This window comes from Podarcis raffonei, chromosome 16, assembly GCF_027172205.1.
Source record: "Podarcis raffonei isolate rPodRaf1 chromosome 16, rPodRaf1.pri, whole genome shotgun sequence".
In the NCBI taxonomy this organism is placed as follows: Eukaryota; Metazoa; Chordata; class Lepidosauria; order Squamata; family Lacertidae; genus Podarcis; species Podarcis raffonei.
The window spans coordinates 560,559-621,902 of NC_070617.1; the positions used below are offsets into that span (position 1 = coordinate 560,559).

General features: G+C 49.9%; 2 protein-coding genes across 3 annotated transcripts; one reads left to right on the forward strand and one right to left on the reverse strand.

The window, feature by feature from the left end:
- Positions 1-900: 900 nt before the first annotated feature.
- On the forward strand, positions 901-10,225 carry LOC128404082 (uncharacterized). Its single transcript, XM_053369378.1, has 4 exons — positions 901-1,016; positions 3,773-4,096; positions 7,436-7,693; positions 9,200-10,225. Exons 1-4 carry the CDS (start codon positions 962-964, stop codon positions 9,388-9,390), a joined length of 828 nt encoding a protein of 275 aa, XP_053225353.1. The 5' UTR covers positions 901-961; the 3' UTR covers positions 9,391-10,225.
- Positions 10,226-18,585: 8,360 nt separating this feature from the next.
- Positions 18,586-40,407, reverse strand: IGSF8 (immunoglobulin superfamily member 8). Of its 2 annotated transcripts, XR_008327982.1 has the most exons (8): positions 40,336-40,407; positions 31,308-31,692; positions 27,347-27,826; positions 26,109-26,534; positions 22,876-23,280; positions 20,671-20,825; positions 19,054-19,178; positions 18,586-19,021 (listed from the first exon to the last, which is right to left on the reverse strand). XR_008327982.1 is itself a non-coding variant. In XM_053368566.1 (7 exons), the coding sequence occupies exons 1-6, from the start codon at positions 40,381-40,383 to the stop codon at positions 20,710-20,712; spliced, it is 1,860 nt and encodes a 619-aa protein (XP_053224541.1). In that variant the 5' UTR covers positions 40,384-40,407; the 3' UTR covers positions 18,586-19,178; positions 20,671-20,709. The 2 variants fall into 2 exon arrangements, 1 of the variants encoding a protein (XP_053224541.1); XM_053368566.1 differs by having other exon boundaries at positions 18,586-19,178.
- Positions 40,408-61,344: the final 20,937 nt, after the last annotated feature.

Genomic DNA, 61,344 nt, shown 5'->3' on the forward strand with positions numbered 1-61,344 from the left:
GATTGGCTCTTGCTCTTATCTTGACCCCCGAGCTTTCCTTATCTCTCTGCCAGGAAAGGTTGACAGTTGATGGCTTGTGGTCGCCTCATCGTTGACTCACAAACTCCACTCTGGGGCGGGCAGCACTCTGGGGGGGGGGGACAAGCCTTTCATCCAGCTGCCCGGCGTTGTCGTCACAAGGCTCACCGTTCGCCTGGCATCTCGGCTCAACACCTGTACCCAAAGTGGCCCATCTGAGTGGGCAGCTGGGTAGAACTGCAGAGCCAAGTGCGGACTCCACAGGCGGCAAAAACGTCTCTGGCCAATTATAGCCGGGATCAGCCTTTTCATACTTCTCTGCCGCTTTGTGTGAAAAGCCCCAAATGGAAACATTTCGTTTTCAAGCCCTGCAGCTTACTCTTCACAGAGCTACAATTCCCAGCACCCTTAAACTACAGTTCCCGGGATTCTTTGAGGAGTGAAATGTGTTTCCAGTGTGCTTCAGATGTATGGTGTGCGCACAACCTCACAACTGCCAGGTGTCAAGCTGCTCATTGACGGACACCTTGCCCCCACGGCCCAGGGATTTAGATCTGCCTCCAAGGCTCTCTCCAAGCCCTGTGGGCACCAGAGGCATGGGGTTGGGCCCCCCACCTAAGGACGTGACATCAGGAGAGGCTGGCTGCTGGTCCTTCGTCTTCTGCAACCTCTGATCATTCATTCTTCCGTTACACAGAACCAGCAAAGACGTCTTCTTGCACTTTCTGGAAGGTGTTCGGAGCCCAAAGGGAGGCCTCTGGCAACCCTGCCGTGCGGGACACGTGCCCCCAAGGGCCACCCTGGCTTCCTTGGCCTGACCTTCAAGAAGGCAGGCAGGCAGGAGGAAGCCACTCCCCCCCAGAGGGAGAGGCAGCTGCCCCTCTGAGCTTCCCAGGCTCCTCGCACATCGGATTGTTGCCCCAATCTCTCCAGAGAGGCTGGCATGGATCCCCTCGTGGTCTTCCTCCTCCTCCTCCTCTGCACCTTCCAAGCTGCAAGTGAGTAAAATCTGGGAGACTCTCAGTTAAATTCTCTCTCTCTCTGCTCCATCATGCAACACCCTTGCCTTTCTTTCTTTCTTTCTTTCTTTCTTTCTTTCTTTCTTTCTTTCTCTCTCTCTCTCTCTCTCTCTCTCTCTCTCTCTCTCTCTCTCTCTCTCTCTCTCAAAATATTTTTATTGCAGTAGCTTACCTAAGGTTATACACAATAACTGTAACCATTCCAAACATAAAAATAAAAAGGTTCTCTCGAACATTCAGACTTCCTTCCCTCCTTCTTTTTCTTTTTTCCTGCATCTTTTATCGTTATCCATCTATTATATATAGTAACTGAAGTTCATTTCACTTTACAAGTATCAGTGTATCTCTGTCAATGATTTCAACTGTCTACAGTGGTCTTTTAAGTATATTAAGAAGTTATTCCAGTCTTTTAAGAATACGTGGGTCTTCCTGGTTTCTGAACTTTCCCATCAGTCTTGCTATTTCTGCCTTTTCCTATTCCATCAGTTTGGTCAGCCACGCTCCCCGGGTCGGTACTTCTTTCCATCTCTGGGCTTGGAGCATTCTCGCTGCAGTCATTGCATACATAGTCTTTTATTTTATTTTAGTAGTTCCTCACCTATTATCCATGACAAACCTAGACAGCATCTTAAAAAGCAGAGACATCACCTTGCCATCAAAGGTCCGTATAGTTCAAGCTCTGGTTTTCCCAGTAGTGATGTATGGAAGTGAGAGCTGGACCATCAAGAAGGCTGATTGCCGAAAAATTGATGCTTTTGAGTTATGGTGCTGGAGGAGACTCTTGAGAGTCCCATGGACTGCAAGAAGATCAAACACATCCATTCTGAAGGAAATCAGCCCTGAGGGCTCACTGGAAGGACAGATCCTGAAGCTGAGGCTCCAAGACTTGGGCCACCTCATGAGAAGAGAAGACTCCCTGGAAAAGACCCTGATGTTGAGAAAGATGGAGGGCACAAGGAGAAGGGGACGCCAGAGGACAAGATGGTGGGACAGTGTTCTCGAAGCTACCAGCATGAGTTTGACCAAATTGCGGGAGGCAGTGGAAGACAGGAGGGCCTGGCGTGCTCTGGTCCAGGGGGTCATGAAGAGGCAGACACAACTAAACGACTAAACTACTACCACACCTCTTATATCTAACAGAAAAGCCTCTTAGAGCCCAACTAAGTTTGTTCTTGGTATAAGCTTTCGTGTGTTTGCAAATACCAAGAACAAACTTAGCTTATACCAAACACAAACTTAGTTGGTGTCTATGGTGCTACTGGACAATTTTTTAATACATTTAGGAAAGCCACTGGCTTTTAAACAAAAGTTTTCTTCAAATTTTCTTATATCATTTCCCAGAAAGCTTTTACCACCCCACAGGACCACCACATATGATAAAAGGTACCCTCTTTCCTTTCACATTTCCAGCACAAATATGAGCTGCCCTTGCCTCTTCCCTTGGGGAACTTTTTGGGGTTCAGGTGCAAGCAGGCAAGGTGCGTGGAGAAGGGGGCTCCTATTTTGCATCCATCCTGACTTGCTCACCTGGAGGTTAGTTGGCATCCTGCCTTTATTGAGGGTCCCCCCCCCATTTGTTTTCTGGGAGGCTGTTCGACAGTGAACATTGAGAAGGATTTGCTTGTGGGGATGCAAATCCATCTTCCCCCAAGTCATTTGTTCATTCCACCCTTTCCATAATGTGGCAGGGAGTCTGTTTCTTTTTAAAGCTGGCTCTGTCAAGTCAGGGTAGCAAGGGACCTTTCTTGTACAAAAAAATCACTTGAAATCTCTTACCACTCAGAGATTTTGGGGGGAAATAACATCTTGTCCAGGGCCGGACTGAGGTCCTCAGCTCCTGAAGGTAATGGGGCCCTTTATATGTCCAGCTGTCCTTTGTCAACAATGAATTTTCACTGTTTTTCGTGTTGAATATATGCTATATGGTAATTTATGGACCTAATAGGTATCTCAAGCCATTTTCACATGTTGCCGTGCAAGCAGTCCATGCAGAATGGAGGCACCCTATATACAGAAAGGAGCAAAGCAGTGATATTTTAGGGAGCAGGCAAGCAGGCGGGGCCCAGGACTTACATCCTTGGAGCCTACACAACACAAAACACTGTTGCTGTATGTAGGTTTTGTTTTACAGTGGTACCTCGGGTTAAGAACTTAATTCGTTCCGGAGGTCCGTTCTTAACCTGAAACTGTTCTTAACCTGAAGCACCACTTTAGCTAATGGGGCCTCCTGCCGCCACCGCATGATTTCTGTTCTCATCCTGAAGCAAAGTTCTTAACCCAAGGTAATATTTCTGGGTTAGCAGAGTCTGTAACCTGAAGTGTATGTAACCCGAGGTACCACTGTATTTGTTTTTTATCCTATACAGTGGTACCTCGGGTTACAGATGCTTCAGGTTACATACGCTTCAGGTTACAGACTCCACTAACCCAGAAATAGTACCTCTGGTTAAGAACTTTGCTTCAGGATGAGAACAGAAATTGTGCGGCGGCAGCAGGAGGCCCCATTAACTAAAGTGGTGCTTCAGGTTAAGAACAGTTTCAGGTTAAGAACAGACCTCTGGAATGAATAAAGTTCTTAACCCGAGGTACCACTGTATCTTGGAAATGTACATTCAGGTTTTTCTTCCTTTAGATTTTTTGGGGGCCCCCAAGAGAGTGTGGCCCTAAGCTACAGCTTGTTTAGCTTATACGTAAATCCAGCACTGATCTTGCCCCTTCTTGGTTTGTTGCCCCAGGGCTGGAGGACACAGGAGGGGTGAACCTTGTCGAAGGTTTTGGGGAGTCCGTCACGTTGCCCCTGGAAGTTCCTACCCAGAACATCTCCACGCTCTTCTTGAACTGGAAGTCTTTGTCGAGGAAGAAGGCACTGGCTCTGTGGGCCCCCCCGCACCCCTTGTTTGTCATCGACGCCGAGTATTCTGGGAGAGTGAACTACTCCAAGGAGAACAATGTCTTGCAAATACGCAACTTGACCCTGGCAGACGGTGGACCCTATGAAGTCGTGATAGGAGTCGTCCCCCGCGAGACCATCTTAAAAAATTACACACTGTTCATATTTCGTAAGTTCTGAGGGCACAGCAAGGCTTCCTTGGGAACCGTAGGATCGTAGAAATGTAGCGTTGGGTAGGAGTCCCAAGGGTCCAAACCCCCTGCAATGGGGGGGTCACTCCGAATGGGAGTTGCTATTTGTGGCACCAGTAGATCTTCAGGGAAATGTTGCCAGGAGGAGTAGTTTAGAGAAAAGTTGGTGTTAGAGAGATTCAGCTCATGGGTTGGAAAAATAAGGGGCATCATTGAGGATGTCGGGTCTGTATATTGGGCTACAGAGACAGCCACTTGATTTGGGACTGGCAAAATAAAGTTCTTCTTCATGCAGCACATACCGTATTTTTCGCTCCATAAGACGCACCTAATTTTTAGAGGAGGAAAACAAGAAAAAAAATATTCTGAACGAAACAGTGGATGCATGATTTTTGTGGTTCATGCTGTGGCCACAGACATGAGATCTGACGGTGAGTTTGGGGTGACCCAATGCAAAAATCCTGAGGATCCATGTGGATCCATGCTTTGTAACCACGTTTTTGCACCATTGTGGCCCCACGCAACAGTGGGTGCATGGTTTTTTTGGTGCAGGCTGTAGCCATGGACATCTATGTGATCTGATGGTGAATTTGGGGTGGCCCAATGCAAAAATCCTGAGGATCCATGGGCTTCTACCTCCCCCTCCCAGGCAGCCTCCTTTATCTCTAGCGTCCCTTATCTCTCTCCCCGATCGCTTGCCGATCAGCGGCTTTGTTTCAACACCCATTTCCCTCTTTCAAAAAAAAAAAAAAAGAGCATGATCTGCTTTTCTCCCCTGGGCAATTTGGTTCCAGGGACCACACATTCGCTCCCTAAGATGCACAGACATTTCCCCTTACTTTTCAGAAGGAAAAAAGTGCGTCTTATGGAGTGAAAAATATGGTAGTTAAAACTGTGGAACTCCCTTCCGCAGGAGGCAGTGATGGCTACCAAACTTGGTGGCTTTAAAAAGAGGATTGGACAGATTCATGGAGGAGGAGAGGGCTATCGACGGCTACTAGCCACAATGGCTAGGCTCTGCCCCCACAGTTGGAGGCAGCAGTGCTTCTGAACACCAGGTGCTGGAGGTGGCAGGAAGGGAGAGTTGCTCTTGTGCCCAGGTGCCGCTTGCAGGTTTCCTAAAAGAGGCATCTGTTAGAAGAGGAGGCTGGACTTGAGGGCCCCCTTTGGCCTGACCCAGCAGGTGGTTCTTCTGTTCTTATGGAACCTCCAGGTCCAGAGGCAGTCTATCTGGGTTCCTAGGTTCCGTGGGGCATTTGGCCACTGTGAGAGCAGGATGCTGCACTAGGTGGGCCATTGGCCTCATCCAGCAGGCTCTTCTCATGAGGCAAAATGTGCATGTACTATTATTTGTACATGCCAGTGCTCTATCTTTCCAGTGCTCTATTTTTCCTTCCCCCCCCCCAAAAAAAATCCTGCAGATGAATCCAGGGCCAGCAGCACCCCCTCACCCCGCGCTTCAAAACGACATCCCTGCACGCTGCAGGAAATAATACCAATTCAGAGAAGCAATTAGCCGAAACAGTTGCATGATTTGTGTAGAAAGATAACAGGAAAGGGGAACCGCCTGCAGTGTGATTCCTGGGTGTGTGAGAGCAAAACCATCTTTGAACAAGAACGCAGAGTCCAGGTTCTGGTGAGAGGCTTTCCTTCCCTGCTGCTGACTGGTTTCCTGCGATGGGCTCAACTGCATCTCTGTTGATAAGAAACCAGCTTGCTCCTCTCAGAGACTCAGATCGCTTCCACGAAGACGAGCTGAGTCAAACTTCCAGGATCTTGAGAGGAAGCCAATCAACTGTCGCATTGCAACGTTTCACCAGAACATCAAAGCCGTGGCCCACCTGGTGCAGCCTCCTGTCTTCACAGTGGCCAGCCAGTTGCCTCAAAGGGAAACCATCGTGCAGGATTCGCGCGCAAGAGCAGTTTCCAGAAGGGGAATTTGGGAGCCTTGCTGCCTCCAATTGCAGAGGCAGAACAGAGCCCTCCCCCCCTCCATGAATGCCCCCATTACTCTTTTAAGGTCACCCAGCTCTACCTCTCTCTTAAATCAGAACCAGTGAAGGCGGTGAAGGTCCTGTGTGAGTGTCTGGAGGCGGTTGGAGGATGGAAGGCGGCTAACAGATTGAGGTTGAATCCTGACAAGACAGAAGGACTGTTTTGGGGGGACAGGGGGAAGGTGGGTGTGGAGGATTCCCTGGTCCTGAGTGGGGTCACATTGCCCCTGAAGGACCAGGTGCGCAGCCTGGGAGTCATTCTGCACTCACAGCTGTCCATGGAGGTGCAGGTCCACTCTGTCCAGGGCGGCTGTCTACCAGCTCCATCTGGTATGCAGGATGAGACCCTCCCTGCCCGCAGACTGTCTGGCCAGAGTGGTGCATGCTCTGGTTATCTCTTGCTTGGACTCCTGCAATGCGCTCTATGTGGGGCTACCTTTGAAGGTGACCCGGAAACTACAACTAATCCAGAATCCGGCAGCCAGACTGGTGACTGGAAGCGGCCGCAGAGACCACATAACACCAGTCCTGAAAGACCTACATTGGCTCCCAGTATGTTTCCGAGCACAATTCAAAGTGTTGGTGCTGACCTTGAAAGCCCTAAATGGCCTCGGTCCTGTATACCTGAGGGAGCGTCTCCATCCCCGTCGTCCAGCCCGGACACTGAGGTCCAGCTCCATGGGCCTTCTGGCGGTTCCCTCACTGCGAGAAGTGAGGCTACAGGGAACCAGGCAGAGGGCCTTCTTGGTGGTGGCGCCCGCCCTGTGGAACACCCTCCCGTCAGATGTCAATGAAATAAACAACTACCAGACTTTTAGAAGACATCTGAAGGCAGCTCTGTTCAGGGAAGCTTTTAATGTTTAATAGACTATTGTGTTTTAATATTCTGGTGGAAGCCGCCCAGAGTGGCTGGGGAAACCCAGCCAGATGGGTGGGGTTTAAATAATAAATTATTATGATTCTCAACTGTTCCTCATAAGGCTTCGTTTCCAGACCCTTGACCATCTCAGTCACCCTCCTCTGCACACGCTTCCAGCTTTTCAATATCCTCCTCAAACGGAGGAGCCCAGAACTGGACGCCATATTCCAGGTGGGGTCTGACCAAGGCAGAATACAGTAGTGCTATCACTTCTTCTGGGCACTAGACTTCTGTTGATGCAGCCTAGAATAGCCTGAGCCTTTTTTGCTGCTGCATGACATGGTGGGCTCACTATGACCTGATTCAGTCCCATAAAGGGTTGGGGAGGGAATAGAATGACGTGCTTCTTTCTCTGCCCCCCAATTCTTGCCCATCTCCCCCCACCTTTCCCTGCCCCTCTGCAGGCATCAACATCACCAAAACATGGTGGGAGATCAGCTCCTGCACTTTGTTCTGCGAGTTGGGGGCCGGGAAGATGGCCAACGTGACCTACAACTGGACTCTCACGGCGACGGGGGCCCCACTTTCCCAAACCAGCCGACTCGACCTCGTCATGCGCCCCACAGATGCTAATCAGTCCTACTCATGCGGTGCGAAGGCTCTTGGGGTCCAGGTGAAACGGGACATCTCTCCCTACGAAGACTGCGGGGTCAAGGCTTCAGGTCAATGCCTTCAGGGAATTGCAGAATCAAAGAACGGTAGAGTTGGGAGGGGACCCCGAGGGTCATCCAGACTAACCCCCTACGATGCAAGGGACACAGCAGAATTTCCTAAAATAATGCCTGGCGTGGAGAAAGCAGAGAGAGGAAAGGTTTGCTCCTTCCCTCCTAAAAGTAGAATTCATGGGCATCCAAGGAAGTTGACCATTGGCAGATTCAGGATGGATAATCATAAAATAATAATAATAATAAAATTTTATTTATATCCCGCCCTCCCCAGCCGAAGCCGGGCTCAGAGCGGCTAACAACAATAAAAGTAGCACAGCATTCTAAAATCATTTCATTTTAAAATCAATTCAAATCAAATTAATGGCAACCATTGGGCCAGAGTTCTGTGAGGATCGCCAAAGGAGGGGGTCAGACTGTGCCTTGGCCAAAGGCCTGGGGGAACAGCTCCGTCTTGCAGGCCCTGCGGAAAGATGTCAAGTCCCGCAGGGCCCTAGTCTCTTGTGACAGAGCGTTCCACCAGATCGGGGCCACGGCCGAAAAAGCCCTGGCTCTGGTTGAGGCCAGCCTAACATCCCTGTGGCCTGGGACCTCCAAGATTTGAAGACTGTAAGGTCCTCCGTGGGACATACCAGGAGAGGCGGTCTCGTAGGTACGAGGGTCCTAGGCCGTATAGGGCTTGAAAGGTTAAAACCAGCACCTTAAACCTGATCCTGTGCTCCACCGGGAGACAGTGCAGCTGGTATAGCACCGGGTGAATGTGATCCCACAGTGAAGACCCTGTAAGGAGCCTCGCTGCGGCATTCTGCAGCCGCTGGAGTTTCTGGGACAGCTTCAAGGGCAGCCCCGTGTAGAGCGAATTACAGTAGTCAAGCCTGGAGGTGACCGTCACATGGATCACAGTGGCTAGGTCAGGGTGAGAGAGGTAAGGGACCAACTGCTTAGCTCCTTAGGATAAAAGAAAGTCTTTCTTCACAGCAGCACAGAGTTAACCTATGGAACTCCCTATGGATTGAAAAGAGGATTTAAAAGAGGACTGGGCAAATTCATGGAGGAGGAGAGGGCTATGGAGGGCTCCTGGCCACAACTGGATCCTACCACTGCTCAGATCCTACCACTAAGCTTCCCTTTGGGGCACCTGGTTGGCCACTGTGAGGAGGCTGGACTGGATGGGCCCCCTTGGGCCTGATCCGGCAGCAGCCAGGCTCTTCTTGTGTTCTTATAGAAACTCCAGGTGCAGGAGCAGTCTATCCAGATTCCTAGGTCCTTAGGAGTATCCAGTCCCTGAGAGATTAGGATGCTGGGTTGGATGGGCCTGATCCTGCAGGCTCTTCCCACGCCTTTATATTTGTTTCCAGACGAGTTGGTGGTTTTAAGCCAATCCTTTGCCTCCTCTCTTTGCACAGCACTTGGGAGAGTTTGTGGTTTTGGGCTAAATTAGTTTATGCAATTTCCCAATAAACAAACATGAAACAATTATCTCTCTCCCTCTCCCTTCCGCAGGACTTTTCGTGGTGCTCTGCTACTGGGTTGCCAAAATCATCCTCACGCCCGTCCCCCTCTTCTTCCTCTATTATCATCACTTCAAGAAAGCCAAATCCGCACAATACACTGTCTCAAAGGAACAGACAGACGTGGACTACGAAGTCGTCCACTTTGAAGAAGCCAATTATGAAATGGACTACATAAATTAATGTCCACACGGAAACGATTCCTCTGAAAAGGCGAGGGCCAAGTTTGCCGCTGCCTCCCACCCGCCCCAAAGTCTCCAGACATTATTTCCAGTCTTCCGGGAGTCGGCAGCATTTGAGCTAAGGGGGCTTCTTTCTCCCAGCTAAACAGTGTTAATGGAAAAATCCGAGGGCTCCCTTGGACAAAAACAAAGACACCAACCAGGATAACTTGGAGCAAAACAGCAGCCTGTAGGCGTGGCCTTTATTGAAGACTGTCGCGACAGGACTCCCACCTACAACAAGATGAAGCAAAATGGAAGTCCAGAACAAAAGAAGACCCCAACTTTTATTAGTTACTAATCCCCCAAACGACACCCCTAGGACTACATCACAACTACATCACAAAAAAGGAGGGGTTGAGGGAGGGGTTGTGGTGGTAGCCTGAGTGTCCTGTCACCTGGCTGGTTCCCCCTTTCCCCCTCCCCATGAGTCATTTTCCAGGTAACAGAGGGGAGTTTGCAGTTTCCTGCCCCCAGAGGGAAGATCTGATCATTGTCCTTTGTTCCAGTCGGTGCTGAATCCACTCCCATATGCAACTTCTTTGTGATCTTGATGGTCTTCTGTCTAGGACCATCAGGGTTGGCATAGCAACTGGGCAGGGCTTCTGTGGATGTGCTGGTATGCTCAAGGGATTATGGCCGCCCTGTATCAAACCTTCACCATTTTGTAGTCCTTCCTTCATGGAGTAAAATAAAAGTGGAACAGTGCAGATCCGATGTATGGTTGATTTACTATGAATTTATAACAGAAGCGTAGCGTATGTAGTGTGTGAGTGTGTGTGAAGTTTGTACAAACTGAATGATGGGGGGGGGGTTCTGCAACAACAGGACCCCTCACTCTGCCAGTTTCGCCCTCAAGGCTACCTTTCAAGTCAGCTGGAAGGAAAGGGTCGTAGAACTGAAGGTTTGGGGGTGGGGAACCCCAATGCCATCAAGTCCAACCCCCTAGAATGCAGGAAGCCAAGGCCCCAAGCACAGAGAATCTTTTTGAGACCTCAGTCACAGAATCATAGAATGGTAGAGTTGAAAGGGACCCCTGAGGGTCATCCAGCCTGACCCCAGCTAAATCGAACACTCAACAGATTGCTGGGCAGTGTGCAATCACAGGCCTCCTCCCAAATCAATTCTGGGTACCCCCCCAAAAGCACGCTCTTATCCCAGCAAAGAGGAACAGAATCACAGTCAAAGTTGATGGTCTGTCCCACAGCTGACGCTTGGAGCAGAGGGAAATGCCTTATGCAGAGACAGGCCCTGGGCCTACCTAGCTCAAGGTGGCCCACACGGACTGGCAGCAACGGCTCTCTGGGATTTCAGGCAGAGGCACTGTCCCTGAGCTACCTATTATTCTTCCACCCTTTCCAGAGTCGTGCTGTATTAAGCCACAGTGCTAGGCACCATTTCCAGGGAGGTGGCCCTATGGAACTCCACACCACTTGCTTCTCAGCACATAGGGACAAGACTGGGGAGTGTGTAATCTGTGGCTGTTTCAGAGACCGGCCCCCTTGCACTGTGGCCCTATATACAGGCTTTACCGGGGAGGAGGCGCCATGATTGGACATAGTAGGCCTTACTTCTGAGTAGACATGCATAGGCTTGTGCCATTATTACCCCATCCATGACTGCTTCAATGGGCAGAACTGGCACTGCTCCCGGGGCCACATCCTCCCCGTTCTGAATTTGTAAGAACTTGATTGCTTAGTGTGGCAGCAGGTAAACTTTGGAACTCCCCGCCTCTTGACAGGCAGGCGCTTTCAACTGGACTCTTTTCGGCACCTGCTAAAAACATTATTGTTTAGTCCAGATATGTAGAATGTTGGCATGTGTTCTAATCTGTTGCTGGTTTTAATTTTTTGAATGTTTTAAGGAGTTGTTTTACTGATCATTTTATTGTTTGTAAACCGCTTTGAGGGTTTTTGTTGTTTTACAGTCAAGAGCGGTGTCTAAATTACATGAAACAGATACGTAACAATTTTCAGTTTTCTTCTCTCCCCCTGGGCAATTGCAACACTGCCCTGGTTTCCGGGAGCTGTGTCGCTAAAATGAAATCAAAACCACCAAAGGTCTGTAGAAAGTTGTAAGGACTTTTTTTGCCTAACGCTTTGCAAGGAAATCCATTCTCAAGAGACTTTAATTCACAAAACCCTGAGCATCTTAGGTCCAGGGTACTGTGGGAACAGTCCGAACCCTTATATCGCAGTTCCATCACAACTAAGAACCTGTAAAAGAGAAAATTTAATATGAAAGCCTGTTGAAGGGAGGGAAGGAAGAAAGATTGCTGAACTTTAGAGTATTTATTTGGTTTGTATATGTTAAAGAAAACTCAATAAAAAGCATTTGAAAAAATATATCTATCGCAGTTCCGTCACTGAAATCATCCACAGGCTTTGGTCATTCCAAGAATCCGTGAGGCTCCTTTGAAAGCAACAAGGAACTGAGCCTTGAGAGTCATTGGCCCAGCCCTGTGGAACTCTCTGCAGCTGGAGATTCAATAGGCGCCTTCTAACTTTTAAACAGGGATGCAGGTGGCGCTGTGGGTTAAACCACAGAGCCCAGGACTTGCCGATCAGAAGGTCGGCGGTTCGAATCCCCGCGACGGGGTGAGCTCCCTTGGTCCCCACTCCTGCCCACCTAGCAGTTCAAAAGCATGTCAAGGTGCAAGTAGATAAATAGGTACCACTCCGGCGGGAAGGTAAACGGCATTTCTGTGCACTGCTCTGGTTCGCCAGAAGCGGCTTTGTCCTGCTGGCCACATGACCTGGAAGCTGAACGCCGGCTCCCTCGGCCAGTAAAGCGAGATGAGCGCCACAGCCCCAGAGTTGGCCACGACTGGACCTAATGGTCAGGGGTCCCTTTACCTTTAACTTTTAAACGCTTGTGGAAAACTTTCCTATTCTGCCAGGCCGATGCGAGCAATTAAGACACCCTTCTATGTTTAATTGACGCCCGTTTGTAACTGTATGGTTCCCTGCATTTTTGTTGGGAACGGCTTTAACGAAATAGTGGTCCATATTTTTCATAAATAGATCATTTCGCCCTCCACCCTACTTCAAAATTCTGACCAGTTCATGACCTGAGCCTGTGTTGATGCCCTACTCAGAGAGGAGGGAGCGGGACCCCTGAAGGCTCAGCAACTCCCCCTAACCAATTTTGTTTTTACAAAGGCATTTTACCAAAAGCCCAGAAGGAAACAAAACAAAGAGGGAAAGAGGGTGGTTTACCATAAAACACGGTTGTCTGGGAAACGGGTACTGTTGAGGCATATGTAACGAAGCAAGGCGTAATTAGGAAATGCAGCTCCGTCTTTTTTCCTTTGCAGCAGAATCTGGTGCGCAGAAGGTCCAGTCCCTGAAGGCAGGCAGAGGTCTGGCTCACGAGGAGGCAACTTCCTCTGTCCCCCTAAAAAACAAAGGCACTAGTCCTCATGCTTCTGCATAATCATGCTTTCTGGCCCATGTAGGACCAGTCTGGATAGTTAGCCTTGGTGAAGACTTGACGTTTTCATCCCCCAAAAAGTTTTTGAGTTTCTGCTGAAATGAGGCTGCATTTTATGTTATCTTTTAATCTTGTTTTTTAAGTTGTATTTCAGTCATTTTATATCTGGTGTTAGCCGCCCTGAGCCCCCGGTCTTGGCTGGGGAGGGCAGGGTATAAATAAAAATTATTATTATTATTATTATTATTATTATTATTATTATTATTATTATTATTAGGCTGACATAAACAGGAAGAGCCATAACTCAGGGACAGAGCACCTGCTGGGCATGCAGAAAGTCCCAGCTTCAATCCCCGCTGGCAGCATCTCCAGGCAGGTCCGAGAATGCCCCCTGCCTGCAACCCTGGAGAACGGCTGCCGGTCCGTGTGGGCAGCACTGGGCTAGGTGAAGCAATGGAGCTCTGTATAAAGCAGATTTCCTGCACTCCTGAGACGCATTGGGGGGAAAGAACCTGGATCCCGAATGGCCAGTCTGGCCTGGGCCAGAGTCTCTCTCTCTCTCTCTCTCTCTCTCTCTCTCTCTCTCTCTCTCTCTCTCTCTCTCTCTCTCTCTGTGCTATCCAGGCTGAAGGAGGGGAAGTCTGGTTGTTTGTGGCTCTGCAGCGCCTCCTGCAAGAGTGGCCAGAGAGGAGCACTGCGGCTCAACTGGGCCGAGGAGGCTGCAGCCCCTTTGCTGGCCTCTAGGTGGCAGCATTGGCTGGGAAACAACAGCAGCAGCGACTCCACCCGGAACATGCCCTAGATGAGAAAATAATATATATTGATATCAAATGTGTTTATTTTGTGTGTGTTTTCCCCTTCTTTCTTTTTTCCTCCCCCCCTTTTTCTTCTTCCTTTTCTCTTTTGCGCCTCCTTTCTTGGTCTTTCTCTTTTTGATTCGTTAAGAGATAAAAGTGTAATATGAAAACTTCGGTGAGTTAAAAGTGATGTTGTGTAATTTTTCTATTACTATTTATGTATTGTTGAAATCGGTTAATTGTGATGAATTGATGTAACAATTACTGTGGGGTTTTTTCCTTTGTTATTGTTGAATTCTAAATAAAGTATTCTTCTTCTTTTTTTAAAAAAGATGAGGAAATATAGCAGAGGGGCAGCGAAGTCTCCTGTCCCTCCAAACCGAGGAATCTCCTGTCCCCAAATCCATCTTACAGGGCAAGCCGTGGCCTCAGCAATATTCTCACCCAGGAGGTGCCTTCCTTAAGCATCCGGTTTCCCTTTCCTCTCTTTAAACGTCTGGAGGGTGGGGGAGGTTCAGAGTTGACCACCTGCATTTTCTTCCTAATTATTTCCAAAGATGCCTGTTCTTGCCCAGCCAGGAGTGTTCTGGACAATGAATGCAGAAGCGGCATTGGCATCAAGTGCCAAAACACTGAACGGCGTCATTTTGGGGTTTGCTGCAGGAATTTATGTATATGTTGGGGGGGGGTTGCCCCTCCAGCAGATCTCATGCACATGCAGCCCACTACCAAAACCAGCACCATCACTTTTGTGACTTGTCCCCACAAAACACTTCATCACAGTTTCTTCCTATCTATCCGAAGGGCCTTTGCTGCAGAATACCAACTGTAAGAATTCACTGATCAATGGATCTCTGTACTGGCTCACTGGGAAAACTTCAGAAATTCATCTAGACCTGTGAGCTCAGCTCCTCAGCAGCCCCTCTGCCTGAGTGATAATCCCTGGCCTCCTGATACCTGAGTGCCAGACAGGCAGCCATTCCAGAAAGAACAAACCCAGATGGAGACAAAAGGGTGGGATGAACTTGGCTGGGAAAGAGGGAAATGTAAAGATCTCTTTTGTTCCACTTGATGGGTGTTTGGTGGAGGGCAAGGGGAACCATGGGGCAGAGTCCAGGATGCTCAGATTCCGGCCACCAGACCTCCCCTTTCATGATGTAACCATGATGTCTGTTGGGGGGGTGCAACACGGGGATTAGCAGCTAATAAAAGTTTGGGTTCTCTTTTGTTTGGGGCTTCCATCTTGTTCCACCTGGTGGCAGGTGGGAGTCCTGTGGCGACAGGCTTCAATCAAGACCAAGCCGACTGGCTGCTGTTTTGCTCTGGGATTCCTGGCTGGTGTCTTTGTTTTTTTGTCCAAGGAGCCCTCAGATTTCTCCGTTAACAGGTTTTATCTTCTTTTTAAAATGAAATTACATTTCTCCCCATTAAAAGAGTTTTCACAAACCTGTGGCTCCCGGAGGTTGGTCTGGATGACCCTCTGGGTCCCTTCCAACTCTACTCCACAAAATGTCTTTTCAATGAATCGCCTCACCCTTGCTCCATCTGGCTCTGCCAGGCTGCCCCATCTGTGACCCCTTTCTCTTTCTGCACCGCCCCCACCCCAAACATCTGCCCCCAAGACTGGAGAACCAGCAAGGAAGCCCAAGCAGCCACGGCGGAGGCCTGTCAAAATCCCCATCCGCCCGGGGGCTGAGTGAGCTCGCTGCCCGCCCTGCGGCCCTGCTGGGCTCCGCATGGGAACAGAGCTAAAAATAAACCCGAGCAGACAGAAAATAAAACGCCAGTTTCTGGGTAGATTCTCCCGCTGGCTGAGTGGCACGCCAGGATCCTGTCGCTTCCTGAAAGACTGTCGAAATACAAGATGGCCCAGGACAGCTGCTCTGGAACCAGGAGGGGCCTCAGGCCTGAGGGATCTGGCTGCGTCCGCTGGCTTGCATTGATTGCATTCTAATGCCTCCATTTTCAATTGATTGATTGCATTCGTATCTTGCCTTTTTCAATGGGTGGGTGGATCGCACCTATATCCCACCACTATTGATTGATTGCATTTAGCACAGAATCATAACATTGTAAGGGAACCCAAAGGTCATCCAGTCCAACCCCCTGCAATGCAGGAATCTCAGCTTTATATTGAAAAAAAATTAAGGTACACACACACACACACACACACACACAAATATTCATGGATTTGCCAGGCAAACATGTACATAAATGTATGGGCCACATGTCTGAGGCAGCACAGGAGAGTAGCCCTGGAGCCATTTTGGCTCCCAAACTGACCAAATGTTTTCTCTGCAAGGTCAAAGGAAAATGGAAAAGCCTCCCCATTGTCTTTTCCTTCACAAATCCTGTCTTAAGGGTATGTCTGTGTTTGAATAGGGTGAGCCTGTGACCTGGCTTAGAAACTAAGTATTTATCATTACAAAAGACTGGCCAGGCTTCCCAGGGCATCCAATCAAGTAAGCATTAACAGGTAACCTGCCAGACAGGAGATAAACAATGCACTCAGATTTCTGCTGTAGACTGCCTTTTCTGTGATATAGGTATGATGTATCTGGGGGTGGTCTTGGACAGGCAATTTAAAATGTCTATATAAGGGCGGGCACACCTGGGTTCTGGGTTCTCCTCATTTCCTGAGTGTGAGGGGAGCACCCTGTTGCAACAGTTCAATAAAGATCAGGCTTACGAGCTGCTTTGCTTCTCAATATTCTCTGGTTGGCCTCTGTTCTTTTCTCTGACCGATGGAGAACCTGCAAAGGACTCTATAAGGGCTCTTGTGTCCCCCAGAGGGGAATAAAGGCAGATTTTTGTTTATTACAATATCCCGCCTGCTTCTTCCAAGGAGGTCAAGGTGCCATAGACACTTCGCTGCTGCCACTCTTATCCGCACAACAAGCCTGCAAGGAAGCTCAGGCGCAGGGCGAGTGACTGGTCTCCCCCAAGCCCTAGCCAAGCGCTCAAACCACTACACCAGGTGCAGAAGAAACACACTTAAGCCATAAAGAATTCAGAGCCAAGGGATTTATTCCGAGTACCAGAACCGGACATAGCTCATGGCCCTTCTGCATTCCCAGCCACCCCAGATTTTCCTCCTCCTCCTTCCCCCACAGTTCAGATGTATAAACTTAGCCTTTTGTTGCTTTGCTCTGGGAAAACCACCAGGAGTCAGAAATCCTTGCAAGGCACCCAGAGGTCCGCTAGCGCTGAAACGTGGTGCTTTCGAGGGCATCGCAACTGCCTGCTGTTACGACTTGACAGCTCAGGGAAGATACCTAGCTTCATAAATTCGTAGAAAAACCATACTTTAACAGACTCTCTTCATCCCAACACCATTTTAACCCTTAAAGAAAGGTGAATTTATTCCCCAAGCCTGAGAGCACAGACACGGCCCCCCACCCAGGGGGTAACTAAGGGGCAACAATAGACATTTGCAGAGGCTGTTGAGCAAGTCAGGTGTTCTGAAAGCCCATCTCCGGACAAGTCCTGAGGGCCAGGAGATGTCGAGAGTTTTATTGTTCTTTCGGTGATGGGGACTTAAGAGGTGTTGGTAAAGGGGTCTGATAAAGTGACCTCGTGTTGAACTGGTGTAACCCTTGTGTACCCCTCCCCATTTGTGACATGCCAGTGATGTAGTGGTGATGTATCAGTGATGCCTCTCAAAGTGTATTCTGGGGGAAAGGGGGAAGGTTTAAAAGAGGAGGTCGCCCAATGCTCAGGGTTCTTACTCCAGGGGGGGGGGCTGTTGTGCAACAATAAAGATCAAGGTCTACTGACCACTGTTTTGCTCCAAATTACTCGGCTGGAACTTCCTTCTTTTACTAAGCGCATAGACCCGCAGGGGACTTGCACCCCGATGAGCTAGGCTCTTGAGCAGTCTCTCACCCCAGATTTTTTTCAATAACACTGCCATGATGTCATTTTGGGGCAGATAAAATGGGATACTTCTCACAGGAACAAGCAACTGCGAGGCTTAGTGGGGGAACCCCCAGGAAGACTCGCCCCACCAAGACAAGAACAAGCACCTTTGGCTAAAATGGTTTTTCGCAGGCGAGATGAGTGCTGTCCACCTGATCCAAACCTTTTCCAGAGAAATCCAGAGAACCCCCTGGGCAAAGGGGCGCTGCAGCAGGCTTTCAACTGCAGATTCGGGGAGACCCCCCCCACCAACCAGGAAGCAGGTAGGTGGGGCCCAGAGGCCAGGGCTCTTCTTCTTCCAGAACTTTTAATAATTACAAAAATAGACGATGGGGACTGTCGTAAAATAACGCTCCCTTCTGCCTCTTCTGTTTCTCTTTCTCTCTCTGCTCGTCACTCTCGCGTTGGGGAGAAATCAGTTTCGCAGTTGCCTCTGGGATGAGAGGGACGTGGCTCAGTTGCTTCATGGAATTGGAGAGTTGGAAGGGATCCCCGGAGGGCCAGGACTTGCGACACAAGGATCCCCAACAGTGGCCCTCCAACCTCTGCTGAGAAACCTCCAGGGAAGGAGAACCCTCCACCTTCTGAGTTTCAGCAACCGCGAAATCAGGGGGGGGGTTCAAAATCACTACTGGGGGTCAGATATTGCAGGCCGGAGTCCTTAGTGCTCCCCTAAACTGATTCATTTGGCACAAGTAAGATCCTCCCTCCGCCACCCTGAGATTCTCCACCCCAAGACTTTTTCAAGGAACAAAAACAGAGGACGACAACTGACGCAGCCTCGCTGGCTCCCTGTTTCGTCTCGCAGAGTTGTGCATTCGCTGATTCTTTTTCCTGAGCTTCTTTGCAGATCAACAACACACACATGCACCCCACCTACACACAGAGCTTGGGTTCCTGCCAACGTGATGAGAGCAAAATGTTTCTGGGGGGGGGGGGCTCTGGCAGTGACTGGCTGCTTTGGGAGGTGTCCCAAGGATGATATTTGGACGGCATGAGCTAACAGAGTTTTCTGGTGCTGCAGCAGATGGGTCTTCTTCAGAGGGCTTCCTTTTCTGCCACGAAGAAAGCAACAGGGACCCTTCTGTCCACTCTCTGGCCCCCAACCGGCTGCAACGAGCCCCCCAAGGTGATCATTGTACCGTCTTGACATAAACACGCAGCTCATCGAGAAAAGGAAGGGTGGAAGGAAGGAAGAACAGTCCCAGGCAGAGAGAAAACAAGAGAAGGCAGGGTCTGCGCTGATGGCAGGAGACAGGCGAGGCTTCTTCAGGAAAGACCCCCATCAAATGGCAAGAGGGTCACCCCCCTTTCTCCCTCTCCTCCCCCCTAACTCAAGCACAGCACCAATTTCTGCTGGAGAAAATGGAGGGGTCAAGAAAGAACGTTTGGGCCGTTGGCAGGATGTGGAAATGTCCTTCCCCAGAGGTCCTGGAGCACCTCTTGCTCAGGAAGAGTTTGGGGCGGTAGAGAGGGACCCAATCCAGAGTCAAAGAGGAGGAACAGAGGCTTCCTTCGTGGAGCCTGCAGAGAAACTGGATCACCAGGCACAACAACGTCAAGGAAAAGAGGGCAGCCGGAAGATCGGAGACAGTGGAAGCTCCTGCAAAAGGGGAGAGAGACAGGGAGTGGATGTGGGTCAACAGGCACAATCCCCTCCGATACCAAACCTCTGAATCCATATTTTACCCCCGGAGGCCGTGGCGAATTAATTGCAGAAACCGGGGCAAAACGAGCTTGCTGCAAAAGTGGGAGTCGATTTATGGCCTGTGGACAACAACTCGTTTGCCGTGACCCGGTTTTCAAAATGAAGGGGATCCCGGGAAACTGTTCCCAGTGAGGGTGACTTGGGTGCAAAAAAGGGCAGGGAGCTCCTCCCCTCCTCCGTCCGCAAGTGGCCTTAAAGGTCGTCTTGGGACAAATGAACCTGAAAGGAAAACGGCGAGGTGAAGCCACCGGATTGCGGGGCATCAGGCCATATCTGTTTAGCTGGGAACGACCCAGTTTGAGCCCCACAACTGAAGAGAAATACTTCATGCATCTGATTCAGCAGACTGTGCTCCATGAAAACTTCTGATGCCACAATTTATATTTGTAAAGGATTTCAGGGGCTGCAAGATTTCAGGGGTTTTTTGTTGCAGCGAAATTAGTCACCTTGCAAGGAGCTCCTCACTGGTAGGAGATCCAGCGCAATCGCATCTGATGCACATCCAACTTGCACCATTTCAAGCTGGCCTGGTTGAAACTGAGCTCCTTAAATCCAAGCGCGGTGGATTTAGTATTTTAACCTTTTTTGGGTTTTTCTAAACTATTGTTGTGATTCTTTTCTCGATTTTCTTCCTTTACCTTTTCGTAAACCACCTTGTGGGGTTTGGTTTTTTCTTTTCTTTTTACAATCAAACAGTGTACAGTTTTTAAGAAATAATTAAATAGCACCAGCACCCGTGGGTTGGGTTTAATTTGGGGAAAGTTACTTGCCTGTGAATACTGTCCCTTGTCAGATTTGTCCTGCTGCCTGGGGTAAATCAGGTGGGGCAGATGGTTGCAAGATAAACAAATGCATGCAGCAAAATAAAGGTAAAGGCAAAGGGACCCCTGACCATTAGGTCCAGTCGTGGCCGACTCTGGGGTTGCGGCGCTCATCTCACCTTATTGGCCAAGGGAGCTAGTGTACAGCTTCCAGGTCATGTGGCCAGCAGGACTAAGCCGCTTCTGGCGAACCAGAGCTGCGCACGGAAACGCCGCTTACCTTCCCGCCGGAGTGGTACCTATATATCTACTTGCACTTGGATGTGCTTTTGAACTGCTAGGTTGGCAGGAGCAGGGACCGAGCAATGGGAGCTCACCCCGTCGCGGGGATTCGAACCGCCGACCTTCTGATTGACAAGTCCTAGGCTCTGTGGTTTAACCCACAGCGCCACCCGTGTCCCTACATGCAGCAAAATACCTGATGGCTATTCAGCAACCAAATTTGCAAAGGAGGGTGGGCAGGAGCAGGTCTCCCCCCCTTTAAACAGAGAGCTGAGGTTCTCCCGGACCCAAAGGAGGACAGGGAGACACAGAACGCAAACACACACACACACACAGCACCCCACCTGGCAAAGGTGCATCACCTCCTTCCTCTCGGCCGGCTTTCACCTCTTCCGGAGCCTCTTCATGAAGCAGCAGGTGACGGTGACGAGGACGGTGACGCCCATGAAAAGGGCACTGGAGACGCCCGCCAGGAGAGGGATGAACAAGGTGTCGATGGCTGGGGAGAGGAGAGGAAGAAATGGAAGAGGGTCAAGAGGGCAATGAGCTCGGTTTAAAAATACCTTTTCCGAAAAACCAGAGTCCTTTTTGTTGGGATAATCCAGAGAGAAATTCCCAGCTGTCAAAAAATGTGGGAATGTCCAGTGATGCAGGAGAGGATACATTGTTTGATTATAGCCTTTCAACTTGTGTTAACAAGTTCACAATTTTAGCAGAGTAACATTCCCCTTTTTATTAAACCTACAGCGGATGCATTTGCTCAGGCTTGCTAAAGCCTCTAGAATAACTGTTCTGGTATTTTCCCCTTATTCCCTCATAAAAGATAAGACATGACACAGTCTTCTATAATAGTATAAAAAGGTTTACTCACACATCATTCTGTTCACAATTGGATCCCAGAAGGCAGGCTTAGCTTAGAAAGGTAACACACACCTGGAAACTATCTCATAAGGAGACAGTCCCTTTGTCCTCTGTGGGCTGGAGGCCAAGAGAGCATCTTTGGCTAAGCAGATGTTGCTTCTTTGACGCATGTAGTCAAAAAGAGAGAGATGGCTGCCCTGCCCTGTCCTTTTGTCGTTACCTGCAAAATTCCTCTTTGAACCTGTTGCGCAATAAACTTTGGTCTACAGCTATTTGCTCCGGTTGGTGGCTGGACTCCTTCCTTTATTCCCGTGGGCTCTGCCTGACCAGCTGGGGGACTGAGCAGCCTCGCACCTAGATTTTTCCGTAACACCCCTAAGTCCATGATTGGTCAGAGATGAATGGATGGAGGCTGGATGCCGTGAAAGCAAGGCAAATCTTTATTTTTCTGTTGCAACAGAGACACAGAACCCTTTTAAGGGTTTGAGTTTTGGCGTGGAGAAGAAGGACATCTCTACAAACCACCAGCAATCCCATCACCCATAAGGCAGGGTTAATGTGGCTCAGGCAGGCCAAGGTGTGATATTCCTGAGGATCTGGCAAATTTTACATAGCTCCAGACACAGTTTACACAAGACATTGGCATTTGATAAGACCATCAGACATCTCTCAATGCAGGGAGCACCTGGGGCAAACAATGGCAATGAATAGCAAGGAGGTTCATAGATATAGGAGAGGAAGTCCCCTGCTTGCTATCTGCCCCCCTGTTCTCAGGCAAGGGGACTGAGGAGGCAAAGGAAATATTGAGCATCTTTAGGAGAGCCAAGATGGCTTTGGGATTGCTCTCCTGTACTATTGTAGACATGTGAGTTATATGCTTATGTATGTGTGTTTACCTCGTAAAATTATCAACATTTATTCTATATTTAATAATAATAATAATAATAACAAATTTTATTTATATCCCGCCCTCCCCAGCCGAAGCCGGGCTCAGGGCGGCTAACAACAATAAAACAGTACAAAAGTACAACACAAACAACACTCTAAAATCATTCATTATAAAATTAATTAAATTCAAGCCACTGGCCACCATTGGGCCAGAGCTCCGCGAAGACCTTAGAATCACTTAAATCTTAGAATAGCTTTGGAAGTGGATATAGGCTGCAGGGTTAGAAGTAGAAGACAGTGTATTTTAAAACAGTATTATTTGTAAGTGATAAAATGTGAAGATTTTTATGGTAAAAGTAAGCGTGATAAAAAACGGTTAAAAATTATGATATATGAAACTGCTAAAGAAGAGGTAAAATAAAAATCAGATAACCTAACAATGTTTAGAAAAAAATAAGGATAAGACAAGAATTTGTTTGTATTGTTTGTTTTTCTGTTTGTATTGTTTATCTGTGTTATAAAATGAATTTAAAAAATTGGGGGGGAGGGAGACCTCAGAATTACTATGACAGGCGACTGACAGCCCTCTCCTTCTCCATATATTTGTCCAACCGGATTTTAAAGGCACCCAGGTTGGTCATCACTGTCTCCTGTGGCAAGGAGGTCCACAGTTTAACTCTGTGCTCTGCAAAGAAGGCCTTTCTTTTCATCTGTGGAAAAGGGCATCGTCTGCCCCAAATCTCCCAACAGGAGGATTCTGCCCGACTCCCCCCCCCCCCGAAAAAGAAGGAGTTACTCACCCAACGTGTACGGATAGACAGTGACCATGTTGGACTTGGCGGACCCAGCCTTGTACCAGCTGAGGTCCGGGTAGCGCACCCAGGCGGTGACGGCGCAGTGGTACTTCCCCTCGTCCGACGGCTGCACCCCGTGGAGGCGCAGGCGGTGGCTGGTGGGGCCGGCTTTGTCCACGCTGACGGCGCCCCCCGAGGGCCGGCTGGCCAAGTCGGCCACCCCCTCGCGGCTGACGGAGGCCAGCAGGACCCCGTGAGAGGTGGGGCCCTCGTCGGGCAGCTCTACCCACCAGCTGAGGGCCAGGGCGATGTCCTGCGTGGCTTCCACTGAGACGTTGCAGCGCACCTCGGCCGTGTCCCCGCGGTAGATGGTGGCGGACGGCAGCCACGCCGTGGCCTCAAGCACCACCGCTGCAGGGAAGGCAGAGAAGAGGGCGGACTCAGTATCCCCGAACCCCAGAAACGTATCTCAGAGACACTCCTTTGCCTGGTAGCTTCGATTATCATTTTTCTTAGCCAACCCATCGAGTCCCAGCACCCTCTTCCAATGGTGGCCAAGAGAACCTAGGAATTGAGGTCGTTCTGCCCGGACACTGAAGTCCAGCTCTGAGGGCCTTCTGGCGGTTCCCTCCCTGCGAGAAGCCAAGTTACAGGGAACCAGGAAGAAGGCCTTCTCGGTAGTGGCACCCTCCCTGTGGAACGCCCTCCCACCAGATGTCAAAGAGAAAAATAACTACCAAACTTTTAGAAGACATCTGAAGGCAGTCCTGTTTAGGGAAGCTTTTAATGTTTAATAGGTTATTGTATTTTAGTGTTTTGTTGGAAGCCGCCCAGAGTGGCTGAGGAAACCCAGCCAGATGGGCGGGGTAAAAGTAAAAGGTAAAGGTAAAGGGACCCCAACCATTAGGTCCAGTCGTGACCGACTCTGGGGTTGCGGCGCTCATCTCGCTTTATAGGCCGAGGGAGCCGGCGTACAGCTTCCGGGTCATGTGGCCAGCAGGACTAAGCCGCTTCTGGAGAAGCAGAGCAGCGCACGGAAACGACGTTTACCTTCCTGCCGGAGTGGTACCTATTTATCTACTTGCACTTTGACGTGCTTTTGAACTGCTAGGTGGGCAGGAGCAGGGACCGAGCAACAGGAGCTCACCCCATGGCGGGGATTCGAACCGCCGACCTTCTGATCGGCATGTCCTAGGCTCTGTGGTTTAACCCACAGCGCCACCCGCATACATAATAAATTTATTATTATTATTATTATTATTATTATTATTATTATTATTATTATTATAGGGACCGAAGAAGAGCCTGGCCGCTGGCTCAGGCCAAAGGGGGCCCATCTGGGGCAGGGTCCTCTCCTCCCAGGGGTCAGCCAGATGTCCCATTTGGGAAACCCGCAAGCAGGATCCAAATGCAGGGGCATCTCTGGCGTCCCATGGCTTCCAGCAACGGCCATTCAGAAGCCCTGCTGCCTCCATCGTGGCCAGAAGCCCTGGATATCCCTCTCATCTATGAACTTGTCCAGTCCTTATTTATTTGCATAAATAAATATTTTTATAGCGCCGTATTATAAAAATGTATCAGGTAGGTTTACAATATGAAAACCCCAAACCGTCCAAATGATAGAATATCTACAGGTGGCTATGATGACAGGGAGAATTAGAGCGTATCCAAAACAGAAAGTACAGACAGAATGGAAAATCTTTAAAGAGTATTTGGAAAAGTATTACAGGTGGAAATATCTCCTGGCAGAAATAGAATGATCCTTGTAAAACAGCAAATGTAATGTTTTCTGATATCTGACGAAAACAAAGAAAGAAATACAGTAACTTGGAACCGTGTGTGAAAAAATTGTAGAAATAATAGTACAATGAGTCTAATCGGAAGCCAGATGTGTTTGTTTTGCTTTGTTTTCTTCTTCCTCTTTTCTTCTTTCCCTTCCCTTCTCTCCCCCCTTCTTCTTTTTCCTCTTTTCATTTTTGTGTTTCCTTTCTTGGTCTTTCTCTTTTTGATATGTTAAGAAAAAGATCAAGAGAGAAAAGTGTATTATGAAAACCTCAGCAAGTTAAAAGTGATGTGTAATTTCTTTATCAGTATTTATAAAATGTTTAAATTGGTTAATTGTAATGATTTGATGTAGCAACTACTGTGGTTTTTTCCTTTGTTATTGTTGAATTCTAAAAAAAGTTTTATTCTGTTAAAAAAAAATATGAAAACCCCAAACTGGACAGTAAAGTCATGGGAAGTTTAAAGCAAGTCAAAAGCAAAAAGAAATTAGAAGCAGGATCCAGGATCTTTGTGGAGAGATGGATCCCGGACTGCCTGCCTGGCGGGACAGGAAGGTTTTTAGGAGGCATTTAAAAATTGGCACAGAAGGCTCCTGCCTGGTTCTGTTTGCCCTTTTGATTTTACATTAACTAAAAAGACATATTCAAAAACTATTGTTCGATTCAACTGCACAGGGGATTTTATTTTTTATTTTTACCGTTTATTTCCTCTTCCTCATTATTCTCCTCAAACATGTAGGTGCGGCTGAGAGTGAGCGACTGGACTAAGGTCTCACACAGTGAGCTACTTCAACTCTGCTCAGATGCTTGGAATGCTAATGTGAATTTTAACCGGCCTATTTTAACTTTTCCCATGTTTTAAACTATTGCAATTTTTCCTTGATTGCACTGTTTTGTCTTATTTAAGCCGCTTTGAGGTTTGTTTTTACAATAAAGCAGTGTGTGTGTGTTTTATGAAATAAATGTACAGTCATACCTCGGGTTACAGACGCTTCAGGTTGCGCGTTTTCGGGTTACGGATGCGCCGAAACCCATAAGTACCGGAACGGGTTACTTCTGGGTTTTGGCAGTTGCACAAGCGCAGAAGTGCTAAATCGTGACCCGCGCGTGCGCAGACGCAGCGCTGCGGGTTGCGAATGCTGTGGGTTGCGAACGTGCCTCCTGCATGGATCATGTTCGCAACCCAAGCATCCACTGTAAATGAATAAATATATGTAAAGGAGGAGGAGGAGGAGGAGGAGGAGGAGGAGGAGAAGGAGAAGGAGAAGGAGAAGGAGAAGGAGAAGGAGAAGGAGAAGGAGGAGGAGGAGGAGAAGGAGAAGGAGGAGGAGAATCTAAACAGGACATGAGAGTGGAATCAGTTTTAACGGTTCCAGGGCTGCAAAGTATCCTTATGCCAGCAAAGGAGAGGACAAATTTGGGGACCCAAAGCCAGCTCAGTGACCCCATACAAACCTTCCGATTTCATGTCCACCGTCAGGGCCTCGGACCGGACACTGGCCACTTCGCGCAGCTGGTCGCCGGAGGAGCGCACAAAGGCCCACACCACGCACCGGTAGGAGCCCACATCGCTGGGCTGCGCCGACTCAATCCGCAGCTGGTAGGAGCCCAGAGGAGAGGCCAGTTTCTGCAGGGAGACATGGCGCCGGCCGACGTCACGGTTGGCATAGCTGTCGCCCAGGACGAGCGCCCCGTCCGGGTCCAAACGGGCCACCAGGCGCCCTTCTCCCTCACTGCCCTGGCTCACTTCCCAGCCAAGGGAGTAGACGGTGTGCGGCAAAGGGGCGGCCTGGAGGCCAGAGGCATTGCAGAGGAGTTCCAGGGCTTCTCCAGAGCCGACACGGACTTTGGCGGGGCTGGCGGAGGCGGCCAACTGGCTGGCTGAAAGCAGAGCAAGAGAAAGTCAGGGGTGAGAAGGTCAGAGCAAAAAGGATCAAAGGGTCCTAGCAGATCACGATTTTGACAGGAGTCAACCGTGTGATGCAGCAGCAAAAAAGGCTAATGCAATTAATTCTAGGTCAAGGGAAGTCATAGTTCTGCTCTCTTCTGCCTTGGCCAGACCCCACCTGGAATACCGTGTCCAATTTTGGGCACCACAATTTAAGAAGGATGTTGACAAGCTGGAAGGTGTGGAGAGGAGGGCAAGCAGGCCTTATGAGGAGTGGTTGAGGAAGCTGGATATGTTTAGTCTGGAGAAGAGGAGACTGAGAAAAGGTATGTGAGCCATCTTCAAATACAGTGGTCCCTTGATTCTCAAATTTAATCTGCTCCAAAACCAAAGCATTCCAAAACCAAGGTGCGCTTTCCCATAGAAAGTAATGCAAAATGGATTAATCCGTTCCAGACTTTTTAAAACAACCCCCCAAACAGCAATTTAACATGAATTTTACAGAGGTGGGATGGCCACCTGTCAGGGATTCTGTAGCAGTGATTGCAGGGGGTGGACTAGAGGACCCTTGGGACTCTCTGCCTACTCATACGATTCAATGAATGCAGGAATCGCAGCAAAGGAATCCCCGGCAGGTGGCCACCGAACCTCTGCTTCCAAACCACCAGCAAAGGCGAATCCGCCACCTTCCGAGGGAGCCCGTTCCACTGCCAAATGGATCTTCACCCTCAGACTCTCCCACCTCCAAGAGCCACAGTGGATCCCTCTGTTCTGTGGATCCCCTCTCCCCCCGAGGAAGACTCACCTACGGTGCGGACGGTGACTTGAGCCAGCACCACCCTCTTCTCTGCAATCTGCTGCCAGCTCCCATCAGGATCCTGGATCCACTCCCCGGCGACGCAGTGGTAGATCCCTGCGTCTTCGGGCCTCAGCCAACCCAGGACCATCTGGTATTGGCGGTCTCCTGTCTTGGCCAGCGATAGCTCTTGCGCCCGGTGACGCTCAGCGAATCTCTCGCCAGCCTCCACGGCGAAGTCTCGGCGCACGGCGATCACCTCCTGCAGAGGCTGGACATCCCTGGAGGCGTCGGGGGCGGACAAGCCGAAGGAGACGGAGAGGTGGACGTGCTGCGGGGTCTGGCTGGTCACGGCGCACGTCAGCTGGAGGTCCTGGCTTTCCCAAAGCGTCAGCTGCAGCGGAGAGGCGGGCACAGCCCCCCGGCTACGGAAAGGGGGCTTCGGGGTGGAAGGAGCAGCCGGTGACACGGAGAGCTTGTCGGGGATGACTGTGGGGCAGGAAGGAAAGCGGGTCAGGGCCTCCCCTCAGTCGCATCAGGTGAAGGGAAATTACGGCTCTGCAAAAATGGGCGTCTTAGGCAAAACTGTACCCGAATCACATACCGTATTTTTCGCTCTATAGGACGCACTTTTTCCCCTCCAAAAATGAAGGGGAAATGTGTGTGCGTCCTATGGGGCGAATGCAGGCTCCTTGGCTTCAGCGATAGCAACGCGAAGTCTCCGAAGCGCAGAGGGAGCGCTCCCCCCGCGCTCCAGAGGCTTCGCGTTGCTTTCGCTGAAGCCGCCTGAAGCCCCCAAGCGCAGGGAACTCCCGCTGCGCTCCGAAGGCTTGCGGATAGCTGCCTGAAGCCTGGAGAGCGAGAGGGGTCGGTGCACACCGATCCCTCTTGTTCTCCAGGCTTCGCTTCGCTAGAGAGGTGCTTCACAGTTTTCCCTCTCTGCTCAGTGCCCCTTCGGTGAAGCGGGAGGAGAAATGGAAGGGGCTCCGTTTCTCCTGCCGCTTAGCTGAAGGGGCGCTGAGCAGAGAGGGGGAGAATTCCCCCCCCCCCCGTTCTCCCCTTCTATGCTCCAGTGCGTCCTATAGAGCGAAAAATACAGTACGTTTGTTAAGGGGGAACCTGCACTAAGGTGCTGGTGAATTTTCAAGGGGGGTTAATTGTATTTTGAGGCACGCCTTCTCCAAATTGAGGCATGCATAGACAGGGGTACCTCGGTTTTTGAGCGTCTCAGAACCTGAACATTTCGGTTTTCGAACGCCGAAAACCCAGAAGTCATTGCTTCCATTTTCAAACGCGCCTCGGAAGTCGAACGGCTTCCGCTGTGTGTTTTTCAGTTTTTCCGACTGAACTCACAGCCAACCCTTTGTGCCTTGGTTTTCGAACATTTTGGAAGTCGAACGGTTTCTTGAAACAGATTACGTTTGAGAACCGAGGTACCACTGTATAACACACACGCCGGTTAGAGAGTTGCACCGCACTGCAAAATTGAGAAAAGTGCAGATTCCAAAAAGTGTGTTTCGGTTTGCATGTTGGTCTGAGAAGAGAGAATGAGGACGTTTCTCATGAAAAATCGGGTGGTTTTTCGTTCGACTCTGAGCCCACCTGGCTTCTGTGAGTTGTGCTCACTGCTAGTTGTACTGAAATTAATCAGCAAGGTGAACGTAAGTTAATTCATTTCAATGGGTCTACACTTGAGTAGAATTTATTGCATTTCTACCCCCACCTTTTTCTCCAGGGAACTCTAGGGGGGGCACAGGGTTCTCCCCCTCCCCATTTAATCCCCACGACAGTCCTGTCAGGTAGGTTGGGCTGAGAGAAGCCCTGAGGTCCCACCCAGTGCGCTTCATGGCTGAGTGCAAATTTGAACCCTGGTCTTTCCAACACCATAGTCCAGCACTCTAACCACTACACCGCACTGCCTGTTTTATTTTATTTTATTTTCCACCCTTCACTCAGAGGTCCCAGGGAGAGCTATGAAAATGTAAAGCAGCTTAAAAACCTACTTTTAAAAAACAACAACACTTCCATTTTAAAGTAAAGGTAAAGGGACCCCTGACCATTAGGTCCAGTTGCAGACGACTCTGGGGTTGCAGCGCTCATCTCGCTCTATAGGCCGAGGGAGCTGGCGTACAGTTTCTGGGTCATGTGGCCAGCATGACTAAGCCGCTTCTGGCGAACCAGAGCAGCGCATGGAAACGCCGTTTACCTTCCCGCCGGAGAAGTACCTATTTATCTACTTGCACTCTGAGGTGCTTTCGAACTGCTAGGTTGGCAGGAGCAGGGACTGAGCAACGGGAGCTCACCCCGTCGTGGGGATTCGAACCACCGACCTTCTGATCGGCAGGTCCTAGGCTCTGTGGTGTAACCCACAGCGCCACACGTGTCCACACTTCCATTTTACAGACAAAAATTTTTTTCCAGACAAAAAAATTTTCTGTGCTGTCCTCCCTCCCAAAGAAGCCAAGGGCTCTAAGTACACCATCAAAGCGTCTTGAAACCAGTTTCAATGCAGAAGCAGACTGGGAAAGATATCCAGAAGGACATGAGAAGAGTCTGGTGGATCAGGCCCAAGGGAGACTATTGAACCCTCAGTGGCCAACCAGGTGCCCATTACAGGAAACCCACAAGCAGAATCCGAGCACCAGAGAAACACTCTCTTCTCTTGAGGTCATTCTGGCTAGTAGCCCTTAATAGCCCTCTTCTCCTTTACAAATTTATCCAAACCTCTTTTAAGCCATCTAGGCTGGTGGCCAGCACTCCCTCCAGTGGCAGGGAGTTCCACAGTCTAACTGCACTGGCTCTTGGTGCAGGGACAGAGAAGAGAGGTGGATAAAATGTATTTTAATAAAAATACTATTTTTTAAAAACCCCAAGGTGCGCAAGGCAGGAGCTCCCAGCCCCGGAAAGATTTCTTCTCTGGATTTAGCTGCCAGGACGATGTGGGGGCTTCAGATGGGGAGTCAGATGGGCCCCCTCCTCCTCTCTCATGCCCCCCCCCACGGCCCGCCCCGCAGGGCTGCCGCACTGGGCAGAGCTTGGCCTGCAGACAACTCCAGGCTCAGAAGCCATCTGCTCGTCCCAGACGCTAAACGGATTAGCGGAGCAACGGACGCAGGAAAGGCAGCAGCGACCTCGGGGAAAACCACCATTGCTAATGCAATAAACCTCCACGTCAGATGACCACGGAAGGTGTCTGCAACCCACAGTCGGTCCCAGAGGCAGCGAGGTGCAGTGGTGAGAGTGTCGGATGAGGACCAAGGTTCAAATCGTCCCACTTGGCCGTGAAGGTCCTCAGGGCCAGTCACAGCCTCTCTCGGGCTTGCCTAACTCACAGGGTGTTTTTGAGGGGATTCAATGAGGACCAGGACCTGGAGAGATCAGGGTTCGAATCCACGCACGGCTGCCACACAGCTCACAGGATTTGACCTTCAATTAACATAGTATTGCCTATTTGAATAGGCATTTTCCTGCACCTAAGGAAGTCAGGCTGCTGGGTCAGGCCATCTCGGCCAGCCCTCGGTTCTCATGGTGGCCAAATACCCCACAGGACCTAGCAATCCAGATAGACTGCCTCAGGAGCTGGAGGTTCCATTAGGTCATTGGAAGAGCCTATGGATCAGGCCAAGGGCCAGCCGGAAGCCCAAAAGCAAGCCCAAAACGGAGCGCAACTCTCCCCGCTTGCAAGTCCCTGCACTTCCTGCCTCCGTGGAGGGACAGCAGAGCCATGGGAACGTCAGGAGAGTCTTGCCCATCAGAGCCAGTGTGGTGCCGTGTTTGCCGAGCCTCCAGTTCCAGTGGCAGTCTATCTACATTCCTAAGTTCTTGGGTGAATTTGAGGAGGAAAACTCTGATGCTAAACTTCTCCTGCCCCCTTTGGCCAATCCAGAATGACTCTCCTTACGCTTTCGTTGTCTTCAACTTTCTCCCCCCCTTTCGGTTCTGCCCCCCATACCCCTCCGTCGCCCCCTACCTCTCAGCTCCACCTTGCTGCTATATGTCCCGTGGTACTTGGAGTCGGTGGTGGGGGTGTAGCACTCGTAAACCCCCGCGTCTTCCGGGCGCACCCCCTTGATCCGCAGCGCCACAGCGTCCCCCCGCAGCCGCTGGATGGAGACATTGCCCGCCTGCACCCGGGGCGCGAAGACGGCGTAAGGGAACTTGGGGTCCTTGGTGCTGACCACCCCGATGGAGATGTCGGGGGCCGACGGGCGGTAGAGGAACCACTCAAAGTGCTGCAGGGTGGGGCCCTCGTACTCCGAGACATTGCAGGGGATGGAGACGGATGTCCCTTCCACGCGGTACAAGGGCCCCGGAGGGAGGTGGACTTCCCGGGCACCGGCGCTCAGCATTAACAGGTAACCTGCCAGACAGGAGGTAAACAAAGCACTCAGATTTCTGCTGTAGACCGCCCTTTCTGTGATGTAGGTATGATGTGTCTGGGGGTGGTCTTGGACACCAGGGCGGGCAATTTAAAATGTCTATATAAGAGCTTGGACGCCATTGTTCTGGGTTCCTCTCCTCCCTCTCTGCTTGTGGGGAGTGAGGACCCTGTTGCAACAGTTCAATAAAGATCAGGCTTACCAGCTGCTTTGCTTCTCAATATTCTCTGCTTGGCCTCTGTTATTTTCCCCCACCAATGGAGAACCTGCAAAGGACTCTATAAGGGCTCTTGTGTCCCCCATAAGGGAAGAAGGGCAGATTTTCGTTTATTACAAAACGTTTTTTGCAATGACCTTCAAATCAAAGAATTACATAGTTTCGTGCGTTGACTTTCCCATCCTCATCTCCACAGTGTTCTTGCTCAGACTTTTTCCACTGCATTATATCTTTGTCCATTACCAAAAGTTCCTGTGTTAGCAATTACTTTGTCATTTTTCATTTGCTGCTTTTATCTTAAACGCTGCCTGCAATTTCATTTGACTGCAACACTTTTCAAAATAGTTCACGTTCTTCTATAGAAAGTTCATCCTTTGGATCTCTTCATTTCGCCGTCAGCTTTGCCCTTTTCTGCCTAGTCCCTTATCTGAAAGCCATTCCTCCTCAGTGAAGTTACAGTCTCTAAGCCTAGCCTACCTCGCACGTTTGTCGTGAGGACGAAGGGGAGGGTCAAATCCTGAGCTGCTTGGCAGGGTGCAAATCAAGCCAAGCGAAGACGGAAAAACAAGCAAGGAGAGACCTTTGGTCGGGTGTGAAAACCGAATTGTGGGGCTGGGCTTCAGGCAGAGCTCAGCTGTAATCTTCATTGTTTTAATGATTAAACGCAGAGCTGGAAAAAGCCGTTAATTCGGCAGCAGGGCTCGGAGAGGTCGTGTCGGCTAATTCCACCAGAGTGGTAGAAACAGCTGGGAGTTGACATCAGGGTGGGAGGAATTACTATTTTTTTGGTTTTATATATATTTTTATTATTTTTTACATATCATTCCTAAAAATCATATAACATCATTTCTTATCTTAAACTGTTTTAGACTTCCATCAACCACATCTGAAGGTTTTTCCATCTTTATCACTTAATCTACATTTCTTAATTTCCTTATTACTTTTAATTGTCCTTGACTAACAATTCTCTTCATAATCTTCTCTGCAATATTTCGCACAGTCCTCCTTACAAAACTTCTTGCAATCTGAAATATTTTTTGTTTTTTTGAGTGAGGTGGGGCTTTCCCATCTACACAACAGATGCTTCTTGCTGTTTCTTGGCTGGTTGCTGATGAGTTTATTCATAGAATCATAGAACTGTCGCATTGGAAGGGACCCCCAGGGCTCATCTAGTCTGACCCGCTGCAATGCAGGACTCCCGGCTAAAGCATCCCTGACGGGGACCTCTGCTTAAAAACCTCCAGGCAAGGAGAGTCCATCACCTTCCGAGGAAGACACTTCCACTGTCAAACAGCTCTTGCCGTCAGATAGCTCTGCCTAAAATGTTTAGTTGGAATCATTTTGTTTGTTTATACCCCACCTTATTTCTCTGGCAGGGACTCAAGGCTGCTAACAGATAAAATAAGAACAGCTAAAAAACACAGGAAGAATAAGAAGAAATATTCATTAAAAACAAGAAACATTCATAGAATTAAAGGTTAAAAGGTAAAGGACCCCTGGACAGTCAAGTCCAGTCAAAAGCGACTCTGGGGTTGCAGCGCTCATCTCGCTTTCAGGCCGAGGGAGCCAGCGTTTGAAGGTGACCCGGAAACTACAACTAATCCAGAATGCGGCAGCTAGACTGGGGGCTGGGAGCGGCCGCCAAGGCCACATAACACTGGTCTTGAAAGACCTACATTGGTTCCCAGTACGTTTCCAAGCACAATTCAAAGTGTTGGTGCTGACCTTGAAAGCCCTAAATGGCCTCAAAGGGCCAGGATACCTGAAGGAGCATCTCCACCCCCATCATTCTGCCCAGACACTGAGGTCCAGCGCTGAGGGCCTTCTGGTGGTTCCCTCCCTGCGAGAAGCCAAGTTACAGGGAACCAGGCAGAGGGCCTTCTCGGTGGTGGCGCCCGCCCTGTGGAACGCCCTCCAACCAGACGTCAAGGGAATAAACAACTACATGACATTTAGAAGACATCTGAAGGCAGGCCTCTTTAGGGAAGCTTTCAATGTTTGATGTATTAAAGTATTTTGATAATTTGTTGGAAGCCGCCCAGAGTGGCTGGAGCAACCAAGCCAGATTATTATTATTAGATGATGATGATGATTATTATTATCCACAGACAGCTTTCCAGGTCATGTGGCCACCCCGTTGCGGGGATTCGAACCGCCGACCTTCTGATCGGCAAGTCCAAGACTCAGTCGTTTAGACCACAGAATTAAAGCTATCTACCTATGATCTATTAAAAACACATTATAATCAGCTCTTTTCCATTTGGATCTTGCCCTTCCTACCAAAGGACCCTTGCCAAGGTGTGGAAACCAGGCTAAAAATCCCCATCTCCCTCAACCAGGCCCTTGGTCATGTTCAGTCGCCCTCCTCTGCATACGTCCCTGCTTGTCGACATCCTTCTTAAACTGGGGTGCCCAGAACTGGACCCAGGATTCCAGGTTGGCTCTGGCCAAGGCAGACTAGAGCAGTGCTATCATTTCCCTTGATCTGGCCTAGAATAGCGTTGGCCTTTTTTGCTGCTTCATCACACTACTGGCTCATGTTGAGCTCAGACTAGATGACGCTTGGGGTCTCCCTTCCATCCCTACGCTTCTGTGAATGTAAGCGGGGGGGGGGCCTTGTAGTGGGTTAAGGCTGGGCATCGAAAAAGCCCCCCCCCACCGCCCAGAAGATGCACTGGAAAGAGCATGTTTTTTTTAAATACTGGTAATTTTTTGTATTAAAAATTTAAACAAAACATGTTACAGTGGTACCTCTGGTTAAGTACTTACCGTATTTTTTGCTCTATAAGACTCACTTTTTCTCTCCTAAAAAAGTAAGGGGAAATGTGTGTGCGTCTTATGGAGCGAATGCAGGCTGCGCAGCTATCCCAGAAGCCAGAACAGCAAGAGGGTTTGCTGCTTTCACTGAGCAGCGATCCCTCTTGCTGTTCTGGCTTCTGGGATTCAGACTATTTTTGTTCTTGTTTTCCTCCTCCAAATAGGTGCGTCTTGTGGTCTGGTGCGTCTTATAGAGCGAAAAATATGGTGATTCGCTCCAGAGGTCTGTTCTTAACCTGAAACTGTTCTTAACCTGAAGCACCACTTTAGTTAATGGGGCCTCCTACTGCTGCCACGCCGCCGGAGCCAATTTCTGTTCTCATCCTGAAGCAAAGTTCTTAACCTGAAGCACTATTTCTGTGTTAGCGGAGTGTGTAACCTGAAGCATATGTAACCCGAGGTACCACTGTATCTTAAAACATATCATCCTTAATTCCCATCCCCCTTCCCCCCCCCTTCCCATAAAACAACCTACCCTGACTTCCCTCAGTCCCAACCTCTGGTTTCTTTATGAATGCTTTTCTCTGCATGTTACAGATTTGTATAGATCCTTAATTTGTCTAGCTGTTTGTTATCAATAAAAAGTCCAATTCACTTTGTTGCATCTTTAAATACCGTATTTTTTGCTCTATAGGACTCACTTTTTCCCTCCTAAAAAGTAAGGGGAAATGTGTGTGCGTCTTATGGAGCGAATGCAGGCTGCGCAGCTATCCCAGAAGCCAGAACAGCAAGAGGGATTGCTGCTTTCTCTGGCTGTTCTGGCTTCTGAGATTCAGAATATTTTTTTTCTTGTTTTCCTCCTCCAAAAACTAGGTGCGTCTTGTGGTCTGGTGCGTCTTATAGAGCGAAAAATATGGCACTTTGTAAAAGGTTCCCATTCATCTTTAAAGTCACAGTTATCCTTGTCCTGTAGTTTATGTGGGAAAGAACATGTTAAAATATGACATCCCAATCTCACTTGGTGAATGTGGGGTGTTCAAAAGGACCTCGGTGTGCGGAATAATTTTCAAGAGCTGGAAAACAAAAGCAGTTCTCTGCAATTCAGCTCAGCTGGGAATCAGGTCCAGTCTCCCCAAGCCGGGAGGAGAGAGAGAAAAATACCACACGGCCCTTAATTCCATAACAGACTCATTAAGCCAAATGAGTCCGCTGGGGAACCCAGAGGCGGGGAAGGGCTGTCCCAGAGGGGATGGGGCTCCTTCCCTCCCCCTGCAACTGGGGCAAGAGGATTCTCTTCCCGGCAACAAACAAATCAGCCCTGTTGATTACAGAAATCTCCAGGCCGTAGATTGGAAGTGTTATAGGAATTTATGTATAGGTTGGGGGGGGGTTGCCCCTCCAGCAGATCTCATGCACATGCAGCCCACTACCAAAACCAGCACCATCACTTTTGTGATTTGTCCCCACAAAACACTTCATCTCAGTTTCTTCCTATCTATTCAAATGGCCTTTGCTGCACGATACCAAATGTAACAATTCACTGATCAATGGATCTATGCACTGGCTCACTGGGAAAACTTCAGAAATTTGTATAGACCTGTGAGCTCAGCTCCTCAGCAGCCCCTCTGCCTGAGGGATAATTCCTGGCCTCCTGATACCTGAGTGCCAGACAGGTAGCCATTCCAGAAAGAACAAACCCAGATGAAGACAAAAAGGTGGGATTAACTGGGCTGGGAAACAGGGAAATGTAAATGTCTCTTTTGTTCCACTTGATGGGTGTTTGGTGGAGGGCAAGGGGAGCCATGGGGCAGGGTCCAGGATGCTCAGATTACGGCCACCAGACCTCCCCTTTCATGATGTAACTGTGATGTATTAGTGATGTAGTTTGGGGGGGTGTAACATGGGGATGAGCAGCTAATAAAAGTTTGGGTTCTCTTTTGTTCAGGGGCTTCCATCTTGTTCCACCTGGTGGCAGGTGGGAGTCTTCAAGAAAGACCAAGCCAACTGGCTGCTGTTTTGCTCCAATTTTCCTGGCTGGTGTCCTTGTTTTTTGTCCAAGGGAGAGCTCAGATTTCTCCGTTAACAGGAGCAAGAGCGGCTCCTGACAGTTCCTGCTCCTGGACGCACAAGGCGATGGTCGCAGAACTCTGCACGTGATTATGGAGAGGCGGAAATGTTGTCTGGTGCACAAGCACAGCACCCAAAGGAGACAAACAGCAGCAGCAGCAGCAGCAGGCCAAGGAGAACAACAAGGCTGCCTTCTTCTCTGGAGAGGAGTTGCAAAGGCAGAGACCCACATCTGGGGCACCACGTGGGCAGCAGGCAAGATCTAGGTCAGCCCACCTCAGCCCCCTCCCCTCCCCTCCCAGGCACTGCAGACCCCAGTGTGACTCCAGACTGCAAAGCAGACAGGGCCTGAAAGGAAGAGGCCGTCCTCGGGTTTATTAAGAGGCAGCATGGCCCAGTGGTCAGGGTATCAGGCCAGGATCTGGGAGAGACGAGGGTAGGGATCCCTGCTCTCGCGGAGTGTGACCTGCCCTTCTCAGCCTCACCCACCTCGCAGGGTTGTCGTGCAGATTAAATGAGGAGGCGGGGAGAGAACCGTTGGCACCACTTGGGGTTCTTGGGGGCGGGAAGGTGGGACAGAAATGCCAGTTATAAATAAACAGGCTGCAACTCCCCAGGGAATTTCTGCTTGTGGAAATAAGGAAAGGAAACGTCAGCTGTTGCTATAGGTACTTTTTTTCCAAATATATAAATTGAAAGCCTCTGCAAGGAATCCAGTGGCACTAATTTGCCTTATCTTTGCATCTGCTGCTTTGCATATATGTAGATAGATGCAAATAGGGGGAGCTGGCTCATGGGGCAATGGGGCACTGCCCCCCAGGCCGCCTCGTGACTTGCATCTGATTCCAGGGCTGGCCCTGACTGACAGCTTCCTCCTCCTGCCATTCCAAGCTGTCACACGACCTTTTAATGACAAATTTCTGCAATAGAATAACTGGGCTCCTCTCCCCCCTCCCCTAGTGATTCTTTCTTTCATCATCCTGCTGCCTCTCCTCCCCACCCTTAAATTGGAAGCAGCTGAGGGCAGAGACCTCTCCTTTTGCTTGTTCTCTACTGTGGATAAAATTCACTGTACATAAAGAATTTTTGCAAGAGCCCCAGTCGGTGACAGGAAGAAAGTGGTCCATGAGGAATTATTCCTGTGAAGAGCTGTGCACATTAATGGCTCAGGATAAATAACTAAATAAGAATCTTATTTAGCAGCTGAGTTGTTGCAAGCCAGGAAATCTGGCAGCCCTCTCTCTCTTTCCTTCCCATAAGACACACTTTGGAACTCCCTGCCTATTGATATCAGGCAGACAGGCGCCTTCAACGAATCTTTCCGGCACCCGCTAAAAGCATTCTTGCTTAGTCAAGCCTGCCCAGGAGAAATGCTGGTGCTAATTTTAATCTGTTTTAGAATTTTAATTTTTTGCATGTTTTAAAGTACTGTATAGTTTTTTTTGGGGGGGGGAACCATTGATTTTTGTGAACTACTTTCAGGTTGTTGAGGTTTCACAACAAAGAGCTGCGTAAATACTATGCAATAAATGAATAATATAGGCATGCAATACTTTTTTCAGGGTTGGTGTGAATAAGGATTTTTAAGATGATGAGAAGCAGTGTCAGGGTAGAGGCTAGAAATGGAGATTTGGGCCAGGGCAGGGCTTGGGGATTTCTGAGCCTCCCTCAACCATTCCTCACGAGGCATCCTTCCCAGACCCTTGACCATCTTGATAATAGGGTTGCAGCGCTCATCTCGCTTTACTGGCCAAGGGAGCCGGTGTACAGCTTCCGGGTCATGTGGCCAGCAGGACTAAGCCGCTTCTGGCGAACCAGAGCAGCGCACGGAAACGACGTTTACCTTCCCGCTGGAGCGGTACCTATTTATCTACTTGCACTTTGATGTGCTTTCAAACTGCTAGGTGGGCAGGAGCAACAGGAGCTCACCCCATCGTGGGGATTCGAACCGCCGACCTTCTGATCAGCAAGCCCTAGGCTCAGTGGTTTAACCCACAGCACCACCCCATCAGGATAAGGCTCTCTAAATCTATTAAATCTATTAAACCCGCACCCTGGTTCCAATGCCACTCTATTCCTAGAATCCCACAGGAGGCAATGGTGGCTTTGAAAGAGGATTAGGAGACAAATTCACGGAGGAGGAGAGGGCTATCGAGGACCACTAGCCGCAATACTCAGCCTCCAAAGGCAGAGGCAGCAATTTTTCTGGATGACAGCCACTGGAAACAGTCGGAGGGAAGGGCGTTTTGGTGCTCCAATCCTACTCGCTGGCTTCCCACAGGACTGCAGGGGGCTGGTCTAGATGACTCTGGGGTCCCTTCCAACTCTACAATTCTACGAACTGTTCAGCTACTGTGAGAAGAGGCTGCCGAGCCAGAGGAGCCATTGGCCTCATCCAGCAGCCTCTTCTTGCATTCTTATTTTCCAGCTCGTCCATGTCCTTTTTAAATTGGGTGCCCAGAACTGGTTGCTCTGGAAGCGTTGCAAACCGCCCCCCCAAACCCAGGGATCTTAGCGCAAAAAGCAGGCAATAAATTAAAAGATAATTGTTATTAATAATCATATTTGCTGAGCGAGCTGTCAGAACCTGAGTCTTCCCCGCCCCCCTCCTGCGCATTTTGCCAAGCAGAACCCCCCCTTTCTCTTTCCATCTGTCCACCCCCCCTCCTCCAAATCCTCCCAGATGTCCCTCCAAAACTCCTAGATTAGGTTGGGGGTTTATCAGGCGGCTGGGGAGGGCGGGCGTCAGTCAAGCAGGTCTGGGAGAGGCGTTGGCAAAATCCTGGCAGGCCAACAATTCCCAAAACCCACCAAAAGGCTGATAGGAACCACATTCTGCACCCCCGTCTCCTGAAAACCTTCCAAGCCAGTAAATGCTTCTAGCTCTCTCTCTCTCTCCCCCCCCCTTTTTCCGGTTCCATTCAACAAAAACCGAAACCTTTCAGCCTGGCTGAGTCAGGCCTGGATGGAAAGATCTTTTTTCTAGGAGCCTTGAAATGTGTCAAAGGAAAATAAATGGCATTTCTGCTGTTCCAAGACAAGACGCTTTGTACTTGGCGGGGGGGGCGGGTGGAGATAAAGAGACAGAAAATGAAATCGGATGCAGCCACGCCACTAACAACGCCCCCCGCGCGCCCCCCGACTTCTTTACCAGAATGCACGAGAAATTGCACAAGATTTCGCTCCGGCCCCCCCAGCCTAAAATGCAAAGGGGAGTCTGCGCGCTCCCCTCCCCGCAACGCCTGGCGAGATCAAAGTCTTCGAGGGCGGCGCGCATAAGGAAAGCAGGATTGCAAACCACCCTCTTTTTGCAGGCAGAACCGGGGGGGGACCAGTTGAGGGGGCCCCCACCCACCCAGTCCCTGCGCGCGCCGTTTCTGGCTGAGGATGCAACAATGAAGGCTTGGGCTGCCTTGCCAAGGGCGGGAAGGGGGGCGCGCAATCGAGCCGCCCCAGCCCCTCCCCACAGACCCCCCCTTCTCCTTCCGACCCACCAGGCCCAGCAAAAGCTTCTCCCCCCCCCCAAGAAAAGGAAGTCCAAGCGGCTCTGCGCCCCCCCCCCCGGACTCACCGGCCAGCAGGAGCAAAAGGAGATCGGGCATCGGCTGCTTGCAAACAGCATCCATCTCGGAGGGAGGGGGGAGGCTGGACCGGGGCTGGCCGCTCGCAAAGGATGAAGATGATGATGATGATGCTGAAGCCCCGCCTCTTGGCTGCTTCCCGGGCTCCGGAGAGGTGCGGGGGCTCCTGCAAAGCGCTCCCCGCCTGGCCACGCCTCGCCCCGTCGCCACGCCGCCTCGTGCCCGCCAGATGTGGGGAGGAAGAGGGAGGAGGATGCTCAGGGAAGGTGGGAGGAGGAAGGGCGGGGAATCGAGCGCGCATTCGCACTCTGTGCATGCTCAGGGGACTGCCCCGGAAAAGGTTGCCTTGCTCGCCTGCTTCTTAACCTGCTTTGAAGGACTGCGGATTCATTGATCCAGATCAAAGCAGAGGAAGGTGGCGGTGAAGGGAAGAGAGCAGGGGAACCGAGCGCGCTTTTGCACTCTGCACGTGCTCAGGGGACTGTCCCGACAGGTCGGCTTTGTATCTTTCAAAAACACTTCTCACCTGCCGTAAGGGAATGGTCATAAATATATTTTTAAAATATTTTTTATTAGGGATTTCAACATAACAATTTATCAAAGATACACCACCCGCATTTCCACCCCTCCCCATTTTCCCCTTCCCCCCTAAAAAGAAAGACCCACCACCCCAGACTCCCCTCAGCTCCTCTCTCTGGTTTCTCAGCACGTTATTCTCTGCATGTTGTAAAATTGTAAAGATCCTCAATTTATCTATCCATATGTTCTTAATAATAAATTTGTGAGTGTTTATTCAAACCCTGCCAAGGAGTCCAGTTCATTTTGTTGTTTCTTTAAGTACTTCGTAAAAGGTTCCCATTCTTCTTTAAAGTCACAGTTGTCCTTGTCACGTAGTTTGTGTGTCAATTCCGCCAATTCCGCAGAGTCCATCAATTTCTCTTGCCACAGTCCTTTAGTCCGCATTTCCTCATTCTTCCATCCTTGTGCTATTAAGAATCTTGCCGCCCTTGTCGCATACATGAAAATGTTTTTTAATTTCCTTGGCAGGTCTTTTCCTACAAGGGATTGGTCATAAATAGATCTACTATTGTCCATATCCCACCCTATATTATTATTATTACCGAGACAGGGACTCAAGGCAGCTTACACAAATTAACGGAGCAGCTTAAATGCAGAAGGCTAAAAACGTGTGAAAGAGCATCGTTAAAAGGCAATTAAATGCCATCAAAAACAAATCTGCCAAAATGCAGATCATAAAAACAGTGTGGCGTCATTTAAAAGCCCTTTATTTTAAAAATAGTCAGCTCCCAGAGGCCTCTCAGAATAAAACAGTCTTCCAAACCCCAGTTGCTGGAAGCCCCAGGAGGGGACAAAAGGCTCTTGCGCCTGGATCCCGCTTGCAGGTTTCCTTCTGTGGCGTCTGGTTGGCCACTATGAGAACAGGAGGCTGGACTAGGTCCCTTTGGCCTGATCCAGCAGTCACTTATGTTCTTGTGAAATTTGGGACCTGCATTTGCACTGGGAAGGTTTGGAAAAACGAAGAAAATCCTAATAATTAAACCAGGAGAAAGGTCCTCTTTTCCACCCTTCGGCGCCCCTGATTCCCACTGGTGTGAGTCAGGAAAATGGGTGTAAAGTGTGTGTGTGTGTGAGGGGCGTGCATTTGGCTGTGGATTTAGCTAGTGCTGAGGATCCCTCTCTGATGCTGTGTACAACCAGGCCTTGCCATGTGCAGTCTCAGAAACAGCCACTTCGTGTCGCCAGAAGCCAAACGGACGGATGTGTCTCCATCTTTCAACAGGGCCAGGAAGACACACTTATTATTTGTTCTCTGGTTTCTTAATTACCTTCTTGCCACCCTGAAGTCCCAGGGCGGGTCACGACATTTAAGAAAAACAGTTTCAAACAACTTACAACCATTATTGTTGTTTTTTGTCATTTAGCCGTGTCCGCCTCTTCGTGACCCCCTGGACCAGAGCACGCCAGGCCCTCCTGTCTTCCACTGCCTCCCTCATGCTGGTCGCTTCAAGAACACTGTCCCACCATCTCGTCCTCTGTCGTCCCCTTCTCCTTAGGCCCTCCATCTTTCCCAACATCAGTGTCTTCTCCAGGGAGTCTTCTCTTCTCATGAGGTGGCCAAAGTACTGGAGCCTCAGCTTCAGGATCTGTCCTTCCAGTGAGCACTCAGGGCTGATTTCCTTAAGGATGGAGAGGTTTGATCTTCTTGCAGTCCATGGGACTCTCCAGAGTCTCCTCCAGCACCAGATTTCAGAAGGATCCATTCTTCGGCGATCAGCCTTCTTTATGGTCCAGCTCTCACTTCCATACATCACTACTGGGAAAACCATAGCTTTAACTATACGGACCTTTGTTGGCAAGGTGATGTCTCTGCTTTTTAAGATGCTGTCTAGGTTTGTCATGGCTCTTCTCCCAAGAAGCAGGCGTCTTTTAATTTCAACCATTATTACTGGACAGCAACTCCCGGCAAACAGCCTTACTCCCATTCAGGGCTTTGGGGTCCCTCTGGTCCAGCCTGGCCTGGCAGCAGATTCCGCTGGACGGTTTTAAGCAGAGTTGGTCCTCTGTCACGGCTCTTTGGGTTGAGATTCCTGCATTGCAAGGGGTTGGACTAGATGACCCTTGGGGTCCCTTCCAACTACACAATTCTACAATTCTATGAAGCTCTCTGGGGTTTGGGCCAGGGGGGTCTTTCCCCAGCCCTGACCCCAACCTGGAGATGCCAGGGGTTGTGTTGGCAAACTTCTGTGTGCAAGCCAAGTGCTCTGTCACTGAGCGATGGTTCTGCCACTAAAAACACACACAGCCTCTAGTCCTCATTGAGGCTGACAGACAGATTTAGGGAGGAGCAAAAAAGCTGAGTCAGATCCTTGGGCCTCAGCTAGCTCAGGATTTCAGTCCAGATAATGCTGGCTGGTTTCGGTTTTAAACCATAACATATTTCTAAAAGATGTTTTTAGGCTGTTTTAGAATGCCTCTGTTTTGCTTTTAAATTTTAGGCGTATTTGCCCCCCTGGTCTCCTTTGGGGGGGAGGAAGTTTTTCTATTTTACCTTTTAGAATATTCATTTAACTCCCGTTCTTCTCTTTCTGTGGTTCAGTTTGCATGCCATAAATCCCTGCATATTTTACAAAAACTAAACCATTCAGTAAGTATTCCATTATTTCATCCATCAAAACTCATTTACACTGTTGAATTTATCTTAATGCTGCCAATGTTTTCAATTCCCCCATATATTCAATAAACATTTCCCAATCTTCTTTAAATGTATGTTCTTCTTGTTCTCTTATCCTATAAGTTAAATCTGCAAGCTGCGCATATTTTCCAAGCCCACCACATAGGACAGAACGTACCCTCAGCCTCATTGCATTTCCAGCACTTCCCTGATTCAGTCTTAATTTATCACTGTGAATTCTTCTAATTGGCATTCCCCCTCCCCCCCTTTTATCTTTACAATCAAGTGTTTTTTAACTTTTGCAAAACAAATAAATCCACCTGCGAAACTTGGAACAGTGACCCGAGGTGACCACCATTGTTGGCAGGTAGGGAAATGCAAGTATGTTTAGTCGGCTAAGATTTTTGCTCACATCTTTCCTGCTCTCCGTTGGAATTTAGCCGGCGTTTTCTGTCGCAACCTTGTTTGTGCTGCAGAGAAGAAACACCCCCGTCAGGGCCGGCCTGGAGGAGGCCGGAGATCTGGAGAAGCAGGGAGCACGTTGAGGCCCCCATCCGTGGAAGACAGTGTCCTTACAGAGACCCAGCTCATTCCTGGGCCCACGCAGGCCAGCGCTGGAATCTGAGACCCAGGAAGAGCATGTGAGGAGAGCGTGGAGCCATGTGGACGCCACATCCCAGGAGAAGCATCCCGGCTCTGGCCATGGCAGGGAGCTCTCATCCCAGCCCCAGACATTGAAGGAGAATGGGAGAGGCAGGAGGACAGTGGGGCAGGAGAAGGAGGAACCAGGCACCGCAGGAAAGGAGATTCTGGCTAAATGTTAGGAAGAACTTTCGGAGGGTAAGAGCTGTTCGACGGGGGAACGGACAACCTGGGAAAGGGGGCTCTCCTCCCCTGGAAGTTTCTCAAAAGTGATAAGGACAGGGATAAGGGGAAAAGAGGGGACGCGGGTGGCGCCGTGGGTTAAACCACAGAGCCTTGGACTTGCCGATCAGAAGGTTGGCGGTTCGAATCCCTGTGAAGGGATGAGCTCCCATTGCTCAGTCCCTGCTTCTGCCAACCTAGCAGTTCGAAAGCACCTCAAAGTGCAAGTAGATAAATAGGTACCACTCCAGCCAGAAGGTAAATGGCGTTTCCATGCGCTGCTCTGGTTTTGCCAGAAGCGGCTTAGTCCTGCTGGCCACATGACCCGGAAACTGTACGCCGTCTCCCTCGGTGTTATGTACTGAGTTGAATAGGATCCAAACTGCAGCAGTCTGATTGGTCCTAGAACAATAGGATTCAGAATGCAGCAGTCTGATTGGTCCTAGAACAATAGGATTCAGAATGCAGCAGTCTGATTGGTCCTAGAACAATGCAGCAGTATGATTGGTTGGCAGGAACTACCCAATCATGCTCCAGATAGAAGTGAATCCACAACCTGATTGGCTTACAGTAGAATTCCGGAATTAGCCAATCATGTGCAGCCCATTGTGTAAATAATGTATATAAAGCAGGTACTTTGAGGGGACATTCTTTTATTCCTCCTCACCACTATGAGCTGAATAAAGAGCATGAAATCACTTTGCGACTCTGAGTATATTTCACTCGGCCAATAAAGCGAGATGAGCGCAGCAACCCCAGAGTCGGCCACGACTGGACCTAACGGTCAGGGGTCCTTTTACCTTGACCTAAGGACCTGCTCAATCAGGCCAACTGCCCGTCTAGTTTGAATAATTTGAATCAAAGAATCATACAAGTTGGACTTGATCCCTGAGGATCGTCCAACCCCTGCAATGCAGGAATATGCAGCTGTCCCAGATGGGGATCGAACCCGCGACCTTGGGGTTATCAGCTAGTCCAGCATCCTGTTCTCACAGTGGCCAAGCAGATGCCCAGTCGGAAACCCACAAGCAGGATGTAAGTGCATGAGTGCTCACATCTCTTGTGGTTTCTAGCAAGTGGTATTCAGAAGAATTGCTGCCCTCCTGGCTGGTACCCAGTGATAGCCCTCCCCTCCCTGAATTTGTGCAACCCTCTGAAAGCCACCCAAGTTGGTGGCTCTCACTGCCTCTTGTGGGATGGAGTTCCAGAAGCGGCTTAGTCTGGAAGCTGTACTCCGGCTCCCTCAGCCAGTAAAGCGAAATGAGCACTGCAACCCTAGAGTCAGCCATGACTAATGCGCAGGGGTCCCTTTACCTTTACCTTTATTTTTGCATAACAGGAAGCAGGATGTTGTGGGCTGCCTCCCTTATAAGCACCACAAGAGCTCAGCATCCACCTATTGCGTGTTTTGGGGGTTTGTTCCTTCTGGGCTGTTCTCCCGCCTGCCCTCTTCTCCCTTCTCTGCTAAGAAATGGTGACCCTTTGGCAGCAAAGCCACATTCCTGCTTCCTTCCCAGCTGTGGGGAGGCCTGTGGATTTGTCCTGCTTATTTGTATTTATGTAGTATTATTATCATTTCCAAGTTCCTGGCGGGGCTGTCATGCGAGGCTGACCCCGGTCCCTTCCCCACTGCAGGTCCCCACCTGGGATAACATGAGGCTCTACTCCCCACGGCGAGGGGGGAGCCATCCTGACAGGCCCCTCCAAGCCGCTGAATTGCCTGCTGCACCAGAGAGCTGCTCCAACATCTTTCCAACCTGGAGCTGTTTGGAGGACTGCTGGGTCGTCCCACAGAGCACATCTTCCTCTGCTCAGATTATCATGGCCCCTTCCAGAGATGGATTGGGCAATCTCACCACAGCTTCCTGGATTTATTTGCACAGCTGGGGAAGGCTCTCCGATTGGCGTTGTTCATCATTGGTAAGAAGAGCCCTGCTGCTGCAGGATCAGGCCAAGGGCCTGTTCAGCCCAGCTTCCTGCTCTCACAGGGGCCAAATGTCCCTAAGAAGCCAGGAACTGAGATAGACTGCCTCTGGAGCTGGAGGCTCCACAAGGACACCAGAAGGACACCAGGAGAGCCCTGCTGCTGGCTCAGGCCAAAGAGAAGTCCTTGAGTCCAGCCTTCTCTTCTGACAGTGACCGGGGTGCCCAAGAACCCAGGAACCGGCATATTGGGGTAAATTTGCAGTAAAAAGTGCTGATTAATGCTCACAGGGACTTTAAAGCAAGCTGAAGTGTGCAAATGCAGAGAACCAAAGGTTGGCAAAAAGGAGAATCATCTAGCCTATGGTTGCCGTATTTCAAAAAGTGAAAATCTGGCACAAAAGTTGTGGAGCTTTTTGGAGATTTTGAGGGGGGTTTTCCTAGACATTTTAACCCATTTTCGGATATTCCACCCAAACACTATTTCCAGATACAGTGGTACCCTCGGGTTACATACGCTTCAGGTTACATACGCTTCAGGTTACAGACTCCGCTAACCCAGAAATAGTGCTTCAGGTTAAGAACTTTGCTTCAGGATGAGAACAGAAATTGTGCTCTGGCGTAGCAGCGGCAGCAGGAGGCCCCATTAGCTGAAGTGGTGCTTCAGGTTAAGAACAGTTTCAGGTTAAGAACGGACCTCTGGAACGAATTAAGTACTTAACCCGAGGTACCACTGTATGTCCTGAACATAGGGCAGACCACGCCAAACTCCGTGAAACTGAGATAAACTGAAATGGCCCTAGTCGCCCTTTTACTGGTTGCATTGGTGCAATAGCATCTCCGGGTCTGCTGCAGAGACGGGCCCCTCTCCCCCCCCCCCAGACCAAACTCAAAAGGCAGGATCCAGCCTGCAAGAAGCTGTGCCAGATCCCAGGGAGCAAAAAGCCCCAATTGAAGCAAGAGTTCCACCACGGAGAACAGAACCGTGAATTGCCCCAGCCCCCCCCCCCCATTGCAGAATCCCATTATTCTTCCTCTCCCCCCCCCCAAACCCAGCCCCTGCTTCCAAGCGCTGCACACACACACACATTCCCAGAGAAAAATATCCCCCTGAATGCAAACATTGTTTTGCTTCCTGGAGATCTGGAAGAGAGTCGAGACACAATGAGGACCTCTGTCTTATTTGGGCTATAAATATGGGCTCCTCGATCTCTGGGCAGTGAGAGGTTGGGGGCACCTCCCAGAGCAGGGGTTCCCACACTTTGGGGAACAAGCTCCCCCTTGGTCCCATAAATGCACCCCCACTGCCCACTGCCCTGTTGCTGTCTTTTTAAAGCATTATTCAGAATAGCGGTTTGCACAGCCCGCTAAGGAAGAGGATAACACAAGGAGAAGTCCAAGCGTTAGCAATTTGTTGCACATGAATTGCACAAACCACTTAATAAATTCAACAACAAAAAGTGTCAAAGTCGGGGGCATTTGCACCCCCTGAAGTCTCCTTGCCTGCTAACGTTGTTCTGATTCTTGCTTTTTATAGGAATGGGTTTATGGAAGCCGGGGGCGAAAAGGTTTAGTAAGCACTGATTTTGTCTAACCTCAAGCTCAGTGCAAAATGTACGAGTTTTTCCCCGGAGTTTGAGGACAGTGTCCGTTCTGAAAGCAGGCTGGCAGCTGTGATTAATGCCTCGGCCGGCTCTTCCCAGGGCTCCTCTGTTCCCAAGACCAGCCCGTCCTCTCCCTCCTGGGGCAGCTCCTTGCCTTTGGGGCTGCCAGGAGGTCTGGCTGTTTCCATGGGGACTGAACCCGCACAACTCAGAGAGAGGAGGAATAAAATGCAGGCCTGTGAAGAAGAGCCAGAACTAATTTTCCACTGAGAGAAAAGGCAAAGGAGAGGCGACATGATGGAGGTGCGTAGAATTGCTCTAGAAAGGGGCTGAAGAGTTTCTCCCAGAGCTGGTAGGCAGCCAGGGGAGCTGAAAGACGCCAGACAGAGACAAGAAAGGACTGCTTCAGGCGGCGCATGGTTAGCCTGTGGAACTCTCTTCCACAGGAGGCAGCGATGGCCACCAACGTGGATGGACGTGAAAGGGAATTGGACAAATTCATGGAGGAGGCTATTGATGGCCATTCAACTTCTGTGTAAAGCCCTCCAACAAAGATCTGAGGATTGTAGGATCTGAAGGGACCCCCAAAGGCCATCTAGTCTAACCCCGTGCAACGTCCTCAAAGGTCCTCAAGCGACCCCAACTTTCATTGGAGGTTTATTAGGAGAGAGTGGGATGGTCACCTGCCAGGGATTTTTCAGGTGCAATTCCTGCATTTCAGGGGGGATGGACTAGATGACCCCTGGGTGTACCTTGCACCCCTGCAAATCAATGATTCTGTGACTCCAGGGAGAGAAGGGGAACCCCTTCCTCTGCGTTTTACTCCCTCTGCCCCGCCTGGCAAGGGGGCCCAGAGTTGTGGGTCCATAGATGGTGTGTATGTGTCTTTTTACTTTTCCCCAGAGGCCTCTTGCGATTCTCTCCACGGCTCAAGGACTTTGGCAAGAGGCATTTAGCGTTCTCTGTGTGTCCCTGAGGCAGCCAGAAATTAGGTCCTTTCTCTCCCCCCCCCCGCCTTGTTCTTCCTCCCTTTTTCCCACCCCCATGCAGTTATTCAGTTCCAACAAGCCCTCCTCTGAATGACAATTGAGGCAGAGAGAATCTCTCCCCCCCAAAAAATCAGGGACAGCTTGGGATTTCTAATGTGGGTCAAGAAGAAACAGGGAACAGGATGGTGGATGGGCTGTGTGTCCCAGCTTCCTTCCTTGCAGGTTTTTTGGGGTGAGAGGAGAAACACGGCCCCTTTGCAGAAGGGAAGGATCCTGGTTTCTTCTCCTGGCATGGCTAGAAGACCTTGCAAGGGTGAGGGGAGCAAGTGGGGCTCTCGGGGGTTTTGAGGGATGCCCTGCCACCTTCTGAGATGATGCAGGTCTTGGCTGGACCCTGTGGGAAGAGGATGCAGAGTTAGTTGGGCCCCCCTTGGGCCTGATCCGGCAGCCAAGATCTTCTGATGTTCCGATGGAGCCTCCAGGGCCAGTCTACCTGGGTTCTTAGGGGCTTTCAGCCTCTGCAAGGACAAGGCCCTGGACTAGATGGGCCCCCTTTGGCCTGGCCCAGGTACAGGGCTCCTCTGATGTTACGGTGGAGCTTCCAGGTACCGAAGCAGTCTATCTGCATAACTTGGTTCTTTGGGGCGTTTGCCATGGTGAGAGTAGGAGGCTGAAACAGACAGGCCACTGGGCTGATCCAACAGGCTTTTCTGAGGTCCTGATGTTCTTATCAAGTCATGCGCTTTAAATGTGCTTTAGATGGATGGCACAGAAACACACACAGACAGACGCCTTGGCTTACTTATTTGAGCGATGCGATGTGCCTCTCTCACACATACGCACTCCTTGATGTGGAGCTGAAACAGAGACCGGCAAACACGCAGAGGATGTTGTCTCGAGAGCGCCACGTCCTGCGCCAAGCAGCTCTCTGTGTCCCCAGTGCGCATTGCGCGCTTGCCCCGGGGTCGCCATGGGCTTTGATCTCAAGAGGCGCCATCCGATCGCATCAGCATGCCCTCGAATTCCTCTTTGCGGCAATAATTGGCCCCCACTGGGCTCTGGGCAGCCTCAGCCAAGGAGGGGGAGTTCTTTATGCAATGCGGACCTGGCCTTTGCAATCCGTGCGCCTCTCTCCTGCTGACGCTGCAAATCTCTCTTTTGCAATTCTTGCTTCAAGCCGAGGAAGGATCAGCGTCTCCTGCCAGGGCAGGAAAGGAGCTGGAACCCTGGAGGGCCGGACTCCCGCAGATCTCCGGCCCTTGCCGGGACGGTCAGCTGGTTCTTCCGTGACTGGCCACAATCCGGCCAAGTCCCTGCAGGATCTCTGAGGGGGAAGCAGCACAGGGCGGATGTGGGGAGACTCAGAACGGCTTGTGGACATGCGCTTTGCTCAAAAACAACAACACATCATCCGCTCTGCCTCTTCTCTGGGGCGGAAGGAACACACGGTTTATCTGCAAATTAGAAGGTCTGTGCAGAAAATCTCAAGGAGACCAAAATCTTGACCTTTGACCTCTCCCCATCACGTTTGTGGGTGCCTGGATACTGGACTATGATGGGCCCCCTTGGGTCTGATCCAGTGGGTAATAATAATAATAATAATAATAATAATAATAATAATAATAATTTATTATTTATACCCTGCCCATCTGGCTGGGCTTCCCCAGCCACTCTGGGCGGCTTCCAAAAAAATATTAAAATACTGTAATACATCAAACATTAAAAGCTTCCCTAAACAGGGCTGCCTTCAGATGTCTTTTAAAGATAAGATAGCTGCTTATTTCCTTGAAATCTGATGGGAGGTCGTTCCACAGGGTGGGGGCCACCACTAAGAAGGCCCTCTGCCTGGTTCCCTGTAATCTCACTTCTTGCAGGGAGGGAACCACCAGAAGGCCCTCGGATCTGGACCTCAGTGTCCGGCCAGAACAATGAGGGTGGAGATGCTCCTTCAGGTATACTGGGCTGAGGCCCTTTAGGGCTTTCAAGGTCAGCACCAACACTTTGAATTGTGCTCGGAAATGTACTGGGAGCCAATGTAGGTCTTTCAAGACCAGTGTTCAGTGGTGTTGGCGGCCGCTCCCAGTCACCAGTCTAGCTGCCGCATTCTGGATTAGTTGTAGTTTCCGAGTCACCTTCAAAAGTAGCCCCACATAGAGCGCATTGCAGGAGTCCAAGCGAGAGATAACCAGAGCATGCACCACTCTGGCCAGACAGACAGCAGGTAGGGAGGGTCTCATCCTGCATACCAGATGGAGCTGGTAAACATAGAACCTCCAAGTCCAGAGGCAGTCTATCTAGATTCTGAGGGTCGATGGGGGCATTTGACTGCTGTGAGTTCGGGATATTGGACTGGCTGGTCCCTCTTTGGCCCGATCCCACAGCCGGGTTCTCCTGACGTTATAATTAATCGTATAATTGGCACGAGCAAATTGTTCTCAGGTCTGTGACCTCGTTCCTGGTGGTTTGTTACGCAGCCTCCCTCTCCGTCCGTCGCCGCCTGGCACTCGGGCGCAACCCGCAAAACGGACGGGGGACATGTAAACAGAGACTCCCTGTGGGAATCTGCCACGGCTAATTTTAGAAAAAGAAGGCCGTGGTCATCCTGGCTCTGTCAGTGTCACAACCGGAGGCCGAGAGGAGGAGGGAAGGGAGCGTGTGGGGTCTCCCTGCCCCAAGGACACTGAGGGACAGCAGCATGCCAAGGATGCAAGCAGAGCCAGACCATCGGGATTTACAACCACAGAATTGTGTAACTGGCAGGGATCCCCAAAGGTCCTCTAGTCCAACCCCACGCAATGTAGAAATCCCAGCTGCCCAGCTGATCTAGCTTGAGAGGCACCCAGGGTTAATAATAATAATAATAATAATAATAATAATAATAAATGTTATTTATACCCCACCCTCACCGGCCAGAGCTGGGCTCAGGGCGGCTAACACCAGTAAAATTACAGTAAAAACATAATAGGGGGGGACCCAATTTAAAATACAGGTGAAAATATAATTTAAAATGCAGCCTCATTTTAATAGTAGCCCATAGATCAAGACCATAAGGGGAGGGAAACATAAGGGTCAGACTGAGTCCAAACCAAAGGCCAGGAGGAACAGCTCTGTCTTGCAGGCCCTGCGGAAAGATATCAAGTCCCGCAGGGCCCTGGTCTCTTGTGACAGAGCGTTCCACCAAGTCGGAGCCAGTACTGAAAAGGCCCTGGCCCTAGTCGAGACCAATCTAACCCCCTTGCGACTTGGGACCTCCAAAGTGTTGTCATTTGTGGACCTTAAGGTCCTCCGTGGGACAGCCCCAAAGGGACGTGGGTCCTAGGCCACATAGGGCTTTAAAGGTCAAAACCTTTAAAGATCGTAAGCAGACTATCAGCCAAGATTGACCCAACATCCTGGCCAAAGAAGACGGTGAGCATCAAAAGAGACTGCCAGATCAGGCCAGGGGCCCCTCTAGTCCAGCCTCCTCTTCTCACAGGGAGCCACTAGGAATCAAGATAGACTGCCCCTGGACCTGGAGGCTCCATTGGAACTCAGAAGAGCCTGGCTTCTGGATCAGGCCCAATGAGTCCCACTCTCTTCTCACAGTGGCCCAAAGGGAAGACCCCAAACAGGAGCTGAGCACAAAAGCCCCCTTCTCCTCCGCTTCCAGCACTGCTGCAGAGCATAGCCATTGTGGTTAGCAGCCGTCGCCAGATTTAAATAAATAAATAATAATTTTTTATTTACACCCCGCCCTTCCCGGTTCAGAAAACCAGGCTCAGGGCGGCGAACAACAAATTTAAAACAATTATAAAAGCAGCATAAAATACAGTATAAAAACATGAATAACAATAAAAATCAAAAATCAGTTAGATAATCCCCAGGGCTAGCTGGCTGAATTGGTCCTACTTGGGCCAGCGAGGAGACCAGGGGAGAATTAGCTGTGGGGTCTCAGAGCGAGTGAGGGAAGGGAAGGGAAATAAAAGATCAGGCTGAATTCAAATTAAAGGCCAGATGGAATAGCTCTGTCTTACAGGCCCTGCAGAAGGAGGTTAAATCCTGCAGGGCCCTAGTCTCATGGGACAGGGCATTCCACCAGGTCGGAGCCACCACTGAGAAGGCCCTGCCCTGGTGGAGGATAGTCTGACTTCCTTAGGGACCTCTAAACTATGGTTATTCATGGACCTTAAGGTCCTCTGTGGGGCAGACCAGGAGAGGCAGTCCCGTAGATACGAGGGCTCCTCCTCCGTGAATTTCTTGTGGGGCCAAAGGGGTCCTGCCCCAGGCCTCCTGTTATTGGTGTAGCCAGCCGGATGTCTTTTCCAGGAACTCTGCAAGCAGGGCAGCAGCAGAGCTCTCCCACATGGGATTCGCGGCGACAGATGGAAGGAAAAATCAGAATTTTGTACAGGAGAGATTTTCAACTTCCTGCGCAAAGGATGCACTGAAACGTTCCGTCGTTTTTTGCAGCGAAAACAGCCAAACGAGGCTCATGGCGCCTTTTAGAGACCAGCCCAGGCTCATCGCTGCTTTTGCTTAGCTGCCTCCTTGGGAGACTTGGTCTGCAAAGTGGCCTCCGATATCCGACTGCCTCCTCCTCTTCCCTCCACTTCTCCCTTATCAGTTTTGCTCCAGCTTTAGAAACAGGCCTGCAAGGCCTCTGATAGTTCAAGGAGATTCAGTGCATAATTCATAGAGTTGTAGAGTTGGAAGGGACCCCGAGGGTCATCTAGTCCAACCCGCTGCAATGCAGGAATCACAACTCAAGCATCCCTGACAGATGGCCACCCAACTGAAGGAACTCCCTGCCGCAGGATCAGGCAATGGCACCAGGCTCAAATGGCCTTCAAAGGGCGATGCGAGAGGCTGGAGCAACAGGAGAGGACTGTGTACAACCTGCAAGGCGCAGGAGCTAAATGAAGCCTCCATGATAGAAGCAGTCTACCTCCAAACATCAGCTGCTTTGGTGGGGTGAGGCTCAGAGAGACGGCTTTTGCCATAGAGCCTTCTACTTACATTCTTAGGGAGTAAAAAAATAACCTTCCCTTTCAAATTGGTACAGGAGCTACATGGAAGCAGGGCATTTATATCAGCTTGCGAAGAACCTCAGGAGAGCCTGGCTGCAGGATCAGGCCAAAGGGGGCCCAGGATCCTGTTCTCACTGTGGCCAAACACCCTCAAGAACCTAGTGTTGTAAACAAAAATCTGCCCTTATTCCCTTATGGGGGACACAAGAGCCCATATAGAGTCCTTACGTAGGTTCCCTATTGGTAGGAGAAAAGAACAGAGGCCAAGCAGAGAATATTGAGAAGCAAAGCAGCTAGTAAGCTTGATCTTTATTGATCTGTTGCAACAGGGTGCTCCCCTCACCCGCAGGAGGAAGGAGAAACCCAGAACATTGGTGTGCAAGCCCTTATACAGTGGTACCTCGGGTTACATACGCTTCAGGTTACATACGCTTCAGGTTACAGACTCCACTAACCCAGAAGTAGTGCTTCAGGTTAAGAACTTTGCTTCAGGATGAGAACAGAAATCGTGCTCCAGCAGCATAGCAGCAGCGGGAGGCCCCATTAGCTAAAGTGGTGCTTCAGGTTAAGAACAGTTTCAGGTTAAGAATGGACCTCCGGAATGAATTAAGTACTTAACCCGAGGTACCACTGTATAGACTTTTGAAATTGCCACCCTGTAGATCAAGGACCCCCCCCCCCCAGAAACATCATACCTACATCACAGAAAGGGCAGTCTACAGCAGAAATCTGAGTGCTTTGTTTACCTCCTGTCTGGCAGGTTACCTGTTGAATGGTCACTTGATTGGATTGCCTGGGGAGCCTGGCCAGTCTTTTGTAATGATCAATACTTAGTTCCTGAGCCAGGTCACAGGCTCACACCCTATTCATATCTTAAACGTGCCCTTAAGACAGGATTTGTGAAGGAAAAGACAATGGGGAGGCTTTTCCAGTTTGACCTTGCAGAGAAATCATTTGGTCAGTTTAGGAATCAAAATGGTTCCAGGTTGGCTTTCCTGTGCTGATCTATGTACGTGCTTGGTTGGTACACTTAGGAACCTTTAACATATATCTAAGACCTCAATATTCCTATCACAATAGGAATCTAGGTAGACTGCTACTGGACCTGGAGGTTCCATATGAGTGTAAGAAGAGCCTGGCTGCTGGATTAGGCCCAGGGGGGCCCATCCAGCCCAGCGTCCTCTTCTCACAGTGGCCAACCGGATGCCCCAAAGCGAAATCCACAAGGGATCCAAACTCAAGTCTCCCCTCCTGCAAGCGGCAGCCAGCAGGGATTGAACCGGGGACGTTCTGCATGCAAAGCAGGTGTTCTCGCTCCTGAGCCACAGCGGCCGTTCTTTGCTGAGCTGTTCTGGGCCGGGAATGTAGGGAAGGGAGGACAAGCGCCAAGGATCAAGGTTTTGGTTTCCTAAGTTACGAAACCCCGGGGGCTGAGGAAGCTGCCCACGCTAAGGTCAGCTCAAGGACTCGGGGAGGGGAACTCGGGCAAGAAGCAAAGAGCTCTCACGGGTTGCTTCCGTCCCTCATCGAGCTGTAGAACTGTAGAGGTGAATGGGACCCCCAAAAGTCATCTAGTCTAACCCGCTGCAAGACAGGAGCCACGGCTAATGTTCTCCTTTCTCCCGAGGGTCTGTGCGTTCAGTGTTTCTGTGCGGAACCGGTCGCTCCATTTTACCTCGGGGACCTTTGGCAAAAATCTGTCACCTCTCGGCCTCCAGCTGCTTTCGAATTCGCGACACCAGGCTCACAGCCACTTGACATTTGGTGCTGTGAAGAGGGCTGGGGTGTCAGGCCTGCCCTCTCTTGAAGTCAGGCGTTCAGGAGTTTGGGGGAGGCCTTCCAGCCTGGGGGTGAAGCCACAAGAAGGGCAGAGGGCCATGGGAAATTCTCAGTCAGCCTTTGCCCATCCAGCCCACTCGGACTGGCAGCAGCTCTCCAGGTGAATGCCATTACCAATAATAATAATAATAATAATAATAATAATAATAATAATAATAATAATAATAATTATTTATACCTCACCCATCTGACTGGGTTTCCCCAGCCACTCTGGGCTGCTTCCAACAGAATATTAAAATACAATAGTCTATTAAACATTAAAAGCTTCCCTAAACAGGGCTGCCTTCAGAAGTCTTCTAAAAGTCTGGTAGTTGTTTTTCTCTTTGGCATCTGATGGGAGGGCGTTCCACAGGGCAGGTGCCACCACTGAGAAGACCCTCTGCCTGGCTCCCTGTAACTTGGCTTCTCGCAGGGAGGGAACCGCCAGAAGGCCCTCGGATCTGGACCTCAGTGTCCGGGCAGAACAAAGGAGGTGGAGACATCCTAATCTTGCCTACCACAACCTCCTGATGGATTTCTTCTTTTTCCACTGGCTATTCTTAAGTTCTTGCAGGCAAACCGATAGCTGCTTTTCCTCCTCTGCGAATTTGCTCCGTCCTCTTTAAAAGGCTTCTGGGTTCATGGCCATCCCTGCGGGAGCAAGTTCCACAGGTTAACTATGCGCAAGTCCCGCTTTGGCGCTCTAACCACTAGACCACACACCCTCCCTGGTCTTGTTGCAGGGCGAAGGATCTCGGGCGCCTGGGAGGCAAAACCCCACCAGCAACCCACACACCAAGGGAGCGGCATGTACACTCTGAGATCGCCGTGCAAAGGATGGAAAATCTTAGCCTTCCCCGTGGCCCTGGAGGGAGACGCATTACAGGAGGTTTTTCCTTTCCCTCCGAAAACACATTAAAAAGAGATTTGAGAGAGAAATAATTCGGCAATCCCTGGAGTTTAATTCCTTGTGGGCCAGCAGGGGAGGATCAGAATTCATTAAGACCGGGGAAACTTCCTTGGCCAAATTCTCTCGTCCTTTTCTTCGCATGAGAAACCATCTCCGCCCCACAGGGTGCCCAAATTTTCCTTCTGGCTATGGAACTTAGCCTCCTGCCGGAATATGGCCTGTGTCCAGGATCCCTGAGGGACCCCCTTCCCCCCCCAGAAACCCCCCTGGTTCTTGTGGTCTATTTGCAGTTCCCAAAGGACAAGGCTATTCCCCTCCACCCCACATGGAGGGTTTTATTCAGCCGAGGCAGTGTGGTGTAGCAGTTACAGGCAAGGACCTAGGAGGGACCTGGGTTCAAATCCCCACTCGGCCATGTCTCGGTGGGTGACATTGGGCCAGTCAAAGAATTATGGTACCAAAGACTTAAAGTTTTGGAGGGACACCCCTGGGTCATCTAATCCACTCCTGCCAAAGAGTGCCTGGCAGGTGGCCACCCCAGCTCTGTTTAAAAGTCTCCAAAGAAGGAGAGGCCATCGTCTTCCTGGTGTTTGGCTGGAATCTCCTTTCTTGCCACACTTGAGTCCTGGGTTCGAGTTCTCTCCTCCCGAGCAGCAGAAAACAAGCTTGCTCCATCTTCATCATCAACATCACATATCCTTTCTTAGGCATAGCAAACCACACATTATCAAACAGCCACCGTATACAAATTGTGCGAAATACGAGCTCAGCATAACAAGGTTTGTCCTAGTCAGATCTTTAACTCCAGAGGAAATTAATTTGCACAAATAATACAACACTACCACATCACCGATCAACGAAGAACCACTAAATCTCTTTATAATGGCCCAGTCTTTCTACATGGACAGCACTCAAAAATTCAGCCACTATTAAAGTAATCTGATCATTCCTGTCCGAAAGCAGGTCCTGAACCGTTGGTGGCATAGAAATCAGCCTACTGAGCTGTAAGGCCTCTAATAATTGTCTTGTGGCATAAATGCCAAAATCACAAGAAAAGAAAATATGCTCCAAAGTGTCAGGTTCCTGTTTACTACATTTGCAGAGACACTCTGATTCTGGGAGAGCTAAATATCTCACTCTCATCGAGGGAAACATATTAAATCTGGCTAACATAAACAGCCTGCACCATTCATGATCCTTCAGATTTGTCATGTATCTCCATCTTCAATGTGGTGACTGTTCAGAACTTTGAAGACAGGCTTCTCTGCCTGGCCTGCCCCACAAGGCTGTTGTGGGGGGAATTAAGTGAGGAAGGGGAGAACCACATTTGCCATTCCTTGGAGAAGGAGGTGAGATATGAAAGCAATAACGAATTAAATCCTACCCACTGTAGACACATCGAAACGAATGAACCGAAGTGAGCCAAGCCCATTAACTTCAATGGGTCTACTCTGAGTAGGACGAGGATGGAGCACAACCCATAGAATTCAGCCGGACCACCAGGTGAATGGAAAAACCACCTAATTTTTTAATGAGAAGCTCCCCCATTCGCTCTTCTCAAACCAACGTGTGAACTTTAACACAGCCTTCCTTTGAAATTTGCATTTTTCTGAATTTTGAGATACAGTTCTCCAACCAATGTAGCTGCATCTATTTGGGGAAAGTACGCCTAAATATTTTGTTCACACCCTCGTGAAAATTCACCAGCATTTTAGTACGAATTTCTCCTTAAGAGACACATCTTCACACACAATTTTGCCTAGGATACTTTTTGCAAAGCAATTTCCCCAAATACACAGTGCATTCCTGGCTGTTGTTTTCAATAATATACGCCTTTATAGGCATGCTTTACCCAGGTGGGTGCGTTTTCGCACACCTTCATCGGCAAGAGAACCACACAACAAAATTCGGAGCAGTGCAAATCTTGATGGACGGCTGCATTTCGGTTCAGGTATTGTGTCGAAAAGTGTGAATGGGGTAAGTCTGCCTTGAAGGTGCAAAGTGGACGGAACTTCTGCTGCAGGCAGAATTAGGATTTTTTGTGTGTCAGGTTTTTTGCTCCAGCCCTAGCGCTCGTCTCTGGCAAAATACCTCTGACATGCCTCTCCGCCACCTCCTCTCGCTGCCCTTGATAAGAGGAAGGATCAGCTTCATCCCAGAGAGAGATAATCGCTTCCCTCAACCTTTTGCAAGCTCCTTGTCCCCCGGGGCCTCTGACTGATCACTTGGTCCTTATCACCCAGGTAGCGTGATTCCCTCCTGACGCACACATCCAGCTCAGAGCCACAGTCCTTGGTTTTTGAACCTAATCAATTCCTTTTGGAGTCCTAGATTGCCGATCCATCTCAATTCTGTTACTGCCTTGAGGATTAGGCTATCTCCGTGTGAAGCTTTTAATGGCGCTTATCTTTCGCCGCGGCCTTGTGGGGAAGAGGCCTTGACACGTTCGTGCCTCAAAAAGGGCTTCTCTGACAGCTTCACCAGAAGACACACCAGGCTCATCTCATAAGCCCGCGGCCCTGCTGGGCTTTTCCTTGCACCGGCTGTGTGGGCACATAACACTAAAACCATGATTTGTTTTAACCAGGGGTTGTTTCACAGATGAGCATAGTGACCGTCGCATGGATAACTGTGGTAGAGTTGGAAGGGACCCCGGGGTCATCTAGTCCAACCCGCTGCAATGATGGCAGTGGCGATGTGGGCACCGGGTTGGGAAAGGCTGGACTAGAGAGGAGAATTCTGTGCACAACATGGGAGAGGAAGAGAAGCAGGAGACGTTTGTGTGCGTCGTTGGACGGATGTGACGATGTGCCGTACGACCAGCCAGGCATCGTAGCAGCCTTTCCCAACCCGGTGCCACTGCCATCATTGCAGCGGGTTGGACTAGATGACCCCGTGTGTCCCTTCCAACTCTACCACAGTGATCCATGCAACGTTCACTGAAAGAGAAAAAAAACCCCAGAAGAACTAAATAATATTTTTTTAAAAAAAGAACACACGCATACACTACTGTTTTTGGTTGTTGTTTTTAACCATTCATATTAAATTCTTAGTGTGGGATTACTTGAATCCCTCGACTTCCACCAGCCTTTCTCCACCTGTGGGTCCCCAGATGTTGTTGAACTACAACTCCCATCACCCCTGGCTAGCAAGGCCAGAGCTCGGGGATGATGGGAGTTGTAGTCCAACATCATCTGGGGACCCACGGGTTGAGAACCGCTGCCCCTCCCTGGTTCCATTTTATTATTTTCATTTATGCATCTTAACTTAACTTAAGTTTTCTTAACTTAAAATCTTAACTTCTGTTTTCTTCCATTTTTAAGTCATTGTCTGACGTGAGAGCAAGTTTTGACCACGCCAAGTGTTCAGCTGTTTGGGGCCTGAGTCGTTGAGGACTTTTAAACACGAAGGTGAGCACCTTGAATTGGGCCTTGAAATGAACCAGCAACCAGTGCAGCCGTTTTAATAATTCCTGCATCTGAAAATGTGGAGAGTTCCTGCTAAGGGAATCCTGGGCAGAAGAAGCTGGTGCAATGAGGTGAGGCTGCGTCTGTTCATCTGAAGCTTGCCCACAGCACCGCACAACAGCTGACCTGGCCAGCAAATGGTCTTTGGCAGAAAAGCGCCAGGAGGTTTCCCTTTCTTGCTTTTCTTTTAGCGTGGGCTCTTTGACAAAACAGGGACACGGGTGGCGCTGTGGATTAAACCACAGAGCCTAGGGCTTGCCGATCAGAAGGTCGGCGGTTCAAAATCCCGCCACGGGGTGAGGTCCCGTTGCTCAGTCCCTGTTCCTGCCAACCTAGCAGTTCTAAAGCAAGTGCAAGTAGATAAATAGGTACCGCTCCGGCGGGAAGGTAAACGGTGTTTCCGTGCGCTGCTCTGGTTCGCCAGAAGCAGCTTAGTCCTGGTGGCCACATGACCCGGAAGCTGTACGCTGGCTCCCTCAGCCAATAAAGTGAGATGAGCGCCGCAATCCCAGAGTCGGCCATGACTGGACCTAACGGTCAGGGGTCCCTTTACCTTTGGCAAAACTGTCACACTCACTTTCTGAAGGCTTTGGGGAACAGCTGGGGATCCTTTTACTCTTTTGATCAAGATGCGCTTGAATCACCACCTTCTGAGGTAATAGAATCAGAATTGCAGAGTTGGAAGGGAGCCCCAGGGCTCATCTAGTCCAGCCCCCTGCAATGCAGGAATCTCAGCTGAAGCCTCCAGGACAGATGGCCATCCGACCTCTGCTTAAAAACCTCCAAGGAAGGAGAGTCCACCACCATCTTGTGGGAGACTGTTCCACTGTCTAATAGCTCTTATCATCAGAAAGTTCTTCCTGATGTTTTAGTCGGAATCTCCTTCCTTGTAACTTGAAGCCATGGGTTCGGATTCGTCTTGGAAGATTTCCTGCCCTGCTTATATCCCAACTTTGCCATCTGAAGCAGCATCAAGATACAGTCTGTTGATGAACATCTCAGTTTTAGAACGCCAGAAGTAAATGCTTCGGTTTTCGAATGCGCCTTGCAAGTCAAACATGCCATGCAGCTCCGACTAAGTGCAAGATCCTGTCAGCTATTGAGTTTTCGGTTTTCGAACGTTTCAGAACTCGAACGGTCTTCCGGAACACATCACGTTCGAAAAACTGAGGTACCACTGCGCTCAGTCTCATTCACTTCACGTAACAAACTGACCTTTCTTTATTCCTCTT

Bases quoted from the DNA above. Each gene is read 5' to 3' on its own strand.
- LOC128404082 (XM_053369378.1), top strand. From the start codon at position 962: ATGGATCCCCTCGTGGTCTTCCTCCTCCTCCTCCTCTGCACCTTCCAA. The intron at 4,097-7,435 runs GTAAGTTCTGAG...GCCCCTCTGCAG, and splicing joins TTACACACTGTTCATATTTC to GCATCAACATCACCAAAACA. The intron at 7,694-9,199 runs GTCAATGCCTTC...TCCCTTCCGCAG, and splicing joins CTGCGGGGTCAAGGCTTCAG to GACTTTTCGTGGTGCTCTGC.
- IGSF8 (XM_053368566.1), bottom strand. From the start codon at position 40,383: ATGGATGCTGTTTGCAAGCAGCCGATGCCCGATCTCCTTTTGCTCCTG. The intron at 27,827-31,307 runs GTAGGGGGCGAC...CCTGCCCCACAG, and splicing joins CAGCAAGGTGGAGCTGAGAG to TCATCCCCGACAAGCTCTCC. The intron at 20,826-22,875 runs GTGAGTAACTCC...TCCTCTCCCCAG, and splicing joins TGTCTATCCGTACACGTTGG to CCATCGACACCTTGTTCATC.